The following is a 72,089-nucleotide window of genomic DNA, read 5'->3' on the forward strand; positions in this document are numbered from 1 at the left end:
ATTTCATTCGATTACTCGAGCGGGATAAGTAGAAATCACAGCGACGCTTAACGACCACAAATCGGAACGAGGCAATGTCGTAACGCGTTTTCGTGCTTTTAGTGTCGAAAAACGGTCCCATTCGAACGAAAATAATCTTATTACCCATAAAAACAACGTTTGAAGCGATCGTAAAGAACGAGACGGTAGCCGTAAAAATAAAAAAAAAAAAGAAAATGAGAAAACGACGAAGAAAACAAGAAGGGAGTCTACTCTAGGCGGAGGGCGCTATCTCTTCCGCCCTTATATAACGCAAGGATTCTAAAGGACGAGATTCGAGACGAACCTGCGTCTCTTTTCGAATTTACGACCAGAGCGACTTTTATGCCACAGATTTGTCCTACAACTTATCGATTCCATTAAGCACTATTAGCAAGCCGAAGCAACTTGGCATCGAGAGGCAGACCTCGAGCGGTCGACAGGCTCTCGACATCGCTTACCTGTTCGTCCGGTTCGCCTCGAGTGGATTCATTTGTTTTAGGAACGACGAGGACGACGGAGATTCGGGCGTTGAGATAAAGGAGTCGATTCAAAGGCCTTCAGGATCTATCTTCGAATATTTCGAATTTGTTTTCCATGAAAGATGACTCTGCTCTTTCATCTTTTACGGCACAGTCGATTTCATTCGACTTATCGTTTGGAAGATAATAGACGTTCGTCAGAGACGAAATATGCACAGAATACGTTTTCGTTGAATATCTTCTCGATGATGCAATGTTTAACTTTATAATTTGACCAGTTAGTCGCTTTAATTATTATACCAAATTCTATTTTTTCTTATTCTTTTTTATTACATTTAGATAACAGGTAGAGATAGAAATAACAAGCGAAGATACAGACATTAAGTGGAGTCGATCAGTTTGGCTTGTGACTTATATATTTCATTATTCTGAATTGCTTGTTAGAACTCGCTTTTGGTCTGTAGAACACATTCATTCCAACCACATCCTTAGTCACAAATATCACAGCAAATTAGCCAAACTCAACAATTCACGTTTCATAACCGGGGTCTAATACACTTTGAATAATAAAACGCGTAACATTTTCTTCCTTTTCAACAATTTCCAAGTAGTATTCATTTTTCCCTTTCCGTTTGATATCTCGAGGAAGCCCTCGAGACAGCCTCCTCACCCGAGCTCCTCCACCTTCAGAGTCCTTTTTTCCATTTTTCCCCTCCACTTTTCGTCCTTTCTTTCTTTTCTTCCCCTTTTAATCCACCCGCGCGTTGCCTCTCCTCCTTTTTCTTACGAGAAATGGGACAGGCTCAGATTTCACCAGTGGACTCTCGAGGAGACTCGCGTCGTAACTCTAGACAGGCAGCGTCTATTTTCCTCGGGAAAATTAATGGTGCCGCTGACAAGCCGCGTAAAAAAATACGACCGCTCGTCGTATACATCGATTTCCTCGATGCGACCTCGCAATTTCGTCGGTGACTCGCATCACGCTTTTTCCTTCCCACCGTCGAACTCCACTTCGTGGCTCGGCGCTTCGTTTCTTCTGTTCCAAACGTCGCGTGATCGATCGTTTGTCTCCTGTTACGCGAAACCACGTTTTCGTCGACCGGTTCCGTGGACTTCGAATCTTTAAAAGATGGTCAGTCGTGGAGGTTCTCTCGATTTTTCGACAATGGAATTTCGAAGCAGGCTACGAAGGTTATCGCTAACGCGGTCAGTCAATTAGGACTATCTCTCCGCAGAAAATCGGACACTTTGATCTCCAAGTAGAGTGATGCCAGATTCTGGTGCATTCGAGGGAAGAACGTGGAAAAAAGGATGGATGGTTCGAAGAGTAATCGATCTGGGATAAGTCTGTCCTTTCGAAGAAAATTGGAAAAGACTATCTGGTCGAGTGTTTGCGTTTTAGGTTTCTTCGAGCGACGCGGGGATATTCGAGCTACCTGTTCGACAAACATTCGTTTTTCTAGATTCCCGATAATGCATCTTTTTCCTTTTTTCATAGTTGGCAGAGACCCTCCTTTTATGTTTTTAGAGCTATTTGTCATTTTCTTAATACGGATCTTCCTAATTGTGGTACCACACGATCTTCGTAGAAGAGAAAGAAGAAATTCATCGACAGTTTCCAAGCACAGAGATGATATTTTAGTTACCTATTCCGCAAATATATATTCTTAAAGATTCGAGACAATCGTCTTTTCTTCCCTTTTCTAATTCACAAAATTCTCTTCTTTCTCCGCTTTTCAAAATTTCTGATTAAATTAATTAAATTAATAATTAATTTAATCAGTTAATCAGGTTAAATTAATAATTTCTGATTTCGTAGAAAATAGGAAATCTATTCGTCCTTTCACCGAGCACCAAGAAAACGATTCAACTAAGTTACGTTTATTGCTTGCAATTTGAAATCATCTTTTCATTCTTTTAAACATTCTACTTTCATCTCCAACAGCTTTAATTTAATTTGTCGACTGCCGATTTCCCATTGTCTTCCTTCTTATAAAAAAATCACCCCAGTTGGAATTCGACCGCAGAAGTTCGTTTCTCAAGGACGAGGGACAACCAGGAGGGTTGCGTACTCGAGTTCCATCGGTGTCCTGGCGAAACGGAACAGCCTTACAAGATTTCCCTCTTAAGGAAAGCAACCTATAAAAACGAGCACTTTGGGAATCTTCCCGTGGAAAAACGTGCCTCGAACAATTTCACAGAGGTGCAGTTGATCCAAACCTTCAAATATTAGACACGAACGAAGCAGTTCTCGTTTCCTGCAATATCAAACGATGTCTGGCGCGCAGATTTTTTCTTTTTCGGACAGATTTCACGAAATCTTTGTCTCCTCGTAGTACAACGTGACGAGGCATGTCGTTAGCATCACGGAGACTCGAAAATGAGTTTCTGTTCCAAAGCGATGGCGTCACGTGCTCCATAGAATTTCGTGGACGACTGTGCGACACGTGTTCGACGAGCTGACCGAAGCTCGCTGTTCACTGCTGGACCCGCATCGTTTCAAGATCCACAGACACTTGAAAAGGTCGGCTTGGAGAACATCAAAGAAACCCTCATTGATGCACGGGGAAACAACTAGGAAATGTAGCGGACTACACGAAAATAAACCGATGCGGAATCACCATGCTACGGGTAAACAAAAATAGAGCACCGGCTGTGTTCGGCATTCTTCATGCGAACCAGAGCGAATACGTTGTTAAATGCACTAAAATATTGGTACTAGTACTTGACAGCAAAGAATCCATTTTTCCTTGAAAATATTTCAAGAATATCTTGTATTGTATAAAGTTGTATAGCAATATCACGAAGTAAAATTGTTAATAAAGAACCATGTCACTCCCCAACCTCAACGAACGTTGATAAATTCAGAACTAACTCCTTATCCAAAGTATCATTGAATAAAGAAAATTCTCATCCAAGTGGAAACAACCCCTAACCAATAAATATCCCTGGAACGATACACCATATCATATTTTCTTTACACTACATTTTCTCCATACATAAATAACCTTTCACAACAAAATATATTTCCCATCACTACTAGTTATACTCTCACGCAATTTCACTACGAAAAGACCTCTACATACATACATGTACATAAAGTGTTTCAGAAAATTGGTACCAACCTTCTGGAGAGTACATCTTATATCCTTTTCACAGGTATATCTTATATCTCAATCTGATGGTTGGACACGCGTTTATTACGGCCTTTTTGTTTGCTTTAATGCTTACTACATGCTTCTGAAATTTAACATCAACTCTCTCAGGCACCTTGTATATAATATACATAAAATCCCTAAAATAAAGTCGATCAAAATTCGACCTGCTCGCTGGACCACGTCGTCCCAACTCGTTCCTTTCACCAATGGACGAAGGAAAATGCGGTCCCCCGAGGAATGCGACTGGTGCAGGCCCCAGGACAAGACCTCGAAGGGCTGTATCATGCACCGGGTGCCCCCCTGCTGGGTGCTCTGTTGCGAGCAGAGAAGGGGGTGTGGCACCGGTGCACCCCTCGGGATCCTGCGGTCATCCCTACTCGTCGGCGGCCCTTAGAAGCGGCCGTGTACACGCACAGCGTGGCATTATGCAGGCCCCGTGTTCTACAGGCCGTTACGGAACCGCCCTATAATGGGATAAAAATAACCGTGTTTATATAGGATTACGAGACGATCATCTTCCACGGGACGAGTTTCCAGGATGGAAGGGGGCGAGGTCGTGGAGAGGTAGAAAGGGTAGAATTTTCGTCGAGCCGGTTCCTCTTCTCCATTGTCTGCGCCACGTCGAGCAGTCGCGGCTAATAGATATGTGATAGGGAGACGTGCCGTCGTCTTGGGTACGAGATCGCTGCTACGTTTGTATTTATACGCTGATCAATTTGTGCGCTGTCGCGTGCGATACGCCATTGTTGAATGCGTCTAGAGGCTAGACACGCGGTTCGGTAATATATCCGGTTTACCTTTTTAGGAATACGATAGATTATTTGGAGTTCTTTCTTAGTCTTTTTGTTGTTTGTTTGACGGGGAAGACGTGCGACGTTGAAGTCCTTTGTATTGTGAAAAGTTCTTTGATGAGATATTAAGTATGGTACGTTCTTTGAACTTCATAATATAATCATTAATTATTTTCCAATGTAAATGATGTATTTTGTACGTGGTATTTACTTTTCAATTTACTGTACGAGGTTTCTATGGAATTTGTCTGGAGTATCTTCTGTATGGAGAAATATGTGAAAAAAATGAAATGGAAATAAAGCTTTTTCTGTTTCAAAAAGGAGATTTTATAATGGAGGTGCATGTTTTGAGAGTAAAGTTGTCGATCTTTGCTTTCTTAAATGGAACTATATATTTTCATTTAGCTAGACGTGTAGCTTAAATCCATAGATTTGATATACTGCTCTTCGTATAATATAAAATTGCTGATTTATAACAAATCAAATTTGCATAATAAAAAGGTGCATATTTTATAAATCGTTCCCTATGCAAACACCCTATGAAAGGGTTAAAACGAGGCCAAAAAAAGCCATACGTAAAGTTAACCTCTCGCGCCTCCATCACCCAATCAATCAACCCCCTCCCCGATTCCCATCGTCGCTCACGAGAGGGAAGGAAAGGTTACAGCGTGTGTTTGCCACGGCACTAACGAGACAGGAAGCTCTGTCTCGGAACCATGTCCGTCGATATTAACAATCAAGCTATATTTGATTACAGTCTTGCTAATTGCGCGTCGCCGTTCATTGTTCTCTTCTCCCTCGTCTTCTCTCTTTCTCACCCCTATCGGACGATCAATCGCCCACTATGCTCCCTCCAGTTGGTTTTAGGTTCAAACGTGACAAAGCTGGACAAAGAGCAAGCGCGACAGGGACGAAGGATCCTCTCTGTCGTGCGTAGAAATGATGCGCCCGGGTTAGCTGATAAAGACAGAGAACTCACCCCTGCCGGAACGTTATTAAATTATTCTAGCGTAACAGTAGATCTACCCGCAGATATAAATTGACACTGACAATGCCGATTTCGCCGGCAACAGGACACGTGATTCGGGAACCACGAGCCGCGACTAAATACGCGAGCGCCAGTTCACCTCCGCAACGGGGTTAAATTCCTGTTATTAATGGATTTGTTTGCGGTGCCTGCCCCGACGGTCAATATTTATTTATCCGGGCGAATGTTAGCGTTGCGACAAGTCCTGGCCAGTTCGGCGTTCAACAGAGGGAACGAGAAAAGACCGGAGATCGAAGAGGATAGGCCACGACCTGCGGCAGCGGAGAGGGCGGGGGTGGTCGGAGTTTGCGGGTCACGTGAAACAGCAAGATCGTAAATAAATGGCCGGCGTATTTATTCGGGGGAAAAAACAAATTTATGCACCGGTTGAAAAAACGCTGCGATGCTAAGAAGCAGGAAGAACGTCTCTGATTTCCTGAACCCTTTTTTATTAAGGCTCCACGTCGGCTGTGAACCGGTGACCCCACGACGTCCAACAGGAAACGAACGCCGAGTGTTCACCTTTTAAGGGTTGCCTTTTAATGGGATCCGATGAAACTCTGCAGGCTGTTTGTTGGGCATTTTTTCCGTTAGTTTTGCTTTCTTTCTTTCTTTATCGGTTTGGTTGCATAAAGGTTCGCGTAACGTGGGATTGGGCTTATGTAAATGTAATGTAATTTGGCGCAGATGTTTTGGTAGCTTTGCGTATACTGATGAGAAGAATCAGAATTGTATCATAAAAATCAATGGCTTCGTATGTATGTTCTTTTTAATAGAAGAATCTAACCGTGTTTTTATCCTGCCGTTATACGAGACTCTCCGAAGCCAAACTAATCGATTTCACTTTTTATTCATTTCTTCATTTCATTACATAAGTATTTCATTTCTCTAACTTTGTGTGTATTATAAATACTATGATATCGATATGTTCTAAAGATTTAAACAATCTTAAAATTGATCAAGATAAGTACTAGCAATTTTGTAGCCATAAAACGATTCTATCGAATCAGCATGTTTTAATACTGGTTTCATTAGTATATATATACAAATGTTACAACAAATACGATTACGTATACGAATATCTTTCGAAGCCACGGTACAACGATCATCCGATATATCGAAACATCGACCTATTCAACACATCAACTCCACCATAAGGACTCCGCCCAAAAATCGTAAACCACAGACTTCCCCGGCAAGTTCTTCTCTTCTCAAATACCCCTCCCAAAAACCTTCAAAAAACCTCCTCATCCCTTCCAATGTTTCTATAAAACTCATACGAGACAACGAAGTTACTCGTAGCAGCAGCGTCGATACGTTTCTCTCGGCAGCTCGCGCGGCACTCTGAAGCGGTGTTCACGAGCTAACCATCGAGAGCTCCAGCATCCGTGCTCCCACCAGCGTGGCAGCTCGAACACAGCGGGTTCAGCTCGTCTCCGCCGCTACTGCCACCACCACCAGACACGTCTCCACCACCACCAGGGTCGACGGCGTCTCCACCACCACACGGCGAGCGAGCAGCAGCGGCGCTCAAGAGCCGAAGGGCCCCGAGGTTTCTGCGCTCGGAGTCAGTTGGCCGACATGAGCCGCGCGCGTTGGGGCTCTCGGTGTCTGTTCGCTCGTTAAGGGTGGCAACGCGACCGGTGGCGTGCACCACTGTCCCGTGAGATGTCCGCGGATCAGCAAAACTACGCTACTCGCGACCCATTCCAATCGAATAACACGTTTGAAAACACTTTCGTCGAAAGTGACGGCGGCAGATAGTTTCTCGAATCGTAAAAAAAATCGAATCAAGGGTAAAAAAAAAAAATTCGAAATAGTGTAAAAGAGATTGAATCGTGAGAAGGGTGAAGGACCGAGTTTTACGTAAACGCCGGGTCAGCTTTAGGTGAACCTGAACCAGTGTCAGTGCAGTGGGCTTCTCGAGTGTGGATAAACAAGAAAAAGTGGTTTTCGGAAACATTGAACCGTGTGTTGCTCGTTGGGGTGCAAGGTGGATTTCCTTAGAGAAAGCTGTTAATTCTGGGATTCCAACAGTTACAAGTGAGTTTCTTGTAGATTACGTAGAACGTATCTAGGCGGGGTTTAATTAAAATTGAACGAGGTACGTGGAAATTGGACGAGTATCCTCGAGGAGGTCGTCGAAGAATTTTAACGAGCGACTTGCCGGTTCGAGTACCCTTCCGCTTCTTTCGATATTTTCTATTTGATCGACGAGAACTTTTATATATTTCTGGTTCCTTTTTTCTTTTTTTCTTTTCCTGAACTAGTATTTCTTTTAATATATTGAAATGTAGTCACGGTCGAGCGAGCGTCTCGAAAAGCTCGTACGAAATTAGGAGGCGGTCGCTTATCTGGCAAGGCGAACTCCCGCTGGGCCACGGCTTAAAGGTCCCCTGGAAAAACTATTTAAAAAGCCGCGGCATCCAGTGAAACTGTGTTTTCCCTGCTCTTACGCTTCGCTTGCCTCGCAGCAGTCTCTGGTTATTGCTATTCAAATTAAGCCACCGTGGCCCGCGAATAAAGCGATTCCCGTGTGCCTGCTTATCCGAGTCGAGCGTTCTCGGTATTCGGAATTGGAAAAATTCCGCGAAAGTGCTCGGGCCACACGAACGATTTACTTGTTGCTTGCAGCGAGTTTTATCGTCCGCGAACTCGGGATTGGAAAAATTGCTCGAATCGAAGGCGGCGTATAGCTTGACAAGTGTAGATTCAAAATCGTGTTGGAAATAAATGGAGACTTGTTGCAGTGGTTCTGAGTATTTGTTAGAATAAAAACCATTTTTATGACTATTGAATGGACGAATAGTTTATGTAGTAGGATTCATTGGTTTCCTGATTGATTCTTTCCACTGACTATGATTTTGTCATATAATGGGAATTTCAAGTCAGATAAGCGGATTTATCAATCGACAAAAATTCACTTTTTAATTACAAACACTCGTGTTTTTCTATTTATTCTTTCTTCGATTAGTTGGTACTTTATTTATTAAATCATTGTATTGTAAAGATTTATCTAATACGATTATTTTGCTTAATTACATGTATTTGAGGTTTGAAACTATTATTTTGTGCTACATCATAGTTCGATAAACGGAATATTACTCTATTTCTATCGCATGGCAAATTTTTCATCTAACTATTGATCAAATAATTAACAAGTTATCATTCGATTTAAGATTTCATACGTTTCAAGACAATTGCATTTCAAGAAATCGTTCTTTGTCGCTTACGGCTGCTATAAACGTCAAACTCTAAAAACAATCTCCAAAATTCGCATTTTCACCACCGTACAATTACTCAATCGTAAATCTACCGAACGATCCAAAATGAACCAACAACCTTTAAAGTTTCGCTAAAAACACCGTGCGTAAGCAGTTTGTGTCGTCGCAGCACGCGATCCCAGACACATAACGTCTGAATCTTAACGTTCGACCGGCGGACTCCATAAATTCTATGAAATGGGGAACCGCTAAGTTTACGAAATACGCATGTCGAATAAAGCTGCCAGCTCCCCGGGGAACAAGCGTGTACGGAGGATGCTCCGGTTTGGAAAAATACCCGAAAGGAAGCGGGTACTCGCCGGTGGTCGCGAACGAACGACTCTCGACCTCCGGCGGATAGCATAATCGTAAAGTGGCCGTCCATATGCGGCATCGAACGAAGATTCACAAACATTCGGCTCCACTTACCAGAATTACGTGGCCCGAATCGACGTCGTTCGCTATAGAAACCGGGAGCAGTATGTTTTCACGGATTTACGCGAAACGCGTGCAAAGAGGGAAACGAGTTTCCTCGTAAATACACGAAATATGCAGAGGGGCTCAGCAGTTTCTTAGCTTTCCTCCTTGAAACGGTCGTGTTCAGGCTTTTCGACTTGTAGATAGGGTGAGGTTGAGAATGTGTTTGGTTAAAAGGCGAGGGTGTTCGAGTTCATTGATCACCGTTGAGAGACAGAGGTTAATTCATGGAATTATCTTCGTAAATAAAACATATAATATTGGAGCCATTCATTCACGTGCAGAAAAGAAAATAATGAATGCGGATGAATAAAAGTGCAGCTCGAAACAAGGTTATTTCTGTAATCCTCTGTGAAATACATTTTTTTAATTGATACAAATTTTGGTTCGTTTATTTGATCGTTTAGATTAAACGACTTCCATTTTTGGATTAAACCTTCCAACTATCAGTAGACATTTGTTTTAACAAAAATGCAACTTTCAGTAGAAAATTGTAGAAATCTTTTTAGTAGAGTTTTTCATAGAAATGTTAATAATACTTTTAGTAGAAATTTTATCCTTGAACGATTAATCTCTAATTATACACGTTTGTAATTTTGCTAGTACCATAGACGTACTCTTTAATTACAGAATGATCTTATCTGTTAAATGATATGTTATAGAAATTCTAGAATATAACGTACCATTTTAAACTTCACAAAATTGTAACAGCAAGATAAAAATTCCGGCTCTCGCCTACCCTAAAAGATTAAACACGCAAAGTCGTCTAGTGACCAAATGCATTCCATCATCCCTAACATGTTTATCTTTTCCACCCAACTGCTTCCCACCACCTCCATAAACTATCCTCCATGCGCAACACCCATAAACAGCGAGAATCTCCAACAGAATATCATGAAAGCCCAAGAATCTGCTGATATTCCCCATTTCGCGGTCATAGACGAAGAATGATCGATAATTCACGGTCACAGGCAAATCGACCTGTTCTATCTATTCGTGAATAGTGGCACGACTGTCAACCTCGTGCGATCCCTTTCGTATTTTGTCTAGTCTAGTTCCTCGTTGGGAGTAGAGGGACGAGGGAATTGCTGCGATTTCCACGACGTCGGATCGATAAACGCTTGAAATTGCGGAACGTTCGACGGCGTTGTTTGCGACGGCCTGTTAACCTTCCGATCGAACTGACGCCCGATCATAGACGCCGCTAACGAGGATCTATCGCGGGAGACGCGACTACAATAATCGGCCTTCGATTTTGCACACTCTGTCTCCCTCTCTCCCATCGTTCGCTCATGCGTGCACTGTGAATGCAATTAATTAATAAGCCGCGTATCTCTCTCGTCGGGCCGCCATTGATAGCGGGCATTAATCGTCGCCGCGATACCGCTGCAATAATTACGCCTTTGTCTCTTTTCACGAGAACGATGTCCGCGGAAACGATTCCCCCGAGTCCTCGACTTGTTTTGCACAGAAAAAGTTCGCTTTCTGGGAGGCATTTCTTTAACAAGATTCTGCGTTGAATGAATGTTCGTTGGTAATGGAACGTTCGCGTGTTCTGTGTCAGTGGATCGAGTGGTTGCCGTCTTCGTCAATGGAATTTTATAAGAATGTTACGATCAACTGTAGCTTTCTTTGGGACTATCATATTAAAATATAGGTTTAGAATACTTGATTTTAGTTACAAGGTTTTGAACATTTCACGTCTTTTATGAACAACGTGTTCCAAAAAAGAAAGGTATCTAATGAGATACAAATACGAAGAGGAAGCGAGGAGAACAGCAGAGTTAAATTTCTAAAAATTTCTATATTTCTTTACAGTCCTTGGTTATCAATAATACCTGCAGGAAAATTCTTTTCTACGTTCCCTTGAAATCCCCGATTCCTAGACTCCTAGATTCTACTTATCAATGAACAAACGAGAAATGGATCTTTTTCGACACTTTCCTCAATTCTTATCTCGCGTCGTATCGACCGTACAAACACCTCCACCTTCAACCCTGCAAACACTTCCTAAACTATAAGCCAAATATAAAAACGCGTCAAATAAAAAAAGACTACGTTTTACTTTTTTCCAAATTGAACCATCAAGTAACGGCTCTCACAAGCGGGTCCCCCCTCGTGTCTGAGCCTAATGCTCGAAAATGGCCGCCGCCCACGCGAGTAACTTCACTTCCCGCCGCTCTTTAACTCTCTAAAATTCTCCTGCGGCGTGAAACTGCTCTCGCAACGAGCAAAACAGCTCGAAATCGCGGCGATATCGCGCGCTCGGCTCGCGAATTCCATCGACGCGACTCGTCGACGATGAAAGAAGTCGGCGGAAGCGGCGAGACGAAAGCGAACAGCACGAGAAAACTGAAAAGCGTTGACGGGAACATTCAAAGGGGCGCGTGTCGCGTTCACGGGAACGAGACGACGCAGCAGAAATAAGAGGATCCATTGGCACCGCTCGCGGGTCCCCGCTCGACTTTCTTTATTTTCCGGTCGGACAGGCTGAAAAAGAGAAGGAAGAGAGAGTTTCAGCAGCGTCTTTCTTTATCCAGCCACGCTTCGCCGGAGATCATTACGCGGGCAGCAGCTTCGCGCAGAATGGTTGGTCGTTAATAATGTCTGTCAAAGTCAAATAACAGGTCCCATTCCTCCCGATTCGTGACGTTTAGTCAGCGTAATCTCATGCTCCGTGTAATCTCATGCTGCGGGTAATCGAGGCTTTTTCAATTTTTCTCTCCCCTCTCGCAGGACGTTTATTATCTGGCGGAATGAGTTCATGTGGCGCTCGAACGTTCCGCGTTATCCAATCGCCAATTGACGTTTTCATACGGAAAGTTTCTTTGATATTGAAAATTCCGTTTGACGTCGGCTCGATAAGAAAAGGGTTGAGTAAGTCGTAACGCGATAAGTCACAGAGCCTAGACGCAAGTGAAAGATCGTAGATTGTCGGCGAATAATCTAGAGTCGATAGTCCCGATTCTCGCGCCGCTTTTTCGTCGTAAGGATCGTTAATCTTCAACGAACGTTTTTTGCATCCATGTTATGAGCTCGCGTGTTCGATCTGCGCACGAGCTTCGTGAGTATCCCGCAATTATCGAACGGTGCTGTTTTTGCATGGATATCGGTAGAGATTTCCATGATTACCCGCGGGTAATCGAGAACCGTCGAGGTAAGTCGACGCGACTCCGCTGTAAATTATATGCATATACCGTATTCGATTCACGGGAAACTTGTACCGCAACGGGGCGCGCACATGATCGATAACATTGACGATAATGTGTATCTAAATTTTCTGTACTTGTCCACATTAACAATAGTATTGATAGCGTGTAAATCTCTTAACAATGTCTTTTGTATCTCTAAATGGCAATTGAATCTTCGCCTTAATCTCCATTCCCTTCTTAAAGGAGCTATTTCCTACAAGTGTCAGACAGCTGAACCTGATGCGAATGCGTCAGTTGAGCATCATTTAAAAATACGCTCCTTCGATGTATCATTATATCTACAAGCGTTTTGCACACTGATAGAATATCTCTCTATGCGAATACGATATGCAATCGAATCAGACGTCTCACGCTGATGAGCATATTACAGATATTTCTGCACAATCATACTTTTATAGTCCAATTAAACACATGGAATTTAAACAGAGACTTGTTTCATCTATCGAATATTATAATGACCGCCTTATTTTAAACATTTTATACTTCTACATTATCATGCATATCCTCGATAACTCTATGCTTCTACGTTTTTCGTAGACGCGTAAGAATCCTCTAGATCCATCGATAAACTCGCAGCTTTCTCGCGATATAACGCGATACCCATCATTAATAATCATTATTCCTCTGGTACTTTAACAAACTGAAACCGAAAGAATCCTCCCAAGGCAAGAAACGTCGAAGAAAAACATCAGTGGTTACTATGGACAGGAGGCAGGAAACGAGAGGCACGTGATGGGAGTGCGTAAGGCCGGTCGAAGGCGCGTTTCGTTCCCCTAGCCCGTTTTCCGTCGCGAGGCCATTAAAAACTCGCCGATGCGGCCTGTTATCTCGGTCGACGGATCGATTTTCGGTATCGCGGTCTCGATCGGCTCGCAGGAAACAACGTTGCGCCTTGCAGGAGGCTGAACCGGGGCCCACCTGGCACGCGTTGCCCCTCCATCTGCGTTCTCACGGGCTTCGTCCTTCTTTTCTACCTGCCTCCTGTTCGAAACCTCGGCGTGCACGCGAGCGTGCGCGGCAAACACCATGTTCACGCTTCGACGAATTTCTACAGTGATTCTGGGTTGGTGGGTTACGAACGACCGATGAAGATGAAGGACCCCGAGAATTTTCTTGTTAGGTTATAGAGACTTCCTGAGGTCTGAGGGACGTCGAACATAATGGATACAAATCGAATCGAACAGAGATTCGCAGGATAAGGAGATACAAGGTTAGATAAGGGAGGCCGCGAGGGTAGAATTTGTGGCTAATAATGCGGAAATCCGACGCCCGGAAAAGCTAACACGTCGATAAAGAGATATGGGAAGACACGATTATGGGGAGGGATGGTTTGGTGAATGGAAGGACGGTGAGAATGGAGGGTAGATTTGTTAAATCGTATTCTCTTGGTTTTTTTTTTCGATTATGGTTTAATTTTTATAGATGCGGTGTAAATTTTTGACTCGTAATTACAGATGCATCGTTTATAAGACATTCTATGTTTTGGTTTGTGTGCATCCACTCTTTGATGTCAGTTACTATAAGATAGAAATTTCAGATAGAAATAAACTTTGAGATAGAAACTTTTTTTTACTGTTAATGTAACGTTGTTCGTATGTTACGAAGCTTCAAAATATTCAATTTAAACGATACTTAGACAAACCTCTGAACAAACAAACGAGTCTATCGATGTCGAAATCTAGCGAAACAAGATAAAGGAAAGCAAATTGAGCGGGTGTCAGGCAGGATAGTAAAACGAGGCGAACAAGAGATAGAAAAAGAGACAACCGCTGCGAGACATTCATCACGAAACGTCCCAAAAGTGCTGGTACATGTGTGTATACGTGGTGTGTGTACGTTTGGTATGCATGGCGGCGAACGATCGACACGCGAGATTAGAGGGAAAGCGTATCGTGGAAACGAGTTTCTTCTGGCGCTAGGTCCACCACGTCAAGATCGCGCGACAGATACGACTAGTCGGGAAAAACGTGATCGAAGGAAAAAAGCCAGTCTGCATCCTGAATTTTCCCTAGTCTAGCACTGTATATTGTGTTTCGTGTATTCATGGAAAAACGTCAAATAATTCCGCGACTCGAATCATGGCATAGAAGACGAACGTTTGATCCTCTGGACGCTCAACTCGATGGCGTCGTTGACTAACGCACACGTGGCTCACTCGATGTATTTTCAGCGACACGCGGCATCCAGTCGCTCTTATTCGCGCAACGCAGCGGCGCCGCTTTAACGAAGCGATCAAAGAAGTTACGAAGGTGTGCATCGAATTTAGACTTTGAAAATAGAGAAACTAGAATGGTCTACTTAATAGCTTGTATTACCGACGATATCGATTTTTTTGGATTTCAGTAATACTTAAATTCAGATGATTCAGATTTGATTCTTCGCTACTTAGTGTTCTGAGCTCGTAATACCAATTGCAAAAGGCAATGAACAGATGCCATGAGAGTATTATCGTTTATTCTCGTCAAATCTCATCTCATTGTCGGTAGAATTGGATTTCATCAATAAAATCGTTACCTGTTTCACGAGAGTTGCAACATAAGCCACCAATTTGTTGAAATTTAACCGAGCACTATTGTATACAAAATCATAGGAAAGTACAGATTTTCCGTGAACGAAAATGTTCTCTTGATTTTTCGCGGAAATACTACAAGTCATCTTTCGTGTTACAATTTCACTAGAGAAGTCACGGTTGAAGCCGGGTCTTCTCGAGCTCCCGTGAAATTTCGTCGTTTCCCCTTGACAATTTTAAAAGGCTCAAAGTCACGGGTTAAACCCTCTTCGTGCCACTTTGACGTGGCTGTTTCAACCCCGTTCCTTTCACCGCCGTGTCACCGTGGCAAAGGAACAAACACTCGCACGAGGGTTCCAGGCTTCCTTTCGACGCTACGGAAAATCGATGGATCAAGGATCGTAATGGACGACGTTACGAGCTCGCAGCGGTGGCCACGATGCACTGGATACCCATAAATCGTCCGCGCAGGTCACGTCTCAACGAATTGAATCCTCGTTCTCGTAGGTAGCCGCAAATTTGTACACATTGCGTCGAGGTTTCGTCGTCATCCTCCGTTAGCCACCCTGTATACCACAAAAAGTTCGTGTATCTTTCAAAGATACGAAGGAGAAACGACAAAAGAGGACATAACCTTGGTCGTATGAAAGCTTGTATCTTTGAGATCGGTTCAGATCTTAGGAAGATAGGGCACGCGGTCGTATTGTGGTTACGCGTGCAAATTTACTGCTTGTAGGCACGCATCTGGCTTGAGGACCGTCTACATTTACAGACAATTGTTCGCAGACACGTAGATAATTCGCAGAAAGTGGCATAAAGTAGAAATCCAAAGGTAGTTTGTATAAAGAAGAGGAAAATCGGTATGAATGAAAAAATCTTGAAGTAGATAAAATTTTTGTGGATAAAGAATTCTGTGTGATGTATTAAACTTCTTCTAAGTATGAAACTTAGTTTGAGAAACTTTAATACAATTAAACTTTAGTAGAAAAATTTGTACGAATTCACAAAGCTTAGGACATTTATAATAAAGTCCTTTGAATATAAATTACAAATATTACCTACTTTTGGAGAATAATATTTTTAGAAAATAATGCACTTATAGGTACTTGTCCGACTATTGAATAATCATCGGTGCTTCACTGAAATGAAAAAGAAGAAATAGTGTCTGTAACTGTCCCCGGACAAGTATATATGAACAACTGTCTGTAAGTCTAAACGAGTCTTTAACTAACGGACCCACAGCTAGTCAGAAGAACTATATCTCCAAGGATCTTCATTCGAAGACTACCTACGTGGAAGATAAGCAGAAGTGAACGAGATCGAGGAGCATAGAGAGGAAATATTCTAGGCGCGCTGTATAAAGATGCTCCGCAAACCCACATCCCTTCCTCTGCAGGGGGGTTGACATGTTTATTTCGCTCCGTAATCTTCTCGGATTACGTTTTGGCCACGGAACAGGGTGAAGAGGGGAGGGAAAGAGAGACGTTTGTCGAAGAGAGGGTGGAGAATAAAAAGAAAGGGACACCGAGAAAGAAAGGATAGCCAGGGGCGGAGACACGAAGCGCATACCTGGCGTCACACGTGTGCCTCTCGAGAAGAGGCCTCTTGAAATCTTGTACACAAAACGGACCCTTAAACGCAGTGACTGCAATCGACTCGTGGTACGTTCGTGTTACGCACACTGTGCTACCTCTGCGTAGAACAAGATTCACTGATGCTATAGTTGAATCTGAAAGATGTCACAATTTTATCGATTCAATAGCAGCAAATTATTTTATCGAAGACAGAATCAAATGTAATAAGTTGCAGAATATTTTGAGAAAAATGAAGAATTTATTTGTTGCACAATTAATTTTTATTGGATTTCAACCTTCGTGGATAAATTATTTCTATTTATTATTATATAATAGTTCATTTCTTTACTGTTACAGGCTTCCAAAACTTCTCTGAAATAAAAATAAATATTGAATGAAAACAAATTTCGTTTTGGTAGTTTTTGAATGACCCCGTCATTTGTCTGTGGGAATTAAATAATTAAGTAATCAATTGTATGTAGATAGAATGGGAATAAACTCAGATTTGTAACACATCCGAGTCGTGTACCCAATAATTTCCTTTTCTTCAACGACTATTACGGATTAGTTCCAAACACCACAATGAGAGATAATAGTGGAAATGCGCTTGCATGTTTCCACAGGAAAGAAGCTGTTCCATGTGAAATTTACGACTCCCCACGATCGCGTGTTGTGAGCGCAGAATGATCTAGAGATGGATACACGCGGGCAAGAAAATTGGTCAAGGGATGATTTAGTGAGAAATGTCTTTTTTATGGCGCTTTGAGATTCGCCGGGAAGATACCAGGATGAAAAGTACGGTAGATCGATCTTTGTGTACATTTAGTCTGTAGCAGGAACTTTATCATCTTAATACATACTCTTCTTTATTCTTCAAAAAGAATCCTCCATAAATTATCATTTTTTATACTACTTTATTCTTGTCATTTTTTTACATTCCTCGTAAATCATTTTGTTTGACAAACACATGTTTTAGAAAAGGTACAACTATCTGTATATCGTATCTCACAATATATATATATCTAAATCAAAATGCTATTTAATGGATGGAACTCTTCAGAAAAATAAACGTAGCTAATTAGTTAAGGCGGATCTTTTAAAAAAATTTTTGTTACCTCTGTAATCTAGCCTCTTGAACTACATAAAGAAAAAATTGATATCATTTCATGATCAATGTAACGGTGTTCTTTGCCAGAAAGGAACACAGATTACAAGAAGCCACCTTTGATTAAGCCATTCGACTCAACCTTTTGGGTTTCTCCGTCTTCATTCACGGAATACTCCGTACAATATAGATATATCGCAGGCCAATTTCTCCAACCACCCAGTGTATACTCAATCCCTTGCGGGGGAAAGCCTGGAGAACACGATCAAGTTCGTGGCTGCGAAACGCAAAATTCGTGACACGTTACGTAAATGCATGCAAATTTATTACAACCAGAGGCGCATGCGTGCGTCGCAATTTACAACGCTGTAAGATAAAATGCGTAATATCCCTGGGTATTAGAAATGTTACGGCGAGCTATAGAACGCTTCGAGATTACACGGCGGAGAGAAGACGAGATCGGCCGGCAAGTTTCTAAATAACACGATGCACGGTTTTCACGGTAAGTCGAAAGAAAGAGAGAAGCAGGAGGAGAGACAATGTCGTAATTGCCCGCTGTTTCACAAAACCCCTGCGATCTTCCAGGGGTTGTGGCTTCTTTCGAGAGCGTCTATCGATCCGTGTCGACCCTGACACGCAAACATACAGCTAAGATGCTGACGAATAACGGAATACAATGAAAGTATCGTCGAAATATCAGAAAGCATCGGCATTGATTTGTAGAAGATCCTTCTTTGTAGAAGAATGGGAAAGTTCGCCGGAACAAATATGTGTAGATATTGATTTCACGTTTGTTGGATGAAAGCTATAAGCACTGTCATATTCTATCATTGTATTACGCATTTTATTTATAAGTATGATTTGTTCCAACGTCAGTGATTTTATACCAGAAAATAATTAATTCTATAGGCAGGGTATTCCATATCCGAGCCAGTTTTTGGCTATTGTAAGCTTTTAAGAAAATTGGAAAACTTCCGAATTGCCTATACCAAAGATAAACACTGTTTTTCAAACACGAGGATAGTAGAATTTTGCTCTGATCGTGTGAATTTACTAGGAAAGAATGAATTATTCTTTCGCCAAAATGAAAATAGCCTGTTATATAAATCTAACAACATCGATAACTTCACATATTTTCAGTATCACATACATCCAACCCACATATCACTTTTCTCCCCAACGGTACAAGAAAACTACATTTCCCGACTACTTTCGTTGCCATCGAGCTAGCAACCCTAATAGAATCCGTCCTCCCCAGAGGATCAGCGAAATTTCGCGCGCTCTCGCGAGACACGAACAATCAATAACGAATTCTCGATTGGAAGTCTCTCGCGAAAAAACATCCAGCCATTTCTTCGTTCCTCGTGCATAAAGGATTCCCCGGTATATCGGTGAGCGCGTAAGCACGCGTGGATCGTTTCTCGTTCCTCGGGGGCCCGCTTCTGTTCCGTAGCCGAGGTGGAATAGAAACATCGAAGGGAGGCGGCTTCGCAAACCGGTAGCCGCTGAATACTCCGGGGAATCCAGCCCCGTTGATTCCCCCCTACCTGTTGTCACGCGATACTCAGGTTGCCCTTCGAAGCTTTAAGCCGCTTTTCAGTCGCGGTCTCTCATCTCTCAACATATAACATCTCTCTGAACCTCACTGATCCAGAGCGAGAGGAACCAAGAAGAAGAAGAAGAAGAAGAAGAAGAAGAAAAGGGACAATGGGGAAAAAGAGAAAGCGAAAAAGCAAAAGAAGAGGAAGATGAAGAGGAAATGGACAACACGAAGCGCGCACGATGCGTCGGTTTCGAAACAGACGGACAGATTGTGCCGCTTGTAAAGTGGCGAGGAAGACCCCTGGAAAACAGGTCTCATGAAAAGAAAAGACCTTTCGTAGAGCAGCGAAGCGGGTGAATAGCACTCGAGTTTCTCGCGTTTATCCCCGACTAGCGCGCGCCAGGGTGAGAGAGCCAGGCATTCGTGGCAATTGCAGTGTGAAATGCCATGTGTTCATCCGCGCGCGGCACCACGACGTCTGCTCGGTGTCGAGTGTTTTAAGCCTTTGAGTGGTAATACCGGGCACGTTTATAAATTGAGTCCTCGTCCTGGAGGATTAGACCCCGACATCTCTCTCTCTCCCTCTCTTTCTATTCTCGTCGATGGGAAATCTGTGTAGGGACGTCCGATACGCTCGCATAATGCGCGTTCCACGGCCTCTCTACTCGTCCTGTGGATTATTCCGCGTCATGAATCTTCGAGACCATCCTCGCCCCGTGTCTACCTTCCCTAACACGCGGTCTCGTCTCTGTAGCTCCTGTGTTCCTCGCGTGGTTTCATCGACTTTCCACCGGATAGCGGCCTGACTATTGATTCGACGCGATTTCATCATCGTGATCCACGCTCGTCCCTGTTAACTCCGTTTGCGTTTCAATTAGAGAGATATCGTACCACGCGTCAACACGGAATTTTGATGCGTCAGGGTCTGTGGTGTCGTCGTGGAATTATCATTTTACTCCCTTAAACCGCGATTCAACCGATCTTTGATCTAATTTTACCCTGTCGGAGGCTGGAAGGAATTTCTTAAAGGATGGTGAAATTCATCAAAGATAATTACTTCGAGCGCTGACAGAGCACGTGCACTCGAAACCACTTTCGATCTCGAACGAAATAGTTTGCGCCGCCTACAAGCGCGAGTTCGCGAGGCTAACAAAGGACCCACGAAGGACGACATTGACAAACGATCCTCCTGTCGCGTTTCAATCCGCCGATAGGAGCTCTTACAAGTCTACCAGCGTTTTCTGTTTCTCCCTCTCACTCTTTCTCTCTCTTTTTCTCTCTCTTTCTGTAGCGCGCGTTTGTTCCCATGAATTTCCTTCGAGTCTTGTCCAACGAAACACGAGCTCGCGAAACTAGTTCCCCGCGAGTACACACCGAACTGTTCCAAGCAAATACGTTCGCCGTGTGTGTAGCGCTTTATCGCCGCTCGTAAAGTTTCATCTGGACTTTAATTAAACCCGGGAACCTCTCTCGATACTAGTCAGACGCCGATATTTTGCATAGAATGAGCCTGTATAACCGAAGCAATCGAATCTTGATTCTCTGGCTTCCTCTAGGAATTCCTTTCTTTTTTCATTCTTCTATCATGTAACAGAGGAAAAGTTTGATTACCTGAAAAATAAAATTCCTCCGCTTATATTTACATAGCTGATTAATTTTCTCTATAACTGTTTCTTATATTTATCAAGTAATCGAAGAATCTTATTAATCCAGAGGAGCGAGCTACCCCCTTCGAGCTTCCAATTATCCCCAGGACGGAACGAATTTTTCGCGTCTGGCGATCCATTTCCACTAGACGGATCGCCGTTAATAATTAACGATTCCCGGTTATCGGACTGGATTGGCCACGAAGAACCGGCGCGAGGTTGATTCGAGGGAAACGAAACGAAGGGAGCGAGAAAGGGGGTGGAATTACCAATCCACCTCTCTCTCTCTCTCTCTCTGCCTCTCTAGGTTCGAACGAAGGCACCACGAGGAAATTTCGCGTGCGGGAAAGTGCGCGGTACCGGTGGAATATTTAAATGGCAAGGGTTGCCAGCCGGCACCTAAGTGGCACTCTCACCACTCCTAACCGTCTTTTACGTTTTCCGGTGGAAACAACGGAACGAGCAAGCGAACCCAGGAGAAACGTTCAATCCGCGTCCCAGCGTCGATGTCGCTTCCGCCCTCCATCGCGTGCCACCAAGAAGTTTCCATTTTTTTTCTTTTTTTGAGAAAAAGCCGCTGCTGGCTTATATTTTCGATGAAAACGCACCCTTCCAAGCGGCAACCATAGCTCGAACGCGGTTCCTATAGAAACTGTTAATTTTTTTTCTGAGACCTTTTTCTATTTTCTTTCTATTTTTTGTTTTCATGTTTCAAGAGTGGATATGTATTTTAAGATGAGATTGAATATACGAGGACATGGTTGGAGGAACGTTATGTCAGTGGATTTCGAGTCGAGAGGGATCAAGAGTCCACTTTTACCTCTAGAAATGAAATATCTTTGAATGTGGAATTTAATCTGAATTTTTCACTGCGTTTTCAAGTCTCAGAACGATATTATTGGAGAATAGTACGAAAAGGAAAATTATATTTATATGTATAGTACCGATTGACAGTATATAAAGAAGTCGTATTCAAAGAATATCTGATAATCTAGCAACACACAAGTTTCCACTGACTACTCAAAATAACAAGTCTTTAGTCGATTTTACGGTGAATTTGTGTAAATGTAAGTTGAAGAGCGTGCACGTGACCCCAGAAGTCGCTTTCCATACATTCTTCGTATATACATATGTATCTCTGAAAAACTTACTGCTTCATTTATCTTAATTAATCATGACTGACGAACTACGATGTATACCCAGGCTAGTTCATGCAACGTTAATCTATTCCCTCGTATACGCCGGTGCACGCTTCTAAAACATTCCGTAGAAACGGATAATAGCTGCACGCTGCTTTATTCATTCACTTGGAAACAATTGCATTAGCCTCGTCAAGTAGATATATCACGATGCTGTTTCTCTGTTAGCTACAAAGAATACTCTTCGTACATTTTCAACCTTAGACACGCCATATTACAACGCATGCGTTCACTTACCAGTTTCAATCTATGATGGAGATAGAACTATAGTAGAGTCATTTATATTTGAATTGCATTTCTTGGAATAAAATTTTAATGGATATCTTCCTATAATTCAACATGATTGTAAAATGATAGAAAGAGAAATCTTTACGCTGCAACCTATAATTTGACATCCTATATATTTATTACTTCTGATTCAAAGTTTTCTTTCATAAGAACAGAGAATCGTAACTCGTGGAAAGAATCAATGAATCCTGGCTATATCCATGAACAATTTGCCCATCAATGAGTTCGAGTAAACGAAGTTCAACTACATTATCATCTACCACGTTTGAAAATCCTACAGCTTTTAATTTTAATCGGATTACTCATTTTTCTATTTCAGGTGCAGTCCACAACCACCAAGAGGTTTCACGGTGAAAGTGCATCGCCACCATTTTCCTTAATTCAATTTTCTTCGACGTAAGATGAACGAATGATCGACGAACGACGGTGACACGTACGCGATGAGGCCGAAATCGTGTTCCCTGTTCCTGTTGTTCTGCGTGCTGTTGCCGGGACTGGTGCGCCCCTTCACATCCGGCGAAGGTGAGCAAACTTCCATCCCAAAGTCTCTCATGACGACAAAATGCAGTCGTCAGAGAGGGAACAGAGGCTCTCCAGTTAGAATCTCGCTTTCTATCGATTCAAGAACCCGACTGCGACAGTCGATGACTGAAGTGATCGAGTGCACTTCGTACGAGTTCTTTCACCACGGAAACGGGAAACGAATGCTCACGGCCTCGTAGATCGTTCGATAAGTTGGAAAACGGGCGGACTTGTTCTGAGAAACAGCCGCCATTTTGTTATTTTCTGCTCATTTCACAGGGGCAATTAGTTCGAAGATAAAGAGTTTCTAATGTTTATCGTAAAATTCTGCATAAACTCCTCGGACCTTCGAAATCATACTATGCGCTTGATATTTCAATTTTCCAGAAATTTACTTCAGAGATTCTGATTTGTTTATTTGTATTATTGATATTGTTTGTTTAGGTCCTGAGATTGTTTATTTCCATTCTTGATCTTAACCTTTCGTAGTCGAACTGTAGTCGTCAATGTATATCATGTCATTTCTTTTACCTTTAGCCGCTTCCTTTTATTCTTTCGTACCAAAATTTAATTTGATAAAAATGTTACAACGTAGGCAATATCATTATTTTAGGTTTATAATATTTGTTCCATTGATTCGTTTCTTTCTCTGATGATAAATTACTCTATTTTAAAATAACTTTAAAACAGAAAAGCTAACATGCAGGAGCATAATAATCGAATGAAAGCACCGTGCCCAACAACTAATGTGCGTTAATCCCCTAAATTCCTTGAACAAGCCTCCAAAAAAAACTTCCATTTATCCATCATTTTCCTACGATCGCTCAAGATTCGATTCCCAATCCCCACAGCGAAGCTTTATTGTTCCCCGATCCTGATCCAAGGGTACGTCAGTAATCAACGTTCGACGCTCACGAGGGAGGAAGCCGAACACGGACATGCTTTTTGCGATTCCCTAGCCGAGAAAGAACCTGGTCGTGTTCTATGTGCACGGGGCTAGTCACGAGCACGGTCTTTGGCTTGGGAAAGGGAAAGGGTGAACGGAGAGGGGCCCAGGCAGATCTAATTATACGGCAAGTCAGCGTCGTTGATTAGTGGTGGGCATAACCGGCCGGTTACGTTACACCAGCCGTTTTCGATGATGGATTACGATCCCCTGGAGCTAGTTTTAAAGCGACTTTACGCGAAGAGGGGGGCTTTTGGTCTTTCTCGGTTTCTTCGCGCGAGACTCGCGAGACCACGTGGCCGACTAATTAGCGTCCCCGACATCCACCGGCCTCGTCATCGCGGCACATAGGGATGATGAATGGCACACGGCAAGCAAAAAAAGAAAAAAAGAAAAAAATGAAAGAATCGTTACACATAACGATAGAAAGTTCACGGATTTATACGCCTTAACTGTGCGTATCTCGAAGCGAGAACCATTCGAAAATGTATGCAGTAGAAGAATTATTGCGTTCTTTAAACCTTCTTTCGAGGAAGTTGCGCCGGTGTTCGCTATGTTGGTCGTATTTCAAATTAACACATTGGCAATAGTACGCGTTATGCCTCAACAATTTCTGATAAAAAGAATTGTACAAGGGGTTATGAATAACATACGGTTTATGAGAAAGGTCATCGTATCTGCTTAACGATATTGTGTTATAGAATTGGTTGAAAAGAGATAGCGGTTATCGTGTGTGAGAAAATAGAGACCCGTTTAACTACAATATATGGATAATTGGAATTAGAGTGAGAAGATAAAAATGTACAGATAGGTGCAATTGTGTCTCTGTGAAACCCATCGTTTTAACTTTTCGACACGTTAAACTAATCAATTCTAGCTGCCACTAATATTCCGATTTCAACACTACGGAGTGTGACTGACATTTAACGCTTTTAAAAACAATACTTTAATCAAGTTCACGCGACTCAATTATTAATGCGTTAACGAACATACCAGTGGAACCTACAAAATCGTTTAACGAGTGAATTTCACCGTTTCCACCTCGCTCGCAGTGACTCATTCGCGGATACCGGCAAACTCTTCCAACAACGCAAACTCATCAATAGGCAAAGCCACAGCCACGCTTCACCGACGCAAACAACACCAGCCAGACTTTTCTAACGCTCGGAGTAATTACGCTTTCCGACAGCTGGCACGGTCGTTCATTTTTTCCCCAAGCCGCGGGAGAGGCACCGCCATGCAAATTGCACGCGTCGACATTTAACGACTTCGATTGTGTGTGCACGCGTGCGACTTTCCCGCGAAGCCAGCGCATCGTCGGCGACACCGTGGAGAGGAAACGGCGCCTAAGAAAATCGTTCTCTGTTCTTACGTTGCCAGGTGAACTGTTGACTGTTCAGTCGATAAAGAAAGAGGGAGAAAGAGAGAGGTTCTTACGTGCGTAGAAACCCGCGTGTGAATAATAGCTCCGACGATTTATCGCGATGTGATATCGTGTCATAATTCCAACGACTCGGCTGGCCGACGTTCCGGCGCGCCGAGGAAAATATTAGCCGCGTTAATAATTAACGGGCCGCGGGCAGGTCGACGCCGTGCGTCGTTCTCACGTTTAAGACCGCAAATCACTTTGTTTGTAACTTCGTGTCGCGTCTATTTCGTGGCGTCTTCAATTTTTCAACCTCCTGCGAACTTTGAGAATTTAAATGGTTCGAATAGTCGAGAATAAGGCGGGAAGTTTCTTGGTTTCAGATGAGTCATATGATTAGTCTAACACAGTGGAATTGACTAAATGAGCTTTCATAAATCGTAGAAAATTTATACCGTCTGTGGTACAAATTGGCGTGATGAATGTTGGAAATTTGCTTGAAGGAATAACAAAACACAGGAAGTAAGTCAGTCGGTAGGATTGAATTTGTCGATACAGTGTAGATATTTTATATTCTTTGCAATATGAATTGGCACGATAAAGACTAGAAGTTTGCTTAGAGAAATGAAAAAGGTTCAGGGGAAGTAAGCTGGTAATTAGTAGGTTAAAATTCTACTTAACGGCGTGGAAATGAGCTTCGTTAGCATAACATGAAAGAGTTGTACTGTGATGGAAATTAGCGGTATAAATATTAGAAGAAACCTGGGAAAAAGCAATAGAAGAATCAAAGGAGAAGAAAAGAAGACGAAGATGATACTAGTGTATACTAGTAACACAAAGTGAATACTAATAAGTGAATACTTAGGAAACATTTAAAAACTCTTTTAATAAATGATATCGCAATTATTTGTTCGTATCAACAAAATGAGAAACAAAATTCAATAAAAAAGAAGAAGAGCTAATTGATTAATTGTTACTACAAAACATTTGGAAAAATAATTATTTCCTATACATTGACGTTTGTAATAATAATCAGTTCGTACGAAGGGAATAAATAAAAAAAATCGATCGTTTCCACTGCATTATCCCCGTAACAAGTTCACCAAGCTTGTCGTCCAGCCTGCAGATAACATGCATCAAAATAACGAGTACCGTTTTCCAGAAGATAGATATCCACCGAGACTCCGGTAAAAGCTATCGAACGTGTCTGGTTTTCGAGCTCGCGAAGCCAGCCAGGTTTCGCTCGTATCCGGTAGCGAAAGAAGAATTACGAGCGGAGAAAATACGAAGCTTCCCTGCCTTGGAAAAATGTTTATTCCGGCGCGCGAGAAAGCGGAAGGCGAGAGCAGATCGCGTCGACGAATCTTCAGATTTACGACTAATAAATTCTCCATACGCCGATGCTCTTTCTGTGCTCTCGTAAAGGTCACGTCACGCTGCTGATTTCGGATTCTTCGACCCCATTCTATCTAGCACGGGTTCACCTCTGGGTAACAGTACCATCCGCGGGATTTCGCCCTTCGTGAGAACCTATTACTCATCCTCGTGCTGGCGTGGGCCCGTTTCCGAGCGATAAGTATCATAAGTAAATCGCGATCAGGTCCCGCGATACGACCTTCGATCACGTAGCTGACCACAAAAACAGAGATGGATAGATGGAGAACGAGAGGAGGAAAGATAAAGAGAGGAAACTGTAAACTGTTTGAAGATAGTGGGAGGTCGTGTGGATCTCGCGAAATCGCCCGGAGCAAAAATGCAAAAGCCAACGCGAATGCTGGTTGGCGGGTTGGCTCGACCGAGCAATTACCCGGTTGGTTCCACGTCGGAATGGGGCCCGTTCTCGGCCTCGCAGCCGCGGAGGAGGAAGATGAAGGGGAAGGGGAAGAGTGGTAGAGTCGAATGCGAAAGAGAATAAAAAAATACACGGTGAAGTTAGTTAGGCGAGAGAGAAGGGAGAAAAACTCTTTAATCTCTCGTGGTCTCTCATCGGCACACTGCCCGACCGAGTATATACCGCGGTCTTTCTTGCACTCGTGGTGTATGCCTTTCTCCGTTTCTGTCATTCTTTTACTCGCAGCGACGAAAGGTCGGGTCAGCTTTAATTATCGTAAATCAAACGAGAGAGTGGTGCGCCGAGAGGAGGCCCCGGCAGTTGTGCAAGCACGAGCGCCGCGATTATTGTTGAAATCGCGGAGAACCGCCGGGTAAAAGAGTGGCCTGGGTAAAACGCAAACTACGGACCGGCAGATCGTGAAATATCGGCCGATCGAATTACAACACGACGATATTTTCGCGCGTTCCCTCGTCCCGTGAACTCTCGATATCTTCGAAGGTGGTTAGTCAAGTGTTGGTCCGGCAGTCGCGTTGCGAAATTTCTCGATGCTCTCGGACACATCGGTTCGAAAACCGGATATGTTCGTTGTTTCTTAATTGCATCTTTCGACACTGGCCTATGGGCGTTTTTCTTTTTCTTTTTTTTTTTTTGTGTGTGAAATATACTTGTGGAGGTTCGAATTGTAAATCCGCTTTCTTAAGAAGTCTTTGGAAAGTTCATATTATTGTTTGCTTATGTTTCTAGTCGCTTCAGTTCGAAAATTCCATATGTATTTTCATTTAACTCTTCTTAATTGTATCTTTGATTATATAATTCCAATAATAGATTCGCGAAGAGCAAATTATATGTATATACCATAAGGTCGAATTATGTAATCAATTTTCATACCAAAGTTGCCAAAGTCGTCATTATCTTCGTTCACCAAATTCCCGATAACTTTAATCATATCAATTTGCCATACTTGTTCTTTCGTACATCTTCGTCTCAAAATACGATTCTATACAATCCAATAATGAGTTTTCGTACTAGGTTCTTAAATATGCCAATCATTGCTATTTATTAACTTAAAAATTCTCCCATACTTCCAATCTCATTTTAATCATTTTAATCTAAAGTAACTCGTTGCGATTACCATCCAGCGAAAAAGGAAGAAAGATAAATCAAACGCAACGAATTTTTGAAACAAGGTACGAAGAGTCGCCAACCAGAATCGAACGATATCGAGGGGAGGCACGGCGCGCGCTAGTTTTCCTGCGTTCGGTCCCGCCTCGTCAGAGATTCGAATCTTCGTGGCTCGCAATTTCAATGCAAATCGGTACACGAGCTCCATTGTGTCTGGCAAATGGAACGATGAATCCGCAAAAAGCGCGGGACGTGAAATTTTGTTCCAGTTCGACGGGTATCACGGATGAAGTACAATGGGCAACGGGCGAGAATCGACGTGACGTCGTTTTGAGGGCGGTGGTTATCGATAGCAGGAGGAAAGAAGGCACCGCGGGAGGCGTTCACGCAACCAAGCAGTCGTATCTGATTCTGTTACTCGGTTAATTACACGCCTTAACGTGAGCCTTGCTGCCGTGGCTGCAATCGACTCGTGTAATGCGCATCATCGCCCTACGCTTTTTACGATTCGCCGCCTCTTCCGGAGGCCTCCGTTTAATATTCACCCTTTCGTCAGCGTTCGCGCGTTTTTCCACCCGTTCCATTCGTTTAATTTTCTGTCGTTCGCGAGCAGGCCGATCCGCGACGACAAGTTTCGTGCCGCTTAAAACAATCGCTATACGCGTGATGGATGAAACTCGATAACGGATTGAGTTAAGCGATCACGCGCATCGTTAATAGGTTGATTCGCAGGATGTAGGTTTGTTACAGCGTGGGATCGAACTGTGGGTAATGTTCACTGGAGCAGGGGGATAAATCGTAACGGGGAATTAAATTTTGTATATTACACTTGTAATCCTTAGCTTATATTTTAGAGATAGTTAATTTTGTTTACTGAACCATGCTATGTAATTATTATGTAGCGAGAAATACTATAAGATATAAATTGTAATAAGAAACAAAATTTTATATATTACGTTGGTATGGAATTTAGTTTGTAAATCATAGTCAAAATTTTATAACTAGGATTATGTGCAGAATCAAGATGTAAATTGTACGATAATAGGAGATGAAATTTGACGTATCACGTATCTGTGGAATGTAATTCCTAAGTCGCCGTTTGTGAAGCTTTTAATTAATAAATTTCAGGTATTATAAGATACGTGTTAGCTAAGATTTCCTAATCTCCGTTTTCATGTAAAACGTTTTTCGCAACAGTCGGAAAGACACTGTCGTCGCTCTGGATCGTCCAGCCACCTGAGAAGTCTCTATCCTCCGGGTACACTGACCGCCCTTTAACTCTGACCTCTGACTTCTGATTCCGAATACAATGCGGGGCTGTTGTCATCGTTCAAAGATAATGCGCGGCTGTCCAAATGGAACGAATCGAGGAAGGTTCAACCTGATTTCATCTCGGTGTCGATCGTTCTCCAACGATCAAAGAGAAAGATCCTCCTCCTCTTTATCGGTTCCTCCTTCGTTTGTTTCTCTGTCTTCCATTTGGCCTGGTATCGATCTACGTACCAGCTTGTCCGTTACGATAAAGATCGATCGAGATACGAAACAGACGAGAGGACCACTCGTGGTTGACGTATGTATATCTCTCGTTAACCGGAATGACGATAGAATAAATTCCCTGGGAGCAGGGAACCCGACTCGTAGAGACTTGACTGGCATTATTTGGACCCGAAGGTCGTGAACCGTGAATGGCCTGGAACACAATAGCAACTCGAGGCGGTCAGGCGCCGTCTTATTGTATATTTCAGTACACCCTCCAGGCCGGAAGTAGTCCTTTTTTCTCCAAGGGACCGATTCATGGGAAACGTTAATTCTTCAACGACTACCTTTCGCCACCTTTCGCCGAAAGTCGCTCAAAATATTTGGCTCGCACCTGGCGTTGACTTCTCTAGACTGGAATAAGTGTCGTTTCGGATAATCCGGGAATAGAAGTCGCTCTTGAAAAAGTTTCCCTTTTCAATCGTCCACCCTAGAGTGACTAATGAAAACATTCACTTATTGAAAGAGCAGCATTTTGTTTATCTGAATGTTTTTTTCGACAATATGAAAGTTCGTATTAATCGATTAATTTTTATAACGTGAGACGTCGAGATATACTGTCTTTCATGACTGAAATTCTTCTGATGTATCGGGATATCAAAGTACAATAACATTCACTTACATGGAGTTGAATAGTATGACCTGTTGTTTTGTAATACCTTTTTATATTGCCAGGGCACAGCACATCTACGCCATTCCCTCATTGCATGATTTTTTCATATTTTGATACATTAATATTGCATTCATTATCGTAACTGTATCCATGTTGTATCGTGTTTCTGATGGAATATCATGTAATTTTGAAGCCTATATTATACATAAAGGAATACACTAAATTGAATTTATGAATGAGCATTTCCCTATTTACACGCCCGCTACCATTCATGCCTATTCATTATATTATTTTAAACAAAATTATATAGCAGACAGATTAATAATTCCAGACTTAAATAAGTAAAATCTAAAATCATAACGTATTCAACAACCCCCTACAACGTAAAACAACAATCACGTAAAATCAACAGCGTTACGATTATCGCCACATTACAAAATTCATCGCGACAATTTCCCCTTTCTCTCACTGTTCAGAAAAGAAAAACGAGGTAACAAAGAGTCTAGCCTGTTACATTCAACGTGTAATAACGCCGATCACGCGAGGATCGGGTACTTCTACGGAATCGGACTTCCTGGAAATTCAATTCTCTCCCTCGGCCTTCTTCCCCGCAAATTAGCACCCTTCAGCGGTGACGCGGTGTCAAGGTGTCAACGAGGGTCGCCAGGGCGAGCACCTTGATTTCGAGGCATCGTTAGATGCGCGGCTCACGGGAGATACGCTGTATATACGCGTAGCTACGGAAGAGGCGGAAGAGTCAAGCGGCGGGGTCAATGAAGCCCGGAGCACGAAGCGTTACTCTTTGGCCGACGTTCGGCCTGCTAAAATAACAAGGCACGTGACGCGAGAAAACAAGGAAGCTCTTGTCTCTTCCTTCGTCCGTCTTTCTTCTCTTCTCGCTTCAACTGGCCTTCGTTCTTTCCATTTTGCTTCTCTTCCAATCTTTCCCCTCTCACCTATTTCATCTTCCCATTCGATTTGTGTATTTTGGTATCGCGTAGGAGATTAAGGAAGATTTTACCGAATCTTCTCAAGATGTTCACGTTCTTGTTGATTCTTCTTAATGTCATGTAAATTGGAAGTCACATGCCTATATGTCTTCGGGTTACAGAAAATTATGAATCATGGTCTTATCTCATAAGCAAATAAAACTCTGGTTTTAGAAGTTTACTAAATTCAGTGTGTTGAAGTACTGACGCATTAGTAAGGTATATATAACATACAACGTATTAAGAAGTAAAGTTGTTCAGGCGCGTTTTGTATATTGCATTTAGTACATTTTAGTGCATTTAGTACACTGATACTGGTAGTGTAACCGGTATTATTTGTTTATGTAATTGAAATTCTTTAATCCTGGTATCATTGGTCACCGATCGCTTTTATAGCCGTCATTGTAAAATTTAATGTCGCTGTTTAGTAACCGTCATGACAGTCATATAATCCATACTCATAAATCAATATCCTTACACCAGCCCACTCTTTTAAGAAGTTTCTCAGCCCCGTTTCTCTGTTGTATCTCTCCATTTTTCAACGGCTTTAACTCGAGCATAAGAGGATATATTAACAATTAATGAACTGCCTGAAAGCCTAGGGAATATTTTTTCCCAAAGTACCAAGCGCCATATGAATGGAACTCGTTTCCAAGGACGGAAGACATTGACCAGCCGCCGACTCGAAATAGAGTCGTCGTCGTTCAAGTTCTCATTGTTCGCCACTTTCACCGCCATAAATAACCTAGTCCTAACACCCTGCATACACCTCTCGCCTCACCTAACCACAAATCTATTCTCCATATCCGTAGTTGAAACAAAAATACACATCTGAAAATCTCCCGCGCCGTATCGCGTCCCATCCAGAATCTCTCTCCCCATCGGTCTCCACTTCCTTCGAATCTTCCCCATCTCTGGCGAAGCACGTTCTCTAATCTACATCGTCCGCCTCTCCCCCAATAGCGCGTATGTTCCATTGACTCGCATAGCCGGCAAGAGCCAACCGTGTTGCAGGTACCTTTGTTAATTAAGAGGCGTCATGTGTGGCCCCTCAGCCGTCGGTACACGTTGAAACTGTACACGCTAGCGTTCGTGTGTCTGCCCAGCGTAATACGTGGTCAACCCATATAGTGACCACGCGAGACTTCCCCTATATATATGCATGTGTAGATGCATACACACAGAAACACATATACAGGGTGATTTTGAAATCGTGGTACGTGAAAATCTGAAGGATGTGATTCTTTACGTAAAAGTATTGGGTTGGCAACTAAGTGATTGCGGATCTTGTCAATACCACCTAATGACACTTAGTTGCCAACCCAATAGATTGAAAAAGATATCGGATAAAATGTATTCGTACGACGCTTCGTTTGCGGGAAAATTGGGTTTTGAAATGTGTCGTGTATGATGTTAGTAGAACAAGTTTGCAAGTGTCATGTTCGTCTCATTTGGATGTTTAAAGATTTCTCAAATATACGGATAAACTAAATATGTTCAAATTCTACTTTCTCGAAAACGAGTCATTGCATGAACAAACTTTTGTTGAAATGCGTCAATATATCGTGAATGTTGAAATTCAGCCAATATTAAAACCGTTATACAGAATAAGCAAATTATACGATATTTTATTATGTCATTATTAAATGTTTATATTATTTCATGTCGTTAAATTATTATTAAATCTTTATATCATTTAATATAGTTAAATTTTGATTAGATTTTATGTGCAACATTATATATATATATATCGTTATATTAATAAATCATATTTATTCTGTATTTCTACGTGACGAACCACGTCGTTTTCAGCTGTGTGTATCGCAATTTTAGAATCACCCTGTAAGCACAGAGGGAGCTCTTGTATCCAGGCAAGGGACACGACTAACTATCCAGCTACACTGGCTAACGAGGGGCCTCGTGCAGATCTCGTGGTGGCTATTCGATGGCGGGACCGGATTACACCGTTCCGTTCCGAATTATCGGAAACCGATGAGCTCGGTTTTTCCGTAGAACGCACGGCTCGCGTGTCGCGTGACGTTGCTCAATTAAGTTCGCAACCCCGGAACTCTTGCTCCTTTTTCGTCCCTGTTGTTCCCTCGTAGATGCGGGGGTGGGTTGTTTAGGGGGTATTTGCCACAAGCAATTACCGTGGCGCGATGGAAAGAGATTTCGACGGAGGTCGGCTTGTTCGGGAGGTGCGGCTGATTCGGTGATAGATCGGAGATTAACCCAGGTTCCAGCCTCGGTGGTGGAGGCAGGGTCGATGTTGGAGGTTTCGGGGTAGGTGTTCGAAACCTTGTTCTCCTTGCTGTAGATCCTATGGGATAACGTTTTTAGGTTAGTGTGTGTCGGGTTACGTTAACGTTTATGCATATCGTAGAGACGATCGAGATATTAGGTTGCAATATATGAAACCATAGGTCCTTAAAAAGGATAGGTTAAAGAATCAAAGTCATTTATGGAACAGAGAATTCTCATCTTGAAGAAATGTTCGTCGACGAAGAAAGATTTAGGAAATTGATAAAAGAAAATCAAACGCGCGTTGAATGTTATCTGCTGTGAATAATTACAAGAATCTTCTAAACGTCTTCCAGTAATCTCAGTGCCCTAACGATGAAATTAGATAACACGCGCATATAGCAACTTAATGTGGACAATTACAGAAGAGATATCGTCCCACATTCGGAAAATTCATTACAGTCTCCGAAACACGAGGCTTCGTTAACTTTCTAGCAGGAACAGCCTCTGAATCGTACCCGCGAAAAGAGTTTCACGTCTAGATCGGTAATTTAAACTGCAGAAGCTTATCCTGACTCTCCTTTGAATCCACGTCGGAAGCTTAAAACCTCATCTATCAAAGAATTACTATCCGCGGCTAAATAACCAAGGGGGACTGTAGGAATAATCCACACAAAGGAAGCAAAACGCGCAAAACAGCTCTGTTTCACCCCGTTCGGTCCCTCGATCGAGCCGAGTTTCTCTTTTTCTCGAGCTCGTGCGTGCGTTATATCGCTCGATTAAGCGCTCATCCGGTTACTCTATTTTTTCCTCTCTCGTAGCCTCTCGCGATGTCGAGGAGAAAAAAAAAATCAGCCGCGGGGGTTGCAACGAAAAGAGGGGAGGGGTGGCGCGCGTGAATTAGCGTGGTACTGGGTGAGCGTGTACGAGCAATCAAAGACACATTGAAGAGGGAAAAGAGATCCGGTTGTGCGCGAAAATGGCCAGTCGGAATTTATACGAACTCGTCCCGAGGAATTAGACGGGGAAACGATTCCGCGGAACTTTATCGGCCAACCGATCAGCGGAATTATCGGAAATCGATGGAAATCCTCTTTCGCCGACTGTTCGTGTCTCCTCTTGGCCTCGCTCGATTGAGTCCTCTGGGTCTTCTTTTCCTTCCATGTTTCTCTTTCTTTCTCTTTTTCTCGTTGGTACTACACTCGATTCCACGGATCGCGTGTTTGCGAACGTGTGCACACAAAGAGAACGGGGCTTTGACTGAGCTAACTGAAAAGAGAGAGGAAGCCGAAGGCGCGAAAAGAAAACACCGTGGATTGATGGATAGTCGTGTAGATGGTCGTTTGTTTTAATCGACTCCGTGGAAATCGCCGCTTCATCAGAGTACTGTAATAATGAAAGGAAGAGAACGAAGCGAAGCACATTTTTTAGTGAATGCGATACAATAGATGCTCGTATAATACGTCTAGCGTTATAGGAAATAGCATTACACGAAAGCACATGGCTTATAACAATTCAGGTAGACGAAGTAAACTTTTACGTCTTTCATAATTAGAATAAAAAATTCTGTTTAAACGAAATCCACTTATTCGAACGAAGCCTTAATTAGCGTCTGATTAAATGCCGATTGAATCTACTTATCTGAACGTGATTCCCTATTATACTACGAACAATCACAATGAAAATCTTATGAAATGATATAAAAAAATCGTAGATGTTCAATTTTCTCATGATGATCCGTGATACTTTGTGATTAGGAAATTCTCGATCCGTACTTTTATCGACACAATGTCCACGTTCGACAACCTGGTGTATTCGTAAAAGGCGAAAAAGGGGATAATAGAGAAAGAAGCGCAGGCGTGAAAAGAAAACATCGTGGATGGACGAATCCCATGGTGCAGGATATTCGTTTTAATCGACCTAAACCCACAGAAAATCGACGTTGCCAGCGTGGTGTCGATATGGCACGGTCGTGGTCGTCCAAAGTGGCTAACGACGACTCTTGTACGAACTGATTCGGGGAAAAACTGGCCGTACTACGATTCTACCCTATCGGCCAATCGATCGAGATCCATTATCGAAAACCGATGAAAATTCTCTTTTAGTTGCGCTTCGATTCACCACGGTACGTCACGTCGCCGAAAATTTTTGCTTGCCCCTCCTCCACCATTTCTCGTTCTCTCACCGATATATACATATGCGTGTCAGCGTGTCTTTTTTCCTCTTTTAGTTCGTTCGTTCATTCGTCCGCCGACGCTTCTCATTTGCTCGTTGTGCGATTCCCATCTCCGCGGGCCGGATATCGAAGGTATCTGCCCGCCATCGAATATAAATTCTGACAATTTTTTTCAGCGTGAGAGGCGAATTTTTGTTTCCTCGTATTTTCCCAATTCATTCGGATGACCGGCTGCTTTCCGTGAAACGCGTGAAAAATAACGAGCAAGGACAACGATAAAAGGCTGCGACGTCCGATTGTAAAGTCTGTCGATCACGATGTCCATCCGATGTGCACGCGGATCTTGTCGCTGATATTCAAGTTTCGCATGATTGACGCTGATATACTTGTAGAATCCTCGGGAAGATAATACGAATCGTTATAGACAGCGTAAATAAGATAAAAGGAAGTGAGTTGATAACTCTGACCGCTTTGAATACCACCGTCATTTTTAGAGAAATGAAAATACTTTATTCCTATAAAATATATAGCCCAAAGAGAATTACATTGTATATCTGAGTAACAACATTTTTATGACTCGTGAGAACTTCTTGGTCATTTCAAGATCTACTTTTTTAAATAGTGCATGTTTATGCAAATTTATATTTTTATCAACTCGAGAAATGGAACATGGAAATTCCTTTCACCTAATAAAAATCGTAACAAGTAGTCACTCTTGAATATTTTATTAATTGTGTGTCCTAAACGTATTCGATGCAGTTTTACACTTTCAGAACATTTCCTTAATAAAACGAAATACGCCCGATATAAAGCTCTTCTCCGAAGAAAGGCACACAAGTTTTTGCAATATCGGTTTCCATCACAATCCCGCTGCACGAGTGGCAATTTCATTTTTCCGTTTCCCCTTCTTTTGGGAAGCGGTGCGAGACGGAGAAGTCGATATACGAGAACGAGGACGATTATCGCGATGAAAATTGTGGCCCTCGGCCAAATGTCGCACGGGGATAAAGGTCTAACCGCTGGTTGGCGGGAAATGCATCGGACTTGTGCACCGGTGCGCCGCGTAAATCCGAAAATTCATTACTGCAGCCTCTCGCGAGCGAGCGAGCGTGCAAAACGGGCCGATTGTTCGCGAACAGGACGTTCCGGCGAGCGAGACGCCTGGCAGTAATGGGCCGGCGTCAGGATTTACAAGGGGATGGTAACCAGCGTTGGCTATTGTTGACAAGCAAATATAGAATTTTCACGATTCCGATGGAACAATCCCCGGGGGCGGTGAATAACGTCCGCGCGAATTAATAACTCGATCGTAAATTACGATTACGGAGGGTAGAGAAGGGATGGGTTCGTGTATTTAGAATTCAAATGACTGACTGCGCTCCCAGCCTGATCCTGCCTGATTGCCGGTACCCCCATCCGCGCTCCGATTTCTGCCACATGTTAATGACGATAATCCAATTCTATGAATTTATCAGGGACTGATAATAACCAGCGACGTTCGTTTTGATTTGTCCACCAGATTCGAGATTATCGTCCAGCTGGTTTTAATTTGATGTGAAATCATGCGAAGATTGTACTATATACGTGCATATTATATTTATTATCGCATTGCGATAGGCGCTTATTGCTTCAGTAATACGAGCAAAAGCGGTATTACGATGAGGAAGTTTGATTTTCAGAGTCATATGCCGACAAGGATGTTAAGGTTCATCGATTGTTCGACAATTTCTTCTTTCGAAAGAAACGTGGCTTCGATGAAACCGTATTATAAAGTACAATACAGAAACATTAAATACACACAAAATTGTAAGCAATAGTCGATCATTTTTGGCACATACATATGTCCTAAAACTTCGTCTAATGCAATATTTGCCAAAGGAAAAATGCAAAGATTATTTAATACAAGTTTGATTTTGTTCCAGAAGGCGAGGACGCCGCGGAAGACGAAGATTCCTATCTCCTGGAAGAAGACGACGTACCTTCAGCGACAATAGCCACCGACACGGAACTAATTTCCGAGGCAGGAGGCCATCTGCCCGTCTTTCTCACCGAACCAGTCGATTCGTTTGTGGTGAAGAACAAACCGGCCACGTTACATTGCAAGGCCGCACACGCGTTGCAGATCTACTTCCGGTGCAACGACGCGAGGGCGGAAGATTCGCAGCAACAGGATTTCGTAGACCCTCACACCGGCACTAGAATAGTCGACTGCGAATTGAACGTAACCAGAGACCATATCGAGGAATATTTTGGCAGAGACAAGTTCAAATGCGAATGTATCGCATGGTCTGGTTCCGGACAGATTAAAAGTCAGCCTGCGACTGTCGATGTTGCTTGTAAGTGCGAAAATAATATTGTCCGATCGTATTGTCAAAATGAATATTAGTTTAATATTAATTGGAATAATATTAATTTTTCAAACGTCTCGTAAGATTGACTTTCTGTGTTTTTGTAAGTTACGAATTTGAAGACAGCTTTCTCGGCAATTTAAAACAATTTCTGGCATTCTGGTTATTGAATATACCAATGAATTATAAAATTAGTCGAGCGTAGACTAGTTAGTTTGAGTTGCACAGAAGGTTTAATGTAACGCGAGACATCTCAATTCTTCTAAGAACTTCGCCGATAAATATTCGGCTGTGGACAGTTGTTTGCTCCGCTGTCGGGACAGCCACGACTTTCGTCTTACTTCTGGCCCCTCGTAATTATCTTGATTCTCCTAAGCGAGGTCATTATTTAATTCCGACCCTTAATGCGAGGCAACACAATGACCGGCAACCATGAAGTTTCTAAGAGAATCAATTTAGGAAAGGACCGTTTGTTCGGTACTTTGCGCTTACGTAACTGTCGTTCGGACAAAAACTTTTGCTCCGCGAAAATGCCGTAGATAAATCACTAGAGCTCCTCCTCGACCCACTAGTCTTGTTATCAGCGTGATTAAGGACAATTGCACACATTTATCAATACTCGTGTTTTGTAGGTAAAGCGTTGCACGGAAATTTTCTGTAAATTCGCAATATTTCTTTATCGTTAATTTAACGGTCTTTGCTATTTTTATCTTTCAAATTCGTCGATACATTCAACGACTTGCACAAAAGTTTCCTTTAACTTACAGCATTGTTTTATCATTATAATCTTTATGATAACTTTTCTTTCCACTTCTAGTCACTTTCAAATTTCATAGCATCGAATTTCATAGTTTTTTCTTCAACAAATTGTATATATATTTTCTTTAATTTCCAAGATCTCTTTATCGTTATGTACTGTCTTTAATGTAATAATTTTTCTTTCTATTTCCATGTGTCGAATCCACCAAATATCTACTATTACTTTTTCTCAAAGAACCTCCGTTTGTATCATGTTTCTAACAGCCATAAATCCCATTTTCTCAGACCTGAAGAAGCAATTTGAATCTCCGCCGTACTCGGTATCGGTGGAAGCAGGCCAGAGCACCGAACTCAGGTGTCTTCCTCCTGTGGGAGTGCCACCACCGAGGGTGTACTGGCTAAGAAATAACGTCCCCGTCGACACGGAGTCGGACACGCTTTTAGTGTCTAGCGAGGGACACCTTCTGGTTGGCCAAGCGAAGCTAAGCCATCAGGCGAATTACACTTGTGTCGCGGAGAATATCGCGGCCAAGAGGCTTAGCGAGCCTGTCAGCCTGACAGTTTATGGTAAGTTTGCTTTGATGGCATATAATTGCACGTTACTTCTCGTGATTTGTTTCCATATTCCATTTCAAAGGAATACGTGATGTAATTAGACGTAAATGACTTTGAACTTCTATTAACTCTCCATAGGCGAAAAGTATTTTTTAATTTTCGGTAGATAAAACATTTTAGTATTCTTGATTTTTGAAAATTATTTTCTGAATATTTATTTTTATAATTATTTCATTGTAAAAATAAAAACTCTTCTCGAAGAAATTTGACGATAAAACACAGATTGCTGACGATCTTGTTCGTCTGTTGAAGTAACAAAGCAAAATAGCTATTTTTACTATAATACTATAATATATAATAGATACAAAAATCGGAGTTTCAACTCAATGGATCAAGAATGCATATCTGCATTTTCTACTCTTTCCAAGATACTAAACGAAACCAATAATTAGAATATCCATAAAAATTTGGTTACAGTGAAGGGTGGATGGTCCTCGTGGTCCGCATGGTCCGAATGTCACTCGAGATGCGCGAAAGGTGGCCAGAAACGAACTCGAACATGTACGAATCCCGCCCCCATGAACGGGGGTCAGCCTTGCATGGGTCCGTCTCAACAGAAGATGGACTGCAACATCGCCTGTCCCGGTAAGTGTCCCGTGAATTCATTATCCAGCCGGGACAGAATGAGATTTTCAAGGAAGCATCACGGTTCGTTAACGTCGATACGCCGTTCGGTTCCGCGACTGAACAGAGATTTCTTGCCGACGTTGTCCCTACCACGCGTCTATTTCTATCCGATGGCGAACGAGCGAGCAAGAGATCATCGTCTTCTCTTCGTTCGATTGTGAGTCGTGTTGCGCGGGAACGACGCGACGGTCGGGCAAGCAGGTTCTACCACGACAAACCGATATTACCGATGCCAAGGGAGAGGAGAGGCTCTCTCGTTTGATTTACGAGCTTCCCTCTTTCCCTCTTCGAATGTCGCCGATGTCTCAACAGGAGGCGGTTCTCAGCTCTCTTAAATTGTATTCACCTTTCGAAAATGCTTCGCGACATCCCGAAGGAGAAACCTGCACGCACGATCGGCCATGCGCCGAGTGCTATTGAAAATCGTCGGGGGCAACGTCCACGGGAAACGTGGCGGGGAGTCGCGGAGGATCGACGAGTGAAATATTAACCCCTTGTCTCGTGGTTCGCGCTGACACGCTGCACTGGCAGAATTTTGATATGGTTACTCGTTTTGAGTGTTATCCTCGAACAAGAGTCGAGCTCTTGAATGTAAATGGCAGGTAATTGGAAAATGAAGATGGATATGCATATATGTATTTTCTGTTTGGTAAAGGCGAGAATGGCGAGACAGGGAGTTAATTAGAAAGTCTATTGATACTATTGACTGTCGCTTATGTGTGCGCACGTGTTTCTCACTAACTGTCTGTCCTGCTTTCGATAATGCACCTATACGTCTTTCTGTCTAACGCTCGCTTCGGAATAGCCGGCACTCTGGAGGAGTTTACCAACGCACTAGGTAAGTGTATACTCGTAAATCCGCTTCAAAAGCCAACCATTAAATTAAAAAACAAAAAAGAAAGAAAGAAAGACAGAAAACGTCCACGTATAATATCCACATAATATTCCTATTCCAAAGCAAACGCTAGAAAAGGGAAAAAGATTTCCCTCGAGGAAAAGAATCATTTGTAAGTATCGCGTCGGAACTACTCGAATCATAGCCAAAGATCGAACGCATACGGAACAGAGACTGCTTTTTTCCACGGGGCCGGTACGAGTCAATTAAACGGAAAGGAAGCGAAGTCCTCACGACCGAATTGACGAGTATGGCTTTCGAAAAAGGCTCGTGGGGATACGGACGAGTTACGAGTCTCGCTGTCCCGTTTCCACGTAGCTTTTTACCCATCGCTTTAACGGCGATCCGAGTTCCCCTTAACGACCTCACGAAAGAAAGACGATCCTTCGAACCGCTCGCCTCTTTTTTCTTTTCCCGGGGACACACAGTGGTGGACGGAGGATGGTCCAGATGGTCGGCATGGTCGGTGTGCGGCACCGACTGTACGCATACAAGAAGAAGATCCTGTGACGAGCCACCACCCAGCCACGGTGGACGACCTTGTCAAGGGAGGGACATCAGCGTGGCGAATTGCACCGGCGGCATGTGCAACAGTAAGTCACGAGATCCTTTCCCACTTGTCACGACTCGCTTCGGCGCCACATCGGCTCATCCACGTGAAAAAGATACCTTGTTCGCGAGAATACACAAGCTAATCACCTTTAAGGTGGATCGAGGGTAGGCTGAATGGCTTAGAAGATAGTAGAAGCTTTTTTCGTAGATCGGATAAGGAATAATAAATGTTCGGTGATTCGAGTTTAACTGGACTCCATTTTATCGGTAAAGTGAAACTTTGTGGTGTTTGGAAAGTCTGTTTGGGGATTCAGAGTTCTGGATTTTTCTATAGTGTGAGTTGAAGGTGATCAGTGTGTAATTAGAGTTGATTAACGACCGAGTAAAATGAATATTCAAGTAGTTTTATGTTTTCTGTTTTATGAAGTCGATCATTCCTGAATAATTATAGACTATAATTATCTTTATGACTACTGCTTCTTGCCTCGCATAGAGAATATACTTATCATAAATTAATCTTTACTCACCATTCGCCGCAAACGCTTTGATAATCGTGCCATTCTACCAGCCTCCTGTTTCTTTTCCAGATGGTAACACGAAGATGGGCGGCGCACACTTGACCGAGCATGGTAAGTTCAAACTTAAAAATTCACTTTTTCCTTGATACTTAGTTCTTTTAATAAAACCTGGTATAGTCTTGAGAAAATGTTATAATTCTATGTTTGTACGTGGCATGTTTGTGGCACAAAGAATTCGACGTCACGATTGGACAATAGCGATTCGCCGAACGTTCGAGACCCACCCCCGATCCGTTCCGCGGTGGCGACGTGCGAAAATCGAAATAAAATATGGCGAGTAGGCGTAAGGCACGACCAGCCGCGAAGAAAACGCGCCTAACTCGTCGCGCGACATTCTTAGATGGATTCTTCACGGTTTGTGAGCGCCGTTTATATCCGCCGTAGAGCTCGGTTCGCGATCAGATACCATTCAAATCGTTCGTCCCATGTTGGGAAAATAGAACAGAGCGATCATGCGCTGAGCGCCGCTCTAAGAACGATATTCATCGATTCAGGTATATTAATGCGAATGTCGAAGGCGTCACGAGCCTTTAAACGGTTGCGCGTCGTCGAACAATTGATGTAGAGTAAAATAATTCCAATAGCGAATGAGTACACCCATATTTATGCAGAAACGATGAAGAAGAATAACCAATAAACTATTGATACTAAGAGAAAAAAAACGGTCAAAGAATTTAATTCTCAAACGAATAAACTAAAATTATCAGTGAAGTTTTACAAAACAAATTTTACTTCGTTTAAAATTCTAAAATTCTAAAAGCTATTTTGCACAATGCAATTCTGTAATCTACAACCTGTCAATTCACGAATAACAATCGATAAATTATTATAGAAGAGGATTGCGATCTTCGATTCTCGCAACTCACGCTCAAATACCTTCTCTTCTTCTTACCCAATTTACCATCCACCTCTTGTACAATTCCAGTCGCTTGCCATCGGTTTAATAATCGTTTTCCAGCCCGAGGAAAAATGCCTCCTCATTCCCTCGTCATCCCTCCGCTATTTACCCAGCAAGTTTTCCACGCCAATGACGAAGGTCCACAGCCCCTCCGCGTATTTACTTTTAATTACGCGACCGGTTAATTATTGACGCTCCGCAGGACGATCGTCGAAGGGCCGATTCGCGGTCCAAACAGTCGCAACAATGAGGTGGCGGCTGCTGCTAGTCAAGGGTGGCCCACTGGTCCGTATAGATCCAGACACAACCCCCGTTAGCTGGACGATTCTATCGACCGAACCACATCAAAGTTGCACGCGATACCGTTCGACGTAGGCTGTATTCTCTCCCCATTCCACCTCGCGTCGACGGGGGTGGGTTCGCTTTAATATCGAAGAAAATTATGTAATCGGTAGCCGTTACGCCTCCCGCGCCCCTTCCAACAGGGGAAATTGATCGTGCATGCAAATAAAGTGCCATTATCCCGTGGCGAAACTCTGAACGTGAGTATATGGATGGTCGAACAGAGGGAAGAGAGAGGGTAGCAACCACCACCCTTTGGAACTTCGATTTTCGTCGAAAGCCACGATAAGACGCGAAAACTGTTGCGAATTACACCCCGGTGGTTGGTGAGAGGTTTTAGGATAGTTTTCGCCGAAATGGTTAACTCTAAGGTAGAAAACCAAGATTCTGAAATTATTCAACGAACGTGTAGGTATGTTTGCGGGTACGATATTTGAAAGTTTTCCATAGACTTCGACGAGAAAAGAGGAGCCGAAAATAAAATGTTAGTAAAAGGAATATAGAATATCCAGTAGTTGTACCAGAGTTAAAGTAAAGTGGAATACACGTACTTCGAGTTTACATACGAATTTTCTTTCTCTCTTTCTCTTTCGCGAATCTTTTCCAATTCTTTTTCATAAAAATACATGTGTATTTTATAAAAATGCCTACAGTGTTTTATTGCCTACGGTGTTTCAAAGTAGTTACGTCTCTTTCGAGGAAAGATTCACGAAAGTGAGATAACAAAAGAAAAAGGCAATCGAAGCCAGAATTCTTTCAAGGGGTTCCGAATGAATTATAGGCTTCAGATACGTTAGGTCGAGGTTATGAAGCGTTATCAATTGCCGTTAAGGAAATAAATCTCTGCGACCCCCTGCACTAGCTCCACTTTTCAGTTTGCGGAGGGTGAAGCACGCGAACGATCCAGGCGAATGGAGGAGAGAGCCTGCGTAACCCGACTAACGACGTGGAACTATTGCGTTTCAGGGAATAGATCCTCTTTCTCCTTTCTCCCCCTTATTTTCTGGATCTTCGTATGCGTTTTCGTCGCGGCGTATATTGATGTTCGAAGCACGTGTCCCGGGACCAGCGTACGCCAAGCAGACGCACATGATCCTGCGAACGAGAAGCCGGCTCTCCTCCGAGAGTCACGTACCGGGGTTACAACCGGGAATGGCTTTGACATTCTAAAATTGGAAGAAGCTTAGGAACGTCAGCCGCCGCTTTCTCGCCGCGTCGGAGATCTGATGGTATTTGTCGAAAATCTCCTGAACCAGACACGGATACCTTGAACGTGGCAATGAGACGATGAAGGCTAGACACCGTGGAAAGAATTATTTTCCCCTTTTTCTTTCTTACGTTTTAGAGCGAGTAACTTCGCTGATAGGCGATTAGGTGATAGTTTGTAGAATTTATTTAAAAGTTTTCGCAGACTGTGGGGCAACTGCTTAAAGCTAGTTCTAGTTCTCAGCGAAGTTTCATATTGCAAGATTTTTGATAAAGAACTTTTGTAATGAAGCAATAAGATTACTCTTGTTTTCAACGACGGTAATACGGACCTCTGTGAATTTAAAGGCTGAACTTGGTTTCATGTTAGACATTTTTACGAGGAATCTCTATAGTACAAATAATAATTTATTTCACAGGGAAAATATCGTTCCAACTTTTCCGTACTTTCTTTATGTCTAATGAAACTTCATTGCTTTATTCTATATCACGAACTTCGAATTGCACGTTTGTCTTAGTAAATCGATTAATATGTCAGTACCTTATATCTCCATTGTTACATAAAATATCACGTTAAGCTTCTTCATTTTTTAATCAAACCTAACAACCGTCTCGAGACTTTTGAGCAACATTCGCTAGGAGAAAAGTTGCACGAGTAATTGCTTTACTCTCCTCTCGTTTCGTAAAGTGATATCCGCGAACTTTCGCGATTTACGACGGCACGTCGCCTGTCGAATGAAGCGTTCACAAGCGATCCATTCGCGGCTCACCGGGGCAAGAAGCACCGATGAATTCCTGCGTTACATAATTCATAAAATGCCATTCGAATCTCGGTGAAACTTTGCATACAGCGTAATTCAATCCCGATTTTACACGGACGATAAGAATATTGTGGTGTACGATGACGTAATCTCTCTTTCCTGTCCTCTTTACCTCCTCCTACTACGTTTTTCGCGGTTTTAATCGCGTCCCACGTCGTCTTTGTTGCCATCCTGTGTTCACTGACCGTCGAGCGACACGACACCACTTAAAATTATTATTCCGTTCGAGTTCTCTGCACGCTTGCCGTGGTGGTTTTTATTACGGGCCGTTTAACGGCCACGATAATAATGATCCGAATGTTTATCGTCGAAAGCGCGGAATAAACGTGCCACGATGTAAAACGATAAAACAGGAGACACGAAGGGAGACGAGCGAAGGTTGTGTTCCCTTGGCGTAAATGGAGAGGAACCGAGCTTGAAACTTTCCTTAGACGATGCTCGTAATATTTAGCGGTACGCGGGAAACGTTTAAAAACTCGTCTTCGTCTTCTTCTGTCTGCCTGTCTCCTTCTCGTCGTCAACTCTGTGCGTACCATTGGTCCACGCGAACACGTTTCGTCGTAAAAAAGGAAAAGGAAGAGGGAAAGAAGGAGGAGAAAGAAGAAGAGCGTATAAAAGTTGCCGCGTAAATTATTCATGAATGGTGGTCGGCTCTGCTCGTCCACGATGAGCACACTTCGCGGATACGCGAGAATTACCGGCGCCATTTGCACGCTACGTCTTAAACGGCGGCGGAGAGATCGTATCGCGGAGTGGCCCCTTAAAACGAGGAATTAACGCCCGCTGGTTACTGTAATCTCCGACCGGGCGATAATCTTTCGACGCGCGGCTTAACGCCATGCCGTAACAAAGTCTCGAATTAGCGGCTATGCTTTCTCGCTTCTGTAGCGTGTTCCCCGGAAACAAACCTGCCAGAGTTTGGACAGTGAGTGGTCGGCCGCGTGCATGATTTCGCGTTGACTCATGTTTCAAAGAAAGTCTCGAGAGATACGGTATCTTGAAGATCTAGTCGATTCGCGAGTGTTAAGTGGTGGAACTTAATTGGGCACTAATTAGTTGTGCCGATGGATGTTCACTAGCTTAAAAAGAGAAAATTTAGTATGCTATAATGGGCTCTTCGATGTGGGAAATTTTCAGTGTTTAATCTCTTGAGGGACGAATTCATTAACACACTACGCGCAAATGATAACTTCGTCGAAAGTGTCTACATTTTTTTAATAATTACGAAGACGAACGATTTGATACCTGTAAGTTTCGTAGGTTGGATGGCTAAGATTAAATATTCATGAAAATATTCCATGCACTTAGGAATATTTATTCGCAATAATATTGTCAATTAGTCACCTTCTAAAACTAGACTTTAATTATAGAGCAACATACAACATATAAACGTACACATATGAGTTAGTATCCCTCAAGAAAATACAATAAAAATCAGTTTCCATGATAAAGTAATTAACATTCTACAATTCTTGTACTACCATGTCGTACGTGTCTGTGACCGGTTCGTGAGACAGGAATAAGAAAGAAACGCGTCGTTTGATGTTCACAGCGAACCGACGGATGGACGACCTGGCTCTGTACGGCGGCGTGACTATCGCGTGTGCACTAGTCGGCGGCGTGGCATTTTTCGTAACGAAGGTGCTGAGGCGCAAAGGTCGGGACCATTCTCTTTACTCCATGGCCCGTAACGGTAAGCATTTCACAAATGGAAGAAAAAAGAAAGAAAGCCAACCGCGTTGGCTGTTCGCGAACGAAGGAGCGAAACATGACGTTCCGCGGCTGTGTGTAATTATATCTCGCGTTTGTGTCGTCTTTCAAGAAAGCTGAACTCGTTCTCGTTCCTTCGTCACGCTACGCTCGATCGAAATGATACTATTTCGAAATGTGATCGACGCCACGTGTTCGCTACTTTCATCCACGTATCAAGAAAATTTGAGACGATAGCTCTGACTATGTGAGTTAAATATAGAAGAATCGTAGTTCTCGGATGGAATGCTTCATCGTCGTTCGATCATTTGATATCCAGCGATGAAGAATAAACGTCACGCATCGTAAGAAAAATTTATCGGTGAAACGAAGAAAACTTCTCAGATTCTTGTGTACACACTCAACTCGCCTAGCCAGAACGCATCGCAATGTAAACATCAAATATTCTAAAAACCTGATGAAAGTGGCGGACGTGGTTAGCCCTTGAAATCGGAATAGTATCACAGCGGCGTCTGTCCGCAGCGCGCAGAGATACCCACGAGCCGTGGCTCGGCGGTGTGCGTTTCAGAATTCCAGCCGGAGTTCTTCCCGGACCAGGACAAGAAGTTGAGCCTACAGCCGGACGTAACAGCGACGAGCGTTCCGGCCTGTTACGAGTATCCTTTCGACCCGAAGCTGTCGATGTCGAGATCCCTCTCCGAGCACCATTACGACGTGCCCCACCTATCGATCGCTCCACAACCGTCGCCAATGTCACCAACGCCAAGCACGTCGACGCAGGAATCGTGCAGCGACAAACAGATCCATTCCGATTGCGAGAACAGCATCACTAGCTCGTACCCGTCATCCGACTCGACGTACAACGTCGCCTCGGAGAGCGTCCGTTTACCGAAGCTTGAGACCGGAAACGTTGCTGGAGCGGCGGTAAACACACGTGGCGCGCTTTTGGTGATTCCGGACGCGGGCATATCGATGTCGGTGCCCGAGGGAGCCGTGCCGAAGCCACTCAGGGAGGAACTCTACTTGGCGGTGCTGAACGAGGATCGCTTTAGGCCTCGATTACCCGGTAAGTGGTGCGTGCATTATTAATTGCCAAGCGCTGTCCGTGACGGTTCCGCCGGAACGAACACCTCATCGATCCGACTCGATTGCGATTCAATTGACGCGGACGGTCTCGATGGAACGGTCTGGGTGTCTTTGAGGCGAGAACGCTTCCAGCTCTGATGTTGCTCCGTCTAATTGCAAATTGTGGCGCGTGTAATAGATGTGTATCCTCGTGGAAAGACGTGAGATCGCTTCTCAAGAGATTAGATTCAGTTTCTTGCAGATATTCGCAAACAGACAATTCTATATTCCGCGCGACTGACTAGAAGTTCGATTGTTTGACTAGAAATTTGATCGCGATAAAAAAAAAAAAAAGATTGTCTCGAAGAAAATATTTAGATTTCCGCGTTTTCAAACTTTCATAATTCTGTTCTTTTCTGCTCCTCTATCCCTTATGACACGCATGGAAGCAATAGCTAGAGATTTTTGTGTTTCCTCCAGACGGTATCACGCAACTATCCGCGGTGGTGACTTCCGGCCCTTCGTCGGCGACTTTCAACAAGCCAGTAATCCTCCAGTTCGAGCACTGCGCGATGCTTCATCCAGCAACGTGGGAGTTGAGTGTCTGGGCTAGCGATGGTCTAAGCGTCGAGGACGGTACAGCGATTGCCTCTTCCAAGGATCATCAATCGATCACGTGGACAAGAGTGTTAACGTTAGGCAACGAGACGATCAATACACCGCTGTTCACGCAGCTGGATCACGCGGAAGCCTTCATCGTGACGGAACAACTGAGAGGCTACGTTTTAGCTGGCCAAAGTTGCGAAAACGTGATCGCCACGAAGAGACTGCGGCTAGCGTTGTTCGCCAGCCAGGCAGGCCAATGTTGCGTCCGAGTGTATACCGTGGAAGACACGAAGGCTGCCATGAAGGCTATCGTCGACAGAGAATCTCAAATTAGAGGTTACTTGCTGGATAAGCCAAGAACCCTGCTGTTCCAAGACAACGGTGAATCTCTCTGCGTCAGCCTCGAAGAAGTTGGCAACGAGTGGCAGAGCAAGTCGCCCACGGAACGGCAGGAGATTTCGTTCAGGGACATGTGGAACTGCCAGGAGAACACGAAACACGTAACTTTTGGGTTGGACACCGCGTTCGGACCTACCAGCAGCAGAAGCTACAAACTCCAAGTATCGCAAGGGAACTCGGACACCAGGCAGGTGTTCAGGATCGTGTACGACGGCGTGAAGCAATTGATCTCATCCGGAAGCGTGACTAGACCGCTCAGAGAGGTGACTGTGGTCAGCAGCGGGCATGCTAATAACGCGACCACCGACTCCACCACCCTCAGACCGTTTCGGTTTACCAGGTCCCTAAGGAAACAGCTATGCCAATGCCTGGACCCGCCGAACGCTCTTGGCAACGACTGGAGGATGCTGGCGCAGAGGCTTCAAGTTGACAGGTTGGTAATCTTGAGATTTCCATATTTGCTTCGATAGATGCTTGTCTGTTACTTTGGTAATTCGATCGACTGACGGGATATATCCTCCGGGGACACTGATAGTTTCTTTATATGCTACCGTTACTGGGTATCTCTTTCAAGGCTCCGCGTCCCATAGGAGTTGATTGTTCTTGACAGCCGGTGATTTGTAAGGATCGTATGGCCATTTTCGATGCAGAAATCAATACGAGGGATTTGCAAATGTTTTAGACTACGGTAGAATTATGTTTATCTGAATATATCGGGAGACTGATAGTTTCGATTATCGAGGTTTATTTGTTAACCTCTTCACTCGTTCTTATCAGTTTTGATAGTAAGAGCTAACGTTCAGAAAATCGAAGTCGAATGTTCAGCTTGTCCGCTACATACGTAATTATGCACGTAAACAAGTAATTTTATACTTAATTTATCATAAGAAGATACGTCTATGTGATTGGAGTTCTCCTCAATCGTACTTTGGATAATAAGAACTCAGCTTTATAGCTTATGCGTATACTTGAAACTTAGGATCGACTTGTTCATACATAATTCTACTATATTTAAAAAGTTTGTGATAGAATTTCAAGATCAATGAGAGAAGCAGTACTGTAATATCCATATCAAGTGTAGAATAGTATCTACCTAATTTCTGATTTTATACGAATTTCTATATTTCAATTTCTGTTTGACAAACACAAAAACTGATTCTGTTTCTGAAAAAAAAACAAATTTGTTGACCATAGGAAAACAGGACTATGAGTCAAAGATCACGTGAAAGATCAGTACAATTCATCTAATAACAGCTTCTACTTTTCCATCTATCACCGATAGCTTTTCTTCTATTCTAACGAAAGACGCGTGGATTTCCTTGACTTGCAGGTACATCAACTACTTCGCCACCAAGTCCAGTCCCACGGAGCATATCCTGGACCTGTGGGAAGCGAAACACCACGAGCCAACCGCGGTGACCGACCTCCTGAACCATCTTCGAGTGATGGGCAGAACCGACGCGGCCACGATCCTGGAGGCCCAACTGGGTCCGTGGCTCTGAACGAACGGAATCTCGACGCCACGTGACGTTCCCTGTGGTGAGTGAAAGTCCATGAACGAACCGAGTGAACAAAAAAAGAAACGAAAAGTGGTGAACCGAACATTGTTTTGGAGTGGAGAAGCCGGTTCTTCGGGACGGACTTATCGAAACACTGCCTTAATTTTGCGCGGGTCAAAACTGACTCTCTCCCGCTTACCCCTTTTGTACATAGAAATTTTCGTCTCTTTCTTTTCCCTTATTTTCTATTTTGTTTCTTTTGTAAGATGAACGTTGTTCGAGGTGACATCGTCGGATCTATACGAGGATCGTATTGTAATAATCGTGAAACGAAGTAAACTAGAGACTATACGTTTAGATGGTTATATATGTGTACATATCGTGCTAAGGACTGGCGAGCAAATGCAAATGGATATATCCATTTAGACGGATGTTTATATATATATATATATAAATAAATATATATAAAAATATATATATAGTTAGATAGATAGAGAAACATCGAGTATGGAACGAACTACGAAAACGAAGAAAAGAAAAATCGTTCCAACGCGGTGAAAGAAGTAAAACGAAAAAAAAGAAACGAACGACATAAGGTAAGGAGGAAAAAATGGAAGATGTTTTTATCGATTTGTTATATACGGATGCACGAGCACACACGCGAGTGGCCACCGGTTTCCTGGAAGGATGATCGTGCCAAAATTCTCACTCTCGGTTTCGAAACCCACGAACCCGTTTCCGTTGAAGTTTGTATTCAGATGTTTGTTAAAAACTATGCGTCTGTGGTTTCTTTCGTGCACATCGACAATACCGTTGTCCCGTGGCCCGTTCAACCCTCGAACAACACGGCGAGGGATAATGCACGCTCGCGCGTGCACACCTGAACGGGGCGGAAGTTCGATCGCGTAGAAAACGACCTCTATTCGCGGTAAAAATCGGATAATTTTTAAATCGAAGTTTATTTGGAAGAATTGTATATTTGTTACTTTCGACGAATAAAATATTCTTGTATACCTCGAATGGTTGTTCATTCATTTTTCATCCCTCTTTTACTCCTTCTACCTTCGTAAAAAAATTTCCAATTTTCCAATTTTTCGCCACTTTCACGAAAGTTGAAATAATTAAGATAAATGAAATTTTCGATATTGTCAAAACACGAATCCACGATTAAAGGAGAAAGGAAACTGTCGGATTTAACACGAGCCGAATTTAATTTCGACTCGACATAAGTGTGGATTAGGTGTGCCGTATGTTAGAATAAATAGAGGCTGAACTGGATTAGGTCTACAAACACGAGAAATGAATTCCGTATAACTACATCCTGAGGTAAGTAATTGAAAGCTGAACAAATAGAAATATTCTCATGTGGTAGGATTTGTAAAATATTCAAGTCCCTAATTTAATAAACGTCTCTCATAAATAGAAGCCCTATAGACTTGACGTATCTCTAACAAATTAGTATTAAATTTCTGCGTAATAGGATCATAATTACGAGGGGAAGGTTCGGTTAATATTCACGCGAAAAATTTTCCTAAATAAGAAACCCTGTCGAGGTGAAACGAGTAACACGATACGAACACATCTAATACCCAAAGAGACGCCGAAAGAATGCTGCTTTCACTGGTCCAGTGAGTCAGCATCGATCGCGCGGACTCCCACATTTCTGACGAGTAATCGTTGCAAAGTTTCAACGGCGACCATCACGTTCCTCCATTACCAAGTTTCGATTCCGTGATATCGAATAACCGTTTCCAGCGCGCCATGCGTGCACTTAATACGACCGCGAATTAGTTTCAAACCTTTTACCTCGATGCCATCGTTCCCAGAATTACGAACGTGCTCGCGTAAAACGCCTCGAAAATGGAGCAACAAATCGGCTAACCAAGGAACATTCGTGCACTACTTTGCCATTCGCTTGAAAATTACCATTTTCTATTCCACTGATTCGACGAATCTAAAATAAATCCCACGAATCACTTTGCACGATTTAATGAAATTTATCGAAAACAAAGTAAATAAATATCTCGTTAAATTCTGACGTGAAATAATATTTCAATTTTATGAAATTTTTCATGAAAGAATATCAATCTACCCTGAACATATATATTTATAAATGTAAACTTTCGAATAGACGTATAACCGAGTCTTTCAATGAACACGTTCGAGAATCGACGTTTCTAAAGGATATTCGTAGGCGCGAACTCCATATTTCAACGAAGCACGCTGAAAGAAAATTGCATTTCTTTCGTAATAGCTTCACAGAACACGATTTGTTGCACGTCTGCGTGCCACATAAATCTAAGTAAATACAGTTTCATGTCCGTTAGAGGAGCACGCAACGCGGCTCAATCAAACTAGACGACGTCGAGACGCGATTCAGCTAGGCGATCTATCGGACACGGAACACCGTCTGTCACGGTCTTTCACGAAAGACACAATGGCTGCCGCAAATGCATTTTATCGACGTATCGTCGATAATTTCCAGCGAAACACTCTTTTTTTTCTCGAGCTCTTTTTCTCTCTTTCTTCCATTCTCCGACCAGCCACTGCTTCCAACATCGACGACACAGACGCTTCACTTCAATTCCGTGTTTCCTCGTCCCCGAGCCTATGATTCGACGAAGACGAAACGTTTTGTCCTCCTCGAGCTGTACGTTCTTAGTCGAACGAGCCCGAGAATCACTACCAAAGAATATTCCTCGACTTTTCACACCACCCAACCATTTCTCTGTCTGTGTTGGTACGTACGCCGTGGAAAGAGAACCCGCGACAATGGACGTCGAACGTAGCAATTTTGAAATGTCGATACCAGTCACGCGTACAGCTTTTCCACGGCTTTTGCCAGCCTAGCTGCGAGCGCTGTCTCCTACCTTTCCATCCTATAATCTGCCATTTCCTCGTCTTCTCGATGGGACACGCACTTTTTTCTTCATAAATATCGGTACGTCGTTGTTTAGCCACATGGAATTTTTTTCAAACGTTCTGATACAATTTTCAATCGATCCTTTCTATTCATTTTGAGATATTGTATTATGTTACTGTACATTTCATTTATTTTGGTTTCGTTATTTTTTAAAGAGCATTGCAATTTTCTGATCTGGAAAAATCGAAACCATTCAATTGCGAGTCAAAATCATCAATGACTCTGTAGAAAGAGGACTTCCTTTCTAAGTAATAATTAATTTTCTTTGAATTTTTGCTAATGTTATAATCGCAAATATTGACAGCTTAAAATTCTATTATATAGTTTTAACGACATTATGCGTAAATGTAGCATTGCAGGGGCAAAAAATATGTTCCCAATGCTTACTACTTTGCTTGATAATCAGAGATGTTTTACGACTGTTGTTTATGAAATCTTGTATTACCAGAGTCAACGCCGATAACCTTACCTATCTAGCAAGAGAATAAAGCACTTCCTATGAATGAAACAAATTTCGATAGGCCACAAAGTATCGTTTTTATGAACGACTCTACTCAGACAACAAGATGAACCTGTCATTTGTAGCCAATCAGTAGATTTCGAACTCCAAACACAACTCTGTACGATAACCCAGCATCTAGAGATAAGACAATCGTCTGTGAAAGCTATCTGTCGATGACAGCTCGATTGGAGCTCGACGTTCCGCTAGACGAACTGCTCGTATCATCTCACAGAACGTATCAGAAAGATCCGCGAAGTATCCTCGACTCAACAAAAAAAAAAAAAGAAAAAGTCATACGAAAATATATTCATCTGTCAAACGGATGGAAGCTTTATATTGGTGTACAAACTTTATATTGGCATACAAACTTTACATTGGTTAAAAATGAAAACGTCAAAGGGAGTGGTCTCTCGTTTCCTAGTACGAAACGCGTATCGTTATAAAGCGCGTCGAAATGTCTGGACCATCATAGGAATCTCTGAGTGAGTGGCGCGATATTTAATTTAAATTCCTGCGAGGAAAAGAGCGTCCATCTGTGTGACTCACCGGTCATGCCTCATAGGTAGCTTCATACAGAAAACATGGAAAAAAGAGCGACGGAGAAAGGAAGTAAAAGGAAGTGGGAAGGATGGGGAAAAAAGAAGAAGAGGCACGAAAACGTGAGCGAGTTTCTCACGGCGTGGCGGTCGGCCTCGTCTGAAGGATCTCTGGAGGAGAACTATTACGGCGGGCCTTCGAAAAAAGGGGTCCGCTCGGGCCCTGGAGTGGAAAGCCGCGCCTACTAGAAAATTAAAAAGCCCTCCACTTGATCTCCGTTCGCGGAACGTAGAGACTCGATCCTCTTCTACTCATTGCGGCGCGCTGTCCGAACACGTTGCGTAAACGTAACGGAATGCGCACAAGTGTTCTTCAAGTGCTCCAGCATGTTGCCGCACGGAGGAAAGTCTAAGTGTCATAAAAATAGCTCGACAGAGGAACGGTTACTTCTCCCTCTACTCTTTTGCGAACCGTCGCGTCGCCGAGAGATGAGCCGCCAATGCCGCTTTTACTATTCGCGTGATCGCAACGTACTGGACACTTTGGTATGTCGAACACTCATTGATATGCGTCTGCCGGTAGACGTGTCTCGATTACGCCCTTCCATCAGAGGTTCCCAATGCTTCCTCGTTAGATAACAGATCTTGCTCCTTGCTGTCGATCCTGTAGTTTTTATTCTCTGGCAGATTTGGTTCTTCTTCGCTTTTCTCTTTGTTACGAACGTTTGATGGAAGAGGAAAGAGTTTGAATTAGGAATAGAGGATAGTTTAGATCCTTTCAAGGATTTCTTTCAATATGCATTTAGGTAGTACAATATTTGTTAAGAATATATCAAAGTTCCATAGGGAACTTAAGCGAGATTTCGCTCTTGAATTTCGTTTCTTCCGATTTGCATCGCTACTGGAAGAAGTTTGAATATTTGTCTTAACGAACAATCGTATAATGTAGTAAGGCTGATTGAAATATCTCATTGTCAAATTTTTCGAAAGCTTAGAACAGCGAAAAGATTAGGCTCGAATCAAACTTTAATAATAAATTTCAAAGAAATGAACTTTTCTCAAAATTCTAATTAGAAAATCTCCTAACTTGTACCTTGTACAGATTCTTTTCTACCATATTTTAACATTGGCAACCGCTGATCAAGAATGTGCAGCCATTAGACGGTCAGATTTTCTAAATACCCGTCATTACATGCCAAGCTGGATCACGCGGATCTTCCAACGATCATCGTACGAAAATAGGTTCGTTTCGCTCCGAGGCAGTCAAGAGAGCTTACCTGGTTCAAACGAAATGTTCACCGAATGGTTGATCAACCAGCTGCACAGACTGGTTTCGAATCGACGAAAAGTAGAGTCGTTCCGAGAGCGAATTTTATGTGACTACTTGAGACACAGCTCGACAATTCACCACGATATCTGGATCGACCGCCACACGTTCAATCTTTATCACGGATCCAATGATTCGTTCCTTTCGATTCGATTTTATTGTCCATGGCAAGAAGTAAATGGAAACTGGTCGAGTTTGGAAAGAAAGTAATTTCAAGTTTTAATTAACAAGCAGAGCTCGTAAAATTTTTACTAGCTTTCTGGTGAGAAGTATATAATAAACTCTATTTTTCAACAAGATTAAACTTTATTACCGTAAATCTTAATTACCGTGTTATATGTACATATATATGTGTTATACAATAAATAACTGTCTTATGTTAAAAGGTTTCACAACATATTTGTATGCGCACTAGGAAATTACACGGTAGCCCGTTATATTTCATTTATTACCTCTATTTTTTATACTTCTAGCGAAAGTAATAAATATTATCCAAATTCACATTTCCTCTCCTCGATATTTGTTAATTCCAATTAAAATCCTATTAAACGATCCAATGAAAATAAAATCTTATTTACCTCTAAGATCAAATCCTTTTTATCCTCTTTTAAATGCATTCCTCGTCTTGTTACTACACGTTCAGTCTTACCTAACAATATAAGACAGCCAATAAAGCATACGTAACGTGTTAATTCCACTACTTTTATTCCGTTTAGATCCAAGAACCACGCGAATCAGTCTCCACGTAACAATCTAAAGCCCCGATCTCTCCATCGTTCGCTGGCAATTGCCGATGCAACGCTCGTTGCCCATGGACACGACACGGGTGTAAATTATAATAACGTGGCGTGAAGGTTACGCTTTCGCGAGTCTCCGTTTGCTGTTTCGCGTCATCCGCTTATTGGCATGTCGAATCGTCATTAAGGGCCGCGTCCGGTCCAGTTCATTTCTTTCGCCGACAAGGTGTCGTGAATTTTTGTTGCGCGGTCACGTTCCGTGTTCTTGTCACGGGTTTTCTTGTCTCTGGGCGTTGGAGTAGACACGCGTGACATGGTAACGCGAGAAAGCCCTGGCGATACGGGATGACGGACGATTGCAATCCTGTCTGTCCAATCTCGAACCACGTTTTTCTCGGTACACCGCAGGAATTTTCTACGAAACTCCTTTAGGTATCTCTTCGACTTTTATCGTTTGACCTATTTCGTTCCCCTCGATCGCCAGATAAATCGTTCCGGCAAATGGAAATATCAAAGTTGGAGTCGACGATATGCGTCGATAGGCATAATTGGTCGGAAGAGTTATCGATCGAGAGGATAATTAGTACTCTGCGTTGGTTATGCAATTAGCGTGGATGTTAGTATTCCATACGCGTGGCCTTTTTGCATTTGCTATTCTGGTGAGATTGAACGATAGATCAACTTGGAAATAACTGCAGAATTTTAAGCTTGTTCAACCCTAGCGAATTTTCAATTGCAACTTTGAACAAAACGATATCTGTTTCCTCCTATTTTGAAATTTATCTTACGATTTATTATCTATTGTTTATACCATTGTTTTACGACGAAGGAATTTACGATGGAAACAAGTCGCTCGATTTTCGAAAATTCAACGTTAATCATACACTTACCTAATGAAATTACGAAACTTGTAAAAAATAGGGTTCGATCGTTTCGGCTTTCGTGAGTCACGTATATCTCGAAACAAGAACAAGAAACGCAAGAATCCTTCTGGGTAATACAACGTGGGAGTCGAATTACCCGCGAAAGCATTTGTTGGTGGGGCGCAGGGATCGGGTTCGGCTGAACACATTCTAATTGATCCCTCGGCGGTAACAAGGCGCTGGTCTCTTTTCTCTTTCTTTCCTCGTCGACGGCGTTTACACGCGTTCTCAAGGCGCCGCGTGCGCGAACACAGCTTGCGGCAAGACACGACGAGACCACGAGCCGCTCAAGGAGGTGTAAAATCGCGCCGAGACGATGAAAGTGAGCCAACATTCCATCGGCGTCGTTCTCCGCGGCTATTCCGCCCGCCCGCTGTCGTAACGCATGACAAACAATGCCGATAACCTATAATCTTCGTGGCCCGTTAACGTCCTCCGACAAAGAGGAAAATGGAGAGAAAGAGGAAGAGAGAGAAGGGAAAACCCGTGAGCTAAAACGAAGCGTGAGCGTGCAGCGTTATTTTCCAGCGATTCGCAACGCGTCGCCGTCTCGACCGATTTTGTTCCGTTTCACCGATGAAAATCGGGATCGAACGCCAGGTGACCAGGCAAATGCGATTTCAACGCGTAAACGTCGAACGAGATGTTCGATTGCTATGTTTTTTCTGAATCGTTCTTTTATTCGCGGAAAATTTGTTTCCATCCCCCAAACTAAAAGTGAGTTGTCGACTAGCTTTGCTTTCAAATTTTTATTGCTATTGGAAAAAGTTTCCTGATAAAAAAAAGAGTAAAACTTTTTTAAATTTCCAAGTATCTGTGTCAGTAAAAAAAAAAAAAGAAATAAAAACGATTCAGTATTCCTATCAAAAATACTTATATTTTAAAATTTAAATTTTTATAGTTATTTAATAAAAGCTGACCGGAAAATGTAGAAAATGTGGCGTAAAAAGCCACAAGTAGATGGTAGGGAGGGGGAGTTAATAATAACAAAAATGTAGACAGCAGCTGTTTTTGATTAACAGCTTAAAACAAGAAACAGCACGTTTCTGATCTCAAATATCTCAGACGGATTAATCGTTCTGAGGAATATAAGAGGATTAAAAAGCAGAACTCCTTTATCATCGAAATCAGCTTTGCTCGATTAAAAAGAAAAATTGATCGTGTGAAATATTAACGTACGAATTCCGTTAAGACTGCTGGATGGTCGGCAAGTGCGACAAGTTGGCATTACGAGCGAATGTACCGTAACCCGTGCGACGCGGCGCCAACCTTCCGGAGGTATATTTCGTATGTATAGAGAACTGTCTTATAGAACTCGAGACACTTGGTACAATTTCTAAGTTGCATCGTTTCTGCTGGATGGCATGGTGTTACTACAGGTTGGCATCGTAAGTTCCTGCACCGTAACCTATTCGGCGCCGGTCTTCCGGATTGCCACTTGATATCTATGGGTGAACTACTCGAACCAGTCTCGATCGAATAACTATTCTTCGACTTCGATTCTGCTATAGTACATACATATATTGCTTCTTGGAATGTTCTTCCGTTGCTGATCTAGTCTTGAACTATATTTCAGAAAATTCTTGGACGGCTACTTTTTCATTCGTTGTTAAATTAAAAGGACGAATCAAATATAAAGTAGCATTATCGTATATTATGTTTATCTGGTTAGTACTCCAAATATGGATGCGATAAAGATGTTTAACTCTAATTTCTCGTATGATAAAAAAGGTGTTCATATTTAAAGCCATAGAAGTACGTTAAATTGTGTACTTTTTAAAATTGGATTTAAACAGCTTGAATCGTACCAAGTTCTTAACAATGATCTCTCACGTCATCTTCATCCTACCACGTTAGTACTTCGAATGACGCAATAAAGATACACATCGACAAATTTAATAAATCTTCGCTATCAACAGCAACAATACAGACATCCAATCAACTGCATACACCTTATTCACGAAACATAATCTCGGCTTCATGAACCGTTTCACGGTATTACAGGGACTGGTCCCGGTTCGAACGAGTCCCTCGACCACTCTCCATCCGAATGAGAAACGCTTGACGCGATCTTCGGCTTAGCTGTACACGGAAAGCGTCGCATTCGGTAAATCCCCGACTGGCAGGAGGATACGTGTAAATACGAGGAACAGGAGATTACCACTCCCAGTAGCCGAAGAGACACCCAACGTCTTGACGAGCTGCCGAGTAATACTTTCGAGCGTCATGTGCGTGCTCTTCCTCGAATCCACCGGCACGCTACAACGCTATTTACAATCGTCGAGGATCGAAAGAGCACGATATCGAACGAGGGTACACGCGGCGTCTTATTACATCACGAATGGAACAGCCATTGTATATGAAATCGATTTCACGACGACTGTTCGCTACCGTCCAACAAAAGACGGGCTGTCGACCCACTCCGTCGTCGTCTCGTTCTTGTTCAATCCGTTGCTCGTACGCGGTACTCGTGCAAGAGCCCGCGGCGTTTCTTCAATTTTCTTCTCCCGTTCGTTCGTATATTACGACGGAGACAGGCCACTGGTAGCCGCAACAGAGCGTACAGCCGGGTAAACAGAACGTCAAGCTTTCTAGTTCCGTTCATTTTCTTGACAAACGGCCGCTGCCCGGCAAGAATCTCCTAATCGTCGGCCAGAATTCTCCCGTGGGGAAGCGTGATCGTCCATGATTAACGAGACCATCTTGGGAAACGCTGCTCGATATCTACGTGAATACGACCCGGCGTACATTGACAAATCTTTTCAGATTCCCTGTTATATGGACACGTTAACGTTAACGTTACGACCGGCTAGTTACGAAAGTAAATTTAGCGTTAATAAATTTCCAAAATATTCGCTAGCGTGCTTGTACACACTGCGAAACAGTCTCTCAATTTGTAAAGATTAAAATCAGACGTAATAAATCATTAAAGAAATATATAGATAAATATTTGTATTCTATACTAATAGTTAGCATTTATATGACGCTAGTATCGCGTCATCGATCATCATATGTTAACGTAATGCAACACTGAACGAATCTAAATCATTTGAAAATCTCGATCCGGATAACATACAAGATCCACTATCTGCTCCACTTACACGCCATTAATTCCAACACCGTTCGCTTTAAACACGATCCAAGGAACCAAACTTTATACCATCCACCACCTACGCGAGTCCCCAGCAACCATTCCAACGATCCTAAAGAATATAGGGCCCCCAAAACGAAAGGCGGATCTCTCCGATCTCCTAACGATCCTATACTCTTCTCCGAGTGGTCTGTAAAGTGTATCGCTCGAATTTCACCGGGTTTCGTGATCGAACGATTTCGTCCAACTCGTCGGTCCCTCTTATCCATCTTCGTTCCTGGTTGGAGAACACGGGAGAACTCCTCCGTACTCCTCCCCCGGACATACATATGTATCCGGTGTTCCGAGCATTGTCAGACCGGCCCTGAAGGCAGTAGATAAAGAGCAAGACGGATACTCGTTCTCAAACTTGCCAGCTGCTTTTGCCCACGCGAATTTGGTGACTCACTTTAGACTTTAGAGTCTTCGGTTCTCTCTGTGTATACCTACGCGCGCGTTCGTGTCACTCGAATGAATGCTCGTTCCTGTAACCCCAACGAGAAAGGCGAAGAAGGGGGAAGTCGCGTTCGTGAAGCAGCATAGGCGGGTATCATATCGTATGCTTAAGGCCGGTTCCGATAAGATCCTGAAAACGCTTGATAGACGATTGCACGCTCTCCTTTTTCATCTTCTTTCTTGATTTCCTCGCGGTGCGGCTTCGTCGTTTTTCTCCGCGCGATACATTGTTTAGTCGGTTGAGTTATTCATATGTATGAGCGGCGGAGGTAATGGGATGCCGGCACGGTCGGATTAATAAAAATGTTTGTCGTGCTTCTTTCAAGCTCGCGTTCGCATCGAGCGGCAATGATCGAGAGCAAGAAATAAACGAGCTACGCCAAGTCGAGCCGTGATTATCCTCTGGCTACCAAGGAATTTAACGATCCGCTCGTGAACCTACGGACTTCGACCTGTCCGACCTAACGAATGAGAGAACGTATAGGGGAATAGGATCGACGTGCTTTCGAAAATTTCGTTCTTCCCTAGATTCTACGGGGATTCGAACGTCGAATTAGACTCGCAGTGAAAGACGTGGGTCGACGTTTTCTCGAAATTTTAGTGCTTTTGGAATTTAAGCATTTAGTGATGTGGGTTTAATCAGGATGGTGGCCAAGATTCCACGTGTTTCAGATCTTTCTCCCTGATATTTTCCAACAGTTCTCGAATAGCACACGCTCTACCATAGAATTGGTTTAGCGTTAGGAAAATCGATTGAAATAATTTTAATTAATCAACAAATTGATACAACATATTTAAAGAAAGATGAGTGTTTCGTTTAAAATAATAGCAGTGAATTGTTCTTTAGCGATTGCTTTCAACGACTCTGCTATTCCTATATTACAATGGAGAAATTTATGTACAAGCCTGGTACCAGGCGATTTTCTTTTAAATTCTAATACATTTATCTCGATGTTTAATCCCCGCGTCTGCTCGCGCCAATTGCTACAGTAACTTACCCTCGGTAATGGAAGGAAGACAACTGGCCATGGTGTCGTGCCCGAACGCGTTTTAATACCCTCGCAACGGTCCTCCTTTGTTGGTAGCATCGACACGTCGCCGTATCAAGATCCATTTCGCTCTAACAAACGCGCTCGCCCCCTTTAAACGCCAGCATCTCGCTTAACCCCAGCTCGCGTGTAAGTACGCATCCCTCATTCTAGTTGCTCCTCCCCTCGATATTTCACTCGCCCTTGTCGTTGCACTCATCTATATGTTTTCAAAAATTCCTCCTATCTGCTTTGTGTATTCTCTTGATAATTTTCACACGTGTCTTTTATCATTTGAAAAGAGAATCTGCAACTGACACGCGTATCACTGTCTCTAAATGCTTTTACGCTAAGTTGTCAACGCGACGACGAGACAAAAGAAGCAGAAGAAGAGAAAAGAACGTGTTGGGAAAAAGCGCATCCAGTTTTGCAGAAATAGAGGAAGAGACAAAAAATAGGAGGGAGATGGCCTTCAGGGTGGAGAATATATTCGAGGGTGACTTGACGGCATAGCGCGCGGAGGACAGGGGATGGCCGCATTGTGCCTGGAACTTTGCTCTCTCCGCAATACAATAAAATCCTCTTTGCGCGGCGCGTCATTGTTTAACGGCTGATTGACGTTGATCGAGGGGCACATACCGGCTCCCTTCCCCGTGGATCCGGAAAAGTGTCGTCCTATGGAATCCGTACCGTACACGTTCGCGTGCACCCGTTAACGGACGTCGAGACGGGCCAAACAGCAGATCAGGAAATGTTCTGTCACGGTGCTGCGAACCACTGACACCTACATGAATTTTCAATGATTTGCGAATTCCAGTAAAAAATCCTTCCGAAATTTCATTATCCCACAAGATCCTTTAAGTTGAGTTAAGATAGTACGAGGACCACAGGTAACGAGCATGATAAGTCCTGTCTTTTATGAAAGAGCAATTTTAAAATTCAATTCTTCGACTATTTCACATTAAAATACCTCTTTTCAGCCGTCGATTGACATAAAAGTCGCAAAACAAAAATGAACTTATACTTTTCCGCTTTCCAAGTATTAGAATACTATGCAAAGGTTCTACGTTTTAAAAGAAATACGTACAGAGTGTTCTACGCAACTGAACCAAAGAACAGAAAAAAATTGATATCCTGCTGTTCATATCCATTTCGAAAATGGAGCGCAATTTTGAAGATTTCAAGTCTATCCCTATCTTTTTTAAACTATTTGTTATGCCCCTATATCCATAGCAAATTTGCAAAGCTGTGGACAGAACTTTTACATTTTGATTCTATGTACAGACCACAGACAGAGGAAAAACCTCTGATACAAAAGATACATAGGGCGTTCGAAACGAACGAGGTTCCCTGACTTCTGGCGACTCTTTGACGTCCGGCGGCGTCAGAAGCAATGTAGCACGGGAGCCCAGTGACGCGTGACACGTCCCTGGAGAGCCGGGGGCGCCGCTAAATAGAACGCCCATTAGTAACGAATACCGCGAGGAATCCCCTCGTGTGCGCCACTGCCGGCCTCTCGTATACATAATGCGGCGAAGTCGGCCAGGGGTGAGTTTCGACCGGGCCCCTCCGGGAACGATACGCGGTCGCGATAATTTTCTGTTAGCCGGTCGCGCCGCCGAGGGTGCGGATTTTCGTGAGAGACGCACATGCCTAATAACCGATTGCAATGGTCCACCAACGAGATTACCGAGAACTTAAAAGTTCTAAACCCCTCGATGTTCGTTTGATGTCTCTGAGCTTGATCCGCTTGGAATTTTTTCGTTAGGAGAGGGAAACTGGTTAAGGGAAGGCTGATACGATAAATAGAATGGAATGAAACGTGTGAAGCTATTGGGAGAATATCTGTCTTTTTAGATCTGCTGAGAATGAAGAATTATTTCGCGTGAGTTATTTAGCAATTTTTAGGATTTTCTACGAGAAATTAAAAACGATCCTAGGATTTTGGAAAAATGAATTGATTCCTGAAGTAGATAGATCATTGAGAATGTTTCCAATAGTGATTTTATCTATAAGGGTTGAAATAAATAAGATAAAATTAGGAGGAGCTACTTTTATCTCGGATATGTTTTTTGGATAATGCTTAGCCGTCTCATATTTTTCTATATAGCTGAGTAGTTTTTTAAGTACCAGGAAAATCTAGAAGAATCGTTGTTAATGTGTGTTTTAACCCTCTTCTCATCCCACCCATTTCAATTTGATGCAGAAGTTTTTCTTTAAACAGTAAAAGTCTTTCTGATTAACCAAACGAGAGGTTGGGAAATAAAAATTTGAGGACCGTAGCAGACTTAATGTCACATAAATTATCTTCTTCATACTCGACTCCATTAACTCAAATACTAGTCTCGACTTTATATCCCATATAAGAACACACAACGCAAACAATTCTCGACATTCTACCTAATCCATGACTAATCCCATTAAACTGACAACCACGCTCCCATCTCCCAACACACGGCATTTAAAATCTTATCCTAAAAAATAACCATAATACCAAGAGAAAATGTGAGATGAAAAAGTTGCGTATCAAGAAAAATTGAAGATTTCGATGCCTGATAATTTGTAATGTATATTTAGCAAGTGTATCATTAGCAACGACGCTTTCTCATCGATTAAAATTGTCGTTCATGTTGTTTCGATTAAGTCAAAGAATTTCAGTTCGCTTGGCAACGAGCACGAACCTACGTGGCACCGATGACAAGTGAAATTTCCGCTGGCCACTAACCGTGCAGATATCTCCTCGCGCGGAAACGGTCGTAATAACACAGAAATCGTTACCCGCCAATTGAGATATCAATCTCTGTAATCGTTTAATCGCGAGATATCGATAGATCGCTGGACCCGATCGCGGAGCACGCAGCCGCTTGCGAAACGACCGCGTTATCGAGCAACGTGCAATTATGAATTTTCACGGATTAACATTAAAGCCTCCTTTCCACGCCGCGTTCGGATTACGTGTAACCGGCGACCGGTTCTAAAGTGTACGCGATTTGACGCTCGCTTTCTGATTAATACGATGGTCGGATAAAAATTTAGGTCGAAAACTGAGAAATTGATTAAGTTAATGATGATTGTATGTTCTCTCATTTAAATATAGCCTACTCGGTTAGATTGAATGGTATCGTTGAATTACAGGTTGATCAATTTTAAAGCATTTAACTTTTAGTTTGATTTTGTAGTTTATGTGATAAAAAAAAAAATTGTAGAGTATGAAAAAGCATTGTGCACGAGAAGAAAAGTATTTAAAATTAAGTAATTTCACTTTAGCTGTTACAGATTAGCTATGTTTTAATAATATCAATTGAGGATTAATTAATCTGCAGAGAATTCTCTAAGTGTTATCGTTCAATGTTCCTAAAGCCCTAAAAGATCGATAAATATCTCCAGAGATACAGCCTCGACGCTGTTGGTAAGTGGAAATTCAGTGAACTCGTGAAAATTTAAATTAGATTCAGATTCCGTGTCTCGAGGGATCTAATTCAGTAGAGTCGCTTGATAACTTCGTGGATGCCTAATGAAACTAGTTAGGAAATTAAATTTACTCTCCTTTTTACCACGATATCTATCTATGTGTCCAAATTTCCGAAAGATGTTTCATAAATAAACATTCTTATCGACCTGCCTCCTCCTTTCCGTCTAAAAAACCCATTGATCCAACGAAAGCAGCAGCCTAGTCCTTGACGACGAGTGATTTTCGTTGGAAGATAGGTAAATTCGGTCGCAGTCCCCGGCTCAGTTCACCTGAAATTGGCAGCTTGGCCCAACGAGGGTGCTAATTTTCGAGGGTCGGCTCCGCGGGCCTGTAATTAATGGGGTTTGTCATCCGAGTAAAAAAGCCCCGTGGGTGTAGCCCTGGCACGGGAGTAGGTAGCTCGATCGCTGATTGGTATCGGTAATTGGCCTGATTGTCCGTTGGCCCAATTAATTTAATTACGTTTAATTGCGTATTGAACCGCTCTTCGTCCAACAGACGATTTTTCTTTTATACTTTTCCAGTCTACACGCTTTCCTTTATTTCCTAGAGAACACAACCAGAGAGCTAGACGTAGGCGGCCGTCTATTCGCGATCGGATTCCATTCAATTTCGCCAATCGGTCGATAAAATTCGGTCGAGTGAAAAATACAGCTCTCGATTCCAGTTTTACGTGGGTAGGCAGCAACGACGAGCGCCTTTACGTCCCGTTCTCAACGCGGCGTAGACAAAAGACAAAACGAAGAAAAGGGGAGGGGGGAGGGGGGAGGCGCGTGGAAGCTACGCGCGGGTAAAGGAATCACAGTTTATGCCCGGTACGGTTGGTTTCGTTCGCTCTTCGGTCGACGACGTTTATGCAAATCGACTCCGAGACGTAGGCACACGCGGGAAAACGCCGTTAGAAACGTCGCCCAGACTCTCTCCGCTCGCCGAGTAATGCTATGCAAATCTCGGCTAGTTTCCGAAAGTTCGTTACCACGCACCACCCCTGCGGGCACACCGAGTCGTTGGGACATATTTCTACGAAAAATTATGCGACAGTAACGTTACCACGCACTTTCCACAGGGATTCGAGCGTTGGAGAGGAAACAAAGGATGACGAATGGCGAATTATCTGGCGTTTTGGCGTCTCCAATGGCCTGATAGCGTTTCATTCGTTTCAAGCATGAATCTTGTTACGCGAAATTGTAATACGTAGCGTGGTGAAAACGCAATCTCATAAAGAATTAATGTAGGGGAATTCTTGTTGGAATATGTTGATACATCGTTTGGGAATGGTATTCAACAGAATTTCACAAGGTTTTTGACCTTTGGATCCAATGGTGGTGTAAAAAGAAAAGAACAGAGGGAGGAACAGTCACAGTCATAAACTCGTTCTTCACTACTACTGTGACGTAGAATAATTTTTATGTTGTTAATAAAAATTAAATCCAACGCTTTTTTCCGTAATTAGGTGGATGCATAAAGCCTCGATGTATCCCTTTGTTGCCTTAAAACGCCGCCAGAAGCGATCGTTCTATCCTCTTACCATCCTCTTACCTACGTTTCCATCTTCTCCTGCTCGATCGGGTGAATTGTGGTTACAAGGCGGCGTTATTAGCGGGGACCTGTTAATAAATTAATCTTATCTGAGAGGTTATTAAACTGAGAAATGGGACGGCTGGATGCAGTTTATGGCGTGACATAATAATTTCTAAACCCTGGCATCTTCCACGGCGTTCTTCAGATTCCGACAGGCGAACGTCGAAGACATTTTTCATCGGCGAGCTGGTAACATCGACTTAATTGCAATACCTGCTACTCTTCAGGAACATTAACGTGTTTACTGATAGAAAAACGCAATTAAAACCACGAGAATATTATAATCTGAAAAAGGAAAAGAAACATTCCTACAACGTCCAAACGTTACTATTCGTTTTAAAACCTTTTTGTTCGACTTCCTATGAACGAAGGGAGAATACCTTCGCAAAGATTACAGCCCTAGGCAATAAGTTCCCTCTAATGCCATACCGACTGTCAACACTACATAGTCATTCTCGTTTTACGTAACGCTAAGCAAATGCGAACATTTCTCTGGTCGTTCCTCAGCTCGTCCAACATTGCATGGCAATGTGTCGCCACACAATGTTGCTTCCGTCGAACAGTTTCTAAATATAAAACGTGTCAGAAAGATTGCATCAACAGTACAATCTAATTTTACGTCTGTCAGAATAATTCTCCTCCTTAGGAGGCTAACGACCCGTCACTTGGCAGCCAGTTTGAAAATTCCACAAACCGTGATCCTATTAAAATTCATATCGTAAATCGCGACTCACGGTCCCCTTTATCTCTGCGTTGAATTTTAATTCCGGTTTAATCCGAAAACTCGGCGAAGCCAGTTCGTTCTCTACTCTCTCTCTATAACATAGTCCCTCTATAAAACACAAAAAAAAACCACTGGCCATCAGGAATTGGTCGAAAAGTATCCTCGCGCCGACACGCAGTCGGCACTGCAATTTCCGGTTTGGTATTTTCGGATCGATTCGCGCGCAACCCCTTTTCTCTGCTTGTCTCTCTCCGAAAGTCACCCTCCTCTGCTCGTCCCCCTTTTTCAAATTCACCCGCGTGCCATCGCGCGACAAAGACGAGCGCAATGGGTCCACCGTATCAACAAGAGAGAAACGCGCGAAACCGACTCGAATCTCCCACGAAGCGATCCAGCTACGAGTGAAACAGGGACGGGGACAGAAAGGCCGACTTCCAAATGGATATTAATAGTCGTGCTCACGATGCGGCGGAGCCCGTTCTTTCTCTCTTTCTCCCGATCGTCGCTGATTACGCCGTTACAGCTGTTATCCTTGATTAAAGCCCCCGTGGCGAGCAGTGGTCAGGGCAAAAACGAGCTCTCTCGAGCACGCTCCCATTTATATAAATTCAAGCACGGTAGCGCCGCGACAAACGGGCCTGGTGGGCCCCGTAAACAAAGCTGCCTTCGCCAACCACCGGAACCGGTTTACCGTGGCCCTAATGTCGCTTAATAGACGAGCGTGTGCTCGCGTGTGTTGGCAACGCGCGGCGACTATCGTCTCCACGGATCCGCCAAAGCGGCTAATCGGCTACGATACGCGAAAGCAACCAAAGAAATATTCTGCTTCCGGTGTACAGCCGACGATGTAGGCGAAGCAGCGCAATTAGCCGGCAAAGGGAGCAATAAAAGTATCGTTAATCCTTCGAAGCCGCTTCCAACCATGCGACAATTGCGCCGGCCAGAGATAAACCTTGCAGAGATTCCTCTTGGAATCATGGTGTGTTCACAATTGTATGTTGCTTCTGTGTTTTCCTCGTGGCAGTACAATATCAGTGGAAAATGGCAAACGGAGGGAATTGTTACAATGGTGTTGGTACCTCTTTTGTCCCTTTTTTCGGTCGTGTTCTTGTCAAGATGGATCGCAGGTGGAATAATGGATTTAGCAAGGTAGTGGTCCGAGGGTCGTTGCATCCTCGTATTTATCGTCACCGGGACGAAGGGAAACGAGGAACGGGCGAATTTTATTTATCGCTCGGCATAGGCATCCGTGTTTTGTTAAGATTGATCGTCGGTGATGTAATGGATTATTTGACTGACGAATGGCTAAATTATTACCTCGTCAAACGGTGAAAGACAGATAGAAAATAATTCCCGACAATTGCTTTCGACAAACGCACATTCTAACAAATACGAAAGCGAAAAGAAAAAAAGAAAAAAGAACGAATTTCGATTTTTTCCACCCTCTTCCCAGTCGTTGTTTTGAGCAATTTGAGAGTGATCCGGTTTTTCTACGGGGGTTGTTTGCCGAGTCAGCGAGCCGGTAGTATGGGGGCGTGGCGATTCGGAATCCAGGGAAATGTTGTCCGATCGGCAACTACAACGGATCGTCACCGAGGGAACATTCCAACATGCTCGCAATTGCGCCAGCTCGCGGATTACAAGGAAAATCACGGCCCCAGGTCCTGGTCAGATTCTGTTGCGAAAGCAAACACGCGTTTCTGTTATTCTATCAACTGCGAACCAACGGCCCATATGTATAAGCAGGGCTGCCCGATATTTTATTGACCCTTTTCCAGCTTAAATACACAACCGGCGAAAACAAGTAGACACGTCGTGCCCGGTTGCGTTTCATCGCGGTTCAACTGATATCCTACGTGGAATTATTGGAGAGAGAACAAAAGGAAAAACGCAATGCCTGTTTCGATTAATGGTGCGCTGCTATAAATATTTTGTTCAGTAATGTATACACAGTGCCGAAATAAATGAATGTTATTTTTAATCAGATCTATCTAGTCTATTGTTTTAATATCTTAAATAAAAAGACGCTATTCGATGGTTAATAAACAAACTTTTTTCAGGAACGAAGTTTCGAACATAATTTCGTCTTATTATGAATAATAGAATCTCTCTCAGCTCAGCCGTACCATGATTTTCAACGCACGATGTACATTATCTATTTTATTTGTTTTATTACACATGTCTACATTTTTCGCGGTAATTCATCCGCGTTGACGTTTGAATAATATATTGTTGCAAACGAAAAAATATTTCACGCAGGGAAAATGCACAATCGGTACAGTAACGTGGCTGATTTTTTTAAAAAAACCACGAACGTGATTATTCATGTGGCTTACAAGAACACAGATTAGCGAGCCATTCACAAGAACGCGCGGATTACAACAGCCGTAGGAACGACAGACACACGCGACCACGAAGAATGGCGCATCATAATTCAAGCTAACAATACCGGAGGCGAAATTGCGGTGACGTAATAAATAATGCTGGATTACAATGGTACAAGAGCCAAAAAAGGCTACTTACTAGGATTAAAGGATTTGAACTAGAAACTCATTGCAGTAGCTGAATTATCGTAATATCTAAAATCGCGTATCTACCAAATCAAGTAACCCTCTTATACTCGATACTACCATATATGCCGGATTGTGCCTTGATAAATTATTAATAGGATGACTGATGGTCAATCAATTTTCACGTGCTTCCTAATCTGAATAAATAAAATAAAATTCGATCTCGAAAGGGTTAACTAGCCCATTCTGTGAAATTTCTAACTTGGCTGCTGGATATATTCCAAAACAATTATGAACTCATCATCGTCAAAGCACTTATGCCCAAGTCTCTTCATATTCCTAGCTAACCATTACGAATTTTCATAAGGAATCCACTCGGAGCACATGCAGATGCGTTTCCTGGAACCATTATCGGCTGCAGAGCGATATATAGTTCTAAAGCGGGATACTCATGGCCATTACAAATTCAAAGGCAATTGCTGGCGCTGATCGTAAATACCTAAATGGTACATAAGTTTTAACTAGTCTCGAACAAATGATAACGAAAATTCCATTATGCCTCTTGAACGACGTAGTGAAGAAGGGGGCCTGGTTTGGAAAGCCGACTTCCACGGTCGCGTTCACCGAGAGCAAAAAGTAGTGTCGAAGCTGTTGTAGCAGGCAGAGTGACGAGGCGAGGCGGGATGAGGAATACCGCGAGGTAAAGGCCGCTAACGAGGCCTCCGGGCGATTAACATCGGTATTTTAACTACGCCAGAGCCTTCGTTGATTTAACGGGGCCCCTTCTCCTACGCGTAATCGTCATCGTAACGAAGATCGTCACAGTGAAACGCTCAGTTTCCTTATCGTCATGAAGAATCGAATTCGTGGAGCGTGGTGGAGAGAAAGAGGGAGGATGTCGAAATATTGGGCACGGTTCGAATCGAGGGAAGATCGATCGATATTAGATAAAGCAGATTCCGGGCAACTGAACGTGTCTATCGGCACGAGCACGAGCGCGTGGCGCGCTCGAAACGTGGGCTGGAATTGGGACACGTGAAACATGAATCGTGGCTCGTGTTGGAAGGAATTAATACTCTGCCGTTCTGGTACTACGAAAATTCTTATGGTGGAGAGCCCTAGACTCCTGATCTGACTTTAAACAATTTTAATTAATCCCTCGCTGACCAACTTCTTTTTAGCTTTCGTCTATTTTTTACTGTTTCTTTTATTCTACTTTTTCTTATTTCAATCTACATTGCAATTCATTGCAAAACTTTGCTATTGTGATTTGCAGTGTCATTCAAATAGAGATTATATCGCTATAAATAGAATAGAATTCTTCATTTGCGTTTGCCTCCGGCTTTGACGTGACTTTCAGCTACAGATACTAAATAAGTCGGAACAATAACCGTAAGACTTACAAGAACAATAGGAATTATATTTTTCTGCGCCCTTTAGAAAGAAAATTGTTGCACCGAAGTTTACCGTAATGTTTTTTATTTTCAACAGAGTAATCCGGAACGAACTTGAACGGTCAGAGTTGGCACCTTGAGAGTCGATCTAAGTGGCCAATTATAGGAAGTTTGGAAGTATAAGTATTTTGTAAGATTTCTTGTCTTTGAACAATTTCTTGCGGTTCAACCAAGATCCACGTTGATTATCTAGCGAAAGAAATAAATTTTCAATATGAAATTCTACGAT

At 42.9% G+C, this 72,089-nt stretch overlaps 1 protein-coding gene across 4 annotated transcripts; it reads left to right on the forward strand.

Annotated features, from left to right (window-relative positions):
• Positions 1 to 6,997: 6,997 nt before the first annotated feature.
• Positions 6,998 to 51,577, forward strand: LOC117205170 (netrin receptor UNC5C-like). Of its 4 annotated transcripts, none has more exons than XM_033443318.1 (12): positions 6,998 to 7,519; positions 22,612 to 22,814; positions 37,563 to 37,973; positions 39,030 to 39,311; positions 39,777 to 39,944; positions 40,792 to 40,824; positions 41,310 to 41,474; positions 42,021 to 42,062; positions 46,831 to 46,971; positions 47,557 to 48,054; positions 48,534 to 49,491; positions 50,389 to 51,577. In XM_033443318.1, exons 2-12 carry the CDS (start codon positions 22,733 to 22,735, stop codon positions 50,558 to 50,560), a joined length of 2,952 nt encoding a protein of 983 aa, XP_033299209.1. In that variant the 5' UTR covers positions 6,998 to 7,519; positions 22,612 to 22,732; the 3' UTR covers positions 50,561 to 51,577. The 4 variants fall into 4 exon arrangements, with proteins under 4 accessions (XP_033299209.1, XP_033299208.1, XP_033299210.1 ...); XM_033443317.1 differs by having other exon boundaries at positions 6,999 to 7,519; positions 37,560 to 37,973; XM_033443319.1 differs by lacking the exon at positions 40,792 to 40,824 and having other exon boundaries at positions 6,999 to 7,519; positions 37,560 to 37,973.
• The last annotated feature ends 20,512 nt before the right edge of the window (positions 51,578 to 72,089 follow it).

This window comes from Bombus bifarius, unplaced genomic scaffold (genome assembly GCF_011952205.1).
Source record: "Bombus bifarius isolate JDL3187 unplaced genomic scaffold, Bbif_JDL3187 scf7180000007987, whole genome shotgun sequence".
NCBI classification, from domain to species: Eukaryota; Metazoa; Arthropoda; class Insecta; order Hymenoptera; family Apidae; genus Bombus; species Bombus bifarius.

Bases quoted from the DNA above. Each gene is read 5' to 3' on its own strand.
- LOC117205170 (XM_033443317.1), top strand. From the start codon at position 22,733: ATGAGGCCGAAATCGTGTTCCCTGTTCCTGTTGTTCTGCGTGCTGTTG. The intron at 41,475-42,020 runs GTAAGTCACGAG...TTTCTTTTCCAG, and splicing joins CACCGGCGGCATGTGCAACA to ATGGTAACACGAAGATGGGC. The intron at 49,492-50,388 runs GTTGGTAATCTT...CTTGACTTGCAG, and splicing joins CAGAGGCTTCAAGTTGACAG to GTACATCAACTACTTCGCCA.